Source organism: Musa acuminata, chromosome BXJ2-3, assembly GCF_036884655.1.
Source record: "Musa acuminata AAA Group cultivar baxijiao chromosome BXJ2-3, Cavendish_Baxijiao_AAA, whole genome shotgun sequence".
Classification (NCBI taxonomy): domain Eukaryota; kingdom Viridiplantae; phylum Streptophyta; class Magnoliopsida; order Zingiberales; family Musaceae; genus Musa; species Musa acuminata.
In genome coordinates, this window is record NC_088340.1 from 26448832 (window position 1) to 26520476 (window position 71645).

The window sequence follows — 71645 nt, forward strand, 5'->3', positions numbered from 1 at the left end:
AGTCCTAATTGAGAGGGAAATTTATATAAAACCTACCTAAGCCGACCCCTATTAAAGAGGTGAAGAGGCCGGCTAGGGTTAGGAGGTTGTTTCTTAGAGAAGAATTAGGAGTTGTAAAGAAATAGGAGTCTTGAGTAGAAGTCCTATTAGGAGTTGGTTAGAAGTAGGAGTCCTATTAGGAGTTAGGGTTTAGAAACCCTATAAATAGCCATGTATTCCTCCTCTTTTTATAAGCAATAGATGAATCTTTTCTGCAGCCTTTGAGCAGCAACTTGGAGGGAAGAACTCCTATAGAGCTCCAAGTTTGGTCAATCCCCTAAAGAGATCAACCCCAAGTTTAGAATCTACAAGGGTTCTAATAGGACGCCACCGTCGACGCGGCCTGCTCCATCCGTTTCCCCGAGTTGGACAGCACTAAAGGCGGGCAGAGAACACCGAGGCAATCGGAGAGATGGAGCCAAGGCTGGTGGATCCGAATTGGAGGTACTTCAGTGCCTTCCATTTTTATAGATAAATAGTATTATTTACGATGATAATTATATAATTATCTTCGTATTGTCGAATATCAATAAATTTAGATGATGATCACATGCTGAATCAATAATTCAGTTATTTTTAAAATTGATAGTTTCAGCCATAAATTATTTACCTCGATTTTTAATTTTCATCAATAACATTAGAATAATCTTTTTTATTTATAATATTTTTATTTTTAATAGAATAATTTCCTTTTGATTTACACCATTCTTTGAAAAAAAAATTCTTGTTTGATATTAGCATCATCTTTCTTCTTTTTATCATTATCATTACCTTTTTATTATTTATAAAAAAATATTTTCATCTCCCCAAAAATAAAAGCTTCTGTCATTTATCGAGTTAAAGATTCTTGAGAAACATAATATAAGGAATATAATCTTTTGGAATACCATGAATAATATAATCTTTCATTCGAGCATCAGAAATAGACATCTAAGAGTAATATCTGTAAATTTTCAATCTTCAAAGAATATTAAGAAATATAGAAATCACCTTGGATAATATTTGCCAAATCAATCTCCAAATACTGAAGCTAAATCATATTCTTTTTTGTTGAGCAATACATCAAGATAAATCTTTGAAGCTGATGTACAACAAATAATGTGCTTAAAAAGATCATGAGAAATAGATCTTTTTAATATAAATTTAGCTTTTGTATTTAAAGTCCTCCATCTCTGTTAAATTGCTACCAACCACATAAGAATCCAAACAAGTCCTTCAAATCTTGTAATCATACTAATTGAGAAATTCAATACTAAATCTACTAACTTAACTATAATATTTCATAATCGAAAAAAATTATCTTCCTCACCAAAAAGATCTTGAAAACACATATTATCATCCTTATGACTCTAATACCATGTGAAGAAAGAAAGAATCACATGTAAGTGTAACCCTTTCTCAAATAATAGTAACAAAGTACTATTAGCTTAAGATCAAATCAAATAGAAAAAAAAATCAAGGCAAAAAAAAAAATTATTGAACATCTAAAATAAAAAAATCACTTGATCTCGAATGAGTTTGAGACTTGACTTGAACAATTGAGACTTAAATTAATCTATATACTACCTATTTACAGATGTAAAATACAAGAGTCTCTAATATCTACGACTCTATTTAATCTTATTTGAAATTAAAAAAAAATTTATTCATAAAATTCTATTTAATTTTATTTTAAAAAAAAAATTTAATTTATTTTAACTTCTTAATCAGAATCAGGTCAAAGAAGAACGACCCAAAGAAGCGTTGACCGTGTTTTCGTTCACTGCTCAACTGGCTTCCTTCGTTCGTGCCTTCTCAAGCAAGTCAACTAGCAGGGCCCAGCAAAGCCAACGTAGGTCCCGCGAAAGACTCCGTGTGAGTCGGCTTTAAATTGAGAGCCATCTTCTACCTCCTTTCTAGGTAGCATAGGGAGATCCAGGACAAGAATAGTGATGATGGAAGAAGGGAATAAACGACAATGACGAATATTAGAACGATTGAATTTCACCTAATTCATTCGTGGTTTAAAGGTAGTGATTGGATGAATGTTGTTGTGATTCAGTGTTAGGCAATTACGATTTTGAGGAGTAATAATACGATGGCTATTGTTGGTTTTACAAATGGAGCAAGTCAATTTTATTTTATCATAACCCAATAATTTTTTTTAGCACAACCCTTATGTGATTGGATGTGAGATTCGCAATTTAATTGGATTAAGGTTTAGATCCATATTTGATTCATGAAGCTTGTTATTTACTCAACAAGTCATTTAAATAGTGTTGAGAATCACAAGTTAATTAGATTGAGTTTTATCCACATATAATCGATTATGTTTGAGATTTATTCAACTACTCATTTAGAAAGTGTTATAAATGTGAATACAATACAATTATATTTGACAAGTCGAGTTATCTATCGATTCCAATCGAGGTACTACTATTGAGTCTGATGTGATTCATGGTCTAAATCTTATGAACTCAAATCATATTTATTGGATTATAATTATGGATTCTGATTGAAATTATGGATTCTTATATGTTGTGACCATGATGATGAAGTTAAATACAATACTGATGTTGAGGTTCATTAAAATATTATTTTAATGATGATGATGATCATGATGTATATGTTTGGAATCCTATAAATCATTAAAATTTCATAAGATACTCGATGATGATGGTCTAGTGATTTGAGTAATATTATTGTCATGATGGTGATATAGAGTTACTAACAACGAAATAAAATATTTTTACTTGTCACAAATGATGATGTTATCAAAATTGCTTTAAGTTGTTTACATTATGGATGAAAGCATCAAGTGTTATTAGGATCGTAAATCATTCTTTATTGACTGTGGGTGAACTTTGGGTATATAAGTAGTTTTTGGCATATGAAAGCTTGGTAATTCGGGATCTAATTTAGATTGTTTTGTTGCTCTTAACTTGCTCTAACTATAATTTCTGAGTCTTGACTGCTATAGAATTGATCTCTTTTGTAATATCAAGAAGGCGTATTATTGCATCGCCTTCAAAAGTTTGTTTATTCTGTGGTAGTATTCAAGCAAAAGTTGTCTCACGTCCACTGAAATTACTCGATTGTTTGCATCGACTCACTCAACTACCAAACTGGCCTTTCTTGTCATGCCCTCTCTCCAAAATGATGGGAGTGCAATGCTCAGCTTGAAGGATTCACTTGAATCGCCTATGCAAATTGGTATCAATCAACCAATCGCATGATTTGCTGCTGATGACTTCTTCCGGGTATTGTCTCTGGTGGACTCGAAGACTCGAAAGATAAGGCGACACATGGTGGTAGAGACGACTCACTCGGTCAAGGGGGCGGCGGCTTCCTTATCTGATCTCCGAGAGAATTGGATTCTTTTCTCCCCTCAGATTGCTTGTTTACGGAGGTTTGATTCTTCCAAGACTCGCAGGTGAAATCACATTCAACGCGGATCGGAAGTTTCCCGGAAAATTTCCTTGTAGACAGACTCGGCCAAGTTTGACCTCTCTTGCGTTTATTTTATTCCGATTAAAAAATAATTTATTTTTTATTATTATTTTATATGTTTTTTTCATCTTTCTTTCAATAGAGTATTTTTATTTTTTTAAATATAAGATTATTTTTTATGATCGATTATCGTTATCTTTTTCTTTCGAGTGACTGAGCATCGTCGTTAATCATCACCTTCGTCCCACTATGATATCTTTGTTTATAGACTTTTCGAATAAATGTTAAACATTCAAGACCTAAGAAGATTTTGGATTGCGAGATCCTCAAACTCAGAACCAACAATGTGAAAGAGGAGCGGACATTAGTCCTCTAGCAGAGTATTCCGATCTCGATCTTCTTCCAAAGGATCTACTCATTGTTGTTTTATCGTCACAATCTTTGTTGGCCAGCCAACCGAATAGGGAGGTTGGGTCAAGACGAACATGCCAACAACGTTGTGAGATCAAACGGAGGTCAATGTAAAAATGAAGACAGAGACAAAGATAGAAATAAAACAGGAGAGTGAGGGAGAGGAATAACAAAGATAATTAGAGAGGGAGGTATGATCTCAAAAGTGGCTATGATAAGATCAAACGATTAGGAAGGACCGAAGGACAATGTAAAATGATAAAGATGGTAAAAAAGAATGCTCGGTAAAAATAAAATAAAATAAAAACGATGCTACGAGAAAATAATAAAACTTTTAAGTTTGTTTGAAGAATTTTATCCTAAAAATCAATACTTGTTGGCGTGTTTCGCCTTCTCTTTTCCCATCCACCGTGCAATAATTGCTAGGTTTGACCAGCAGCGCATGCACCACCCTCTTTCATTTGCATCACATGTTCTTCTAATCTTCTTGGCCATCTCTTCCCTCAAATCTTCCTATCTGTTGTGGTGTCATCTTTAAAGTACGGATAAGGATCATCAAGAGAAGGAATCATCCTCGACGACACACATATCAGAGGCAAAGGGACCGGTGGTGGGTGGAGTAATCGAGTGGCGAGAGAAGAGTTGAAACGAGAAGAGGATCGTGGTGGAGTACATGGAGACGGTGCAGGAGGAGGTGGAGTATAGCTGGAGGGAGGTGGTGTTGCCGGCGCTGATTCCGGTGGTGCAGGAGCCGGTGGAGCTGGACCGGGAGACCGGGGAGCGGCGGCGCGGCCGAGACATCGTGGTGGCGGTGGACCACGGCCCCAACAGCCGCCACGCCCTCCACTGGGCCCTCGTCCACCTCTGCCGCCTCGCCGACACCCTCCACTTCGTCCATGCAGTTTCCAGTACTACTCTTTGCCTTCTCTCTTCTCGTCTTTCCTTTTTCTTCTCCTCACCAAAATCTGTGCAAAACGTGGACAGGCGTACAGAATGAGGTGGTGTACGAGGCTAGCCAGCAGCTAATGGAGACGCTCGCCGTCGAGGCCTTCCAGATCGCCATGGTATCACGCTATCATCCTTCGAATAGCCTTAGCAACGGTATCCATCAATCAATCGGTATCACTAATTGGTGTTGGCGATGGCAGGTGAGATCGCAGGCTCGCATCGTGGAAGGTGATGCCGGGATGGTGATATGTCGGGAGGCGGAGAGATTAAAACCGGCGGCCGTCGTCATGGGAACCCGTGGCCGGAATCTTATGCAAAGGTATTCTCTTCGGTTACCTCAATCCAAGCGGTCTGACTTGCCTGAGATCTATAAAAGCCCAAACAGAACTTTAATCCTTATTCACCGAGAAGACCACTGTTCAATTTGTATGAAAGGTCATGCTGGCTAAGGGGAGGTTGTGATGTCTTTTCCTGTCTTCATGTTGCAGTGTACTGCGGGGTAGCGTCGGCGAGTACTGTTTCCACCATTGTAAAGCAGCACCAGTTATCATCGTCCCCGGGAAAGGTTGACTGACAATGTTCTTTAAAGCATTAAGTTTGTTCACGAAAGCAACATTTGATGTTTTGGGGTTTCTCTACGAAGGAACTGATGTTTCTTTTTGGCCTTCGCAGAAGCTGGCGATCGGTCTGTGCTTTGATGAGCGATATATACAGCAAGATTGCAGCGGTTGCAGGGATTTATAGTAGCTACTATTGCTTGTGCTTCTTCCTGTCAATTTTACTGTGTGCAACTAAAATTTGTAGCAGTATTGGTGATGTCTGTGGGATCTCGAGAGTTCATGTTTGGTTGACTGTAATAGCATTGTACCATAAGATTTTACTGTATTTGATCTGATGGGATTTTAATACATAAAAAATACAAGTAACAAGGGATAAATTTTGTCAACCAGCACAACAATTATAGATGATTTCCTGTAACAGTTCATCGAGAGGATTCGGCCAATGAATTAATTATTCATGCATTTTAGGCAAATGTTTACCATCATTAAAACAAATAGCCCTAAGGCTATAAAAAGTTGCTACTTAGAAACATCCAGACATCCATATCGAAGACCTAGAAACCGATGATCCGCATGCAACCACAACTGATACAAATTAACCTCATGTCATGTTAGATTAACCTCTACCGCGACTTGCCACCTCTCCTTGTCGGAGATTTCTGACGACGGATCGATTGAGCTGCCAGGAGTGCAACCCTGATGGGCTCTGATGGAGCCAAGCCCTGCGATTGCATGCAATCATATATCCTCTTTGCATCTTCCAAGAGTCCACCTGCCAGGAGACCGCTTATGATCCTCTCGAGCTGATCAGCACGCAACAATTTGCTCCTGGCCTCCAGAATCTTAAGAGACTTGCGAGCCTTCTCCAGCCGGTGTGCCCTCGAGTACATGTCGCAGAGGCTAACATGAATCTCAAATGGAGCTTCGCCCTTCTCTGCTAGTTTGCTCAACAGCCCTTCTGCCTCATCCACTAGCTGTAACCTGCCCAACCAATCCACCAGAATACTGTATGTTGCTATCCCCGGTTGGAAACCATCCTTCTCAAGAGTTAGCAGCAGGTCCAAGGCCTTGTCCAAGAGGTTCTTCTTCACATAGGCTGCCATCATGCTAGCAGTGCATCGGTCATCTGGCTTATGGCCAGATCTAATCATGTGATCAAAGTGACCCCGAGCCTGGTCAGGATCGCCTGACTGCCCATAGGCCTCCACGAGCAAGGTAAATGACTCCAAGGTTGGCTGGATTCCTGCAAACTGCATGGTGTTCATAATTCTCTGTGCTCCATCAACTTGCCCAAGCTTTGTAAATGCTCTCAGCAGCTCCATGTATATTTCCTTTGTGGGTTTAATATCTCTCGACTCCATTTCCCTCACCAGCATCTCCCCTTGTTTTGGAAGGCCAGCCTTCACATAAGCTGTAATCATTGAATTGTACACCTTCAGGTCCGGTTGGAAACCTTCCTTCCTCAAGCTCTCAAAGGCATCTTTAGCACGATCAAGATCTCCTGCCTTGCTATACATATGAACTAATATAAGAAAAGTTAGAATATCTGGCATGATGCCCCTTCCGGTCATCACCTCAAGAATTCTCTCAGCATCTTCCATGTGATCTGCCTTGGAGTGTGCATCGATTAGCTTTGAGTAGTCACGAATATTTGTCTCGAAAGATTCCTCAGACAAGAGGAGTTCAGCAACCTGCAATGTTAGGTAAATTGCAAGACATACATCAGTAGATTTACATCTAAAACGTGATGTGAAGCATGCAAATGGGGCACTAAACAAGGTTCAGAAACTAAAAACAGAACATACTTAAGGGTCAGATGTTGTTGGTTCTTCCTTTTACATGATAGGAGTAACTTTATTACTTACTGATTAAGCTAGACATCAAGTTGAAATATGCAAACCATGAGATGCCACTGCTCTAACTCATTCATAGCATCTAGATTGTACAGGATGGTCATTTGCAGATATACATATGTAACCAAAGCGTAGAAACTGTCTCCAGATAACCTGAAGATCAACCATATGCAGGGCTGAGGTGATAAAAAAACCAATTCATTGACAAATGAGGAGTTAACCTCGGAGAAGCCGAAAGACTATGTTTTTAAGATTGATTTCTAACATTTTCGGCATTCCTACAAATATCTACCAACACTGACTGTGAAGAAAGAATATCATCATTAATGAAGAATGGTAACTTGATCACTGGTTAACAACAGGGAGAGGGAGGGGAGGTTAAAGCAACAAAATAGTATCAGATTACCTAATAAATTGAATAAAATTAGGCAATGCTGTCATACCGGATCAGCTATGGATATGCTATAGGAAGTTTATGCTGATCCTCATTATCAAGTCTGCAGTTCTAAAAGGCCCGAAAGAACAATTTTAGAACTAATCAGCAAACTGTCAGCTTTGGTTGTATTTGATTTGGTCGGTCAGTTATTGATATTTAAATATCACCCTTCAGACACATAATTATCTGGAAATAATCAATGTTTGAAAGAAAAATGCATTCTTTAAGTATAGATGTGCTAGTTCACCACTGATAGGTCCATCAGGTCTAATAAATAAATAAACCGAAACCTTTGAATATTAAATTCTGTGAAATGCAGCAGGTCATTCCTATAATCTTCCTTTAATCTACCTTTTTTCTTCATTTCTGCATTTAGTTTCCTCTTGACATGTAAGTTTTTTCTCTCTATTTCCCATGCCAGAGACTATATTCTAGAGCAGCAAACCTAATTATGTTTATTGGATCAGTCCACTTCTTGAGTCAAAAACCTCAAACTCAACCTCTGTATTAACAGGTATTCTCAACATGTATTTCCGAATAAATGCTCCATTAAATGTTTTAATTGCACATTGCTGAATAAAATACAGAAATTAAATGAATGCAGGCTATAATGATGCTAAAATCATGCCTCAACTATGAGGATGAACGAAATTATAAAAGAAATGTTGCTGCAACTCTATCGATCACGTAACTTGTCCTACACAAATTCCCAAATGGATATAGCACCCTTAATGAATACATAATGTGAATGCAAAACTCAATCTCAACTTCCATCGACAAAGGGAAGAAAGGAAGATACTTCAATATCATTCTTTATGAAATTTTTAACTAAATCAGCCTACAAACAACTGAAACATAGTAGTAAAATAATATTCTCTTGATTGAGCTAATCCTCCAACAAGTGTACTATGTTGAATCTCGGATTTTAATGATGAAATCAATTGATGAATTTACGATCTAATCCATGTTTTGAGAAAAGTAATGCAGGACTAACTTCGATTATGAAAAGACAAAACAATTAAAGCAAAAGAATCATAAGTTGGGCCGGAGTTAGAGATCGGGCATCGGGCCAAAAGAATCGGACATTACGGGAGTCAACATGCCGATAGATTAGGCGATACGCCAAAGGTTCGGGCAAAGCGTCGAAAGTTCAATGGAAGTTCGCCGGGAGCTTGGATGAACAAATGACAAGCTGGACAACTTAGATTTACTGTTTTGTAATTGTTTAAGTTAGATCTTAATTTGAGTTAGGTCTGGGTATAACCCTACTAACTCAATTAGGGGCCAACTAGGCCCAAATTAGGGCTGAATTAGGCCTGCTATTTAACCTATTCAGTGACCCAGAGCCACGTCAGGCGGTGGCACCGCCAGCCCTAGCAGTGCCACTGCTTGAGGCTCGGCCTCCCAGGTATTGTCTGGGCGATGGTACCGCCAACAGTTAGTGCTGTCAAGCGATGGTACCGCCAGAGCTCAATCTCCGAGGCTCTCTCAGGCGATCGTACCGCTTAGACCGGCAGTAGTACCACCAGTTGTCAGAGCAGCAGGCGGTGGTACCATCAATACCTCGAAAACCCGAGATGAGGCACTTTTTGGCTCCATTTTTTAAGTCATTTAGGAGCTATAAATACCCCAATCTTTCCTGCTTGCAAATGCACGAAATTGAGAACAAAAGTCTTAAGATTCTAAGTTGTAAAAGTCTTGAAAAAGTGCTATGTGTCCTCTTCCTTAAGATTTGTGATCATTCTAAGAGATGTGTGAGAGGTTGTTTCCTAAACCTGTGAAAAGGAGAAAATGTTGTAAGAGGGTAGTTGATCTTCGCCCGTTGAAAGAAGATCGATAATAGAAGCCGGTGGTCTCGACGGAGGAGGAATCGGGAGTGGACGTAAGTCACGACGACCGAACCACTATAAATCCAGTATGCTCTTTTCTTTTGTTGTTTACCTTCATTGCCTTCTTATTTAATTGTCTACTACTTTTTCATGCACTCTTACGAACGTTTTTAAGTTTAAATGCATTTTCGTTACGAGCCTTATTGAACGTAATTTCTCAAAATAGCCGAAAGTTTGCGATAGCAATAATTCACCCCCTCTCTTACTGTCATTCACGATCCTAGCAGTTGGTATCAGATCTACGTTTCTCTCCATTTGGTTTAACACCCAAGGGAGGTGGTTTTTGCTAATAATCTAGAGGGTCACTCTATCACTCTTCCTCCTATGTTCAATGGGACAGACTACACATATTGAAAAACTCGCATAAGGATTTTTCTTATTTCTATGGATTTTGAGCTATGGAATATCATTGAAAATAGTTTTCAAGTAAAGTTAAAGAGTCAAAAATTAATCTCTTGATACATAGTTATGAGTTGTTTCGAATAAAATCAAGTGAGACCATTGGAGACATGTACACCCATTTTACGAATGTCGTCAATGATTTAAAAGCACTTGATAAAAAATTTTCTAACTTTGAACTTGTAAATAAAATACTAAGATCCCTTCCAAAAAGTTGAGATCCAAAAATAACGACAATACAAGAAGCAAAGGACTTACATAATTTTCCGCTTGAAGAACTTATCGGGTTTTTAATGGCCTATGAAATAACATGTATGGCACATGATGAACATGAGAACAACCTTCCAAAGAACAGGAAGAATATGGTACTTAGAACTAAAGAAGACAACTTGGAAGAAAACTCAAGTGATGATGATGATGATGATGATCATGATGATGATGATGATGATGACTTGGCACTTTTTACAAGAAAATGTAAAAAATTCTTTAAAAGGAACAAAACAAAACTAGACACTAAGAACAAAAATGAACTCAAAAATGACACAATAATATGCTATGAATGCAAGAAGCCGAGGTTCTTCAAAAATGAATGTCCCTAAATGAAGAAGAAGCTACCAAAGAAGAAGAAAGCACTCAAAGCGACTTGGGACAATTCGAGTGCATCCGAAGACGAGGAGCTAACAAATAAAGATGAAGGTGCAAATTACGCTCTAATGGCGCTCAATGACGAGGTAAGTGACTCAATCAAATCTCATTTAGCTTATGATGATTTACTTCGTAGCTTATGATGATTTACTAAATGCTTTTAATTATTTATATGATGAATGTAAACTAGTTAATAAAAAATATAAGTTGTTAAAAAATGATCATGCTTCTCTCTCTAGTAAATTTAAAAAATTAAAAAATGAGCATGATTATAGTATGTTAACTCCTTGCATTAAGTGTAAAAAGTTAGATTTACTTAAGAAAGCAAATGTAGTATTTCAACAAACTTTAGAAAAATTTAAGATTGATAACAAATCATTAAACATGATCCTTGCCAATAAGTGTCATATTCGTAGAAATGAAGGAATTGACTTTATGAGTAACACTCAACAAAAGCCAACTACTTTCGTTAAAGGATCCACATTACATGTTTCCCCTGAAAATAAATGTAATTTCTATGGTACATGTCGACATTTTACTTATAAATGTTTATTTAAAAAATATAGCTCACACAAATTAGTTTGGGTTCCTAAAGGAACCATAAATAATTCAATGTCATTAGTCAAAATAGGTAGATCATTTCATAAGGTACCCAAAGCTAAATATGTACCTAAAGTGAACCCTCCTCCTTTCTTGTAGATATGTCTACAATCAAAAGCTAATAGCAAGAGATGGTACCTTGATAGTGGATGCTCAAGGCATATAACCGGAGATCCAACACAAAGGATTTGTGTTGGATTTGTCACCTTCGGAGACAACAACAAAAGAAAAATTACTGGCAAAGAAAATATCGGTAACAAATCAAACCTTTTGATTTAAAAGGTTTTATTAGTGGATGGTTTAAAACATAACTTGGTATGCATTAGCCAATTGTGTGATAAGGGTTATAACATAAAATTGAATTTAATGCTTGCATTATAAAAATACCACACAAAAATAGATCATTGATTGCCTTAAGGACTAATTATGTGTATACCATTTACCATGATGAGTTTTATGATGAAACTTGCTTTTCGGTTTTAAACGATGACGCATGGTTGTGACATAGGAGACTAGGTCATGCTAGTATGAAACTAATCTCACAAATTACAACCGAAGAACTCGTGAGAGGAATGCCTAACATTAAATTTGTCAAAGATAAAGTTTGTGATGCATGTCAACTAGGTAAACAAATAAAGAGTAGCTTTAAATCTAAAAATTAAATAAGCATCTCTAGACTATTACAATTAGTTCATATAAAATTATTTGAACCAATTGATACAACAAGTCTAGGCGTAACATCCATCATTTTCGAAAATTTTATAAGGGCTTAATTGTAATGTAGGGACCTAAATGTAAATTTTAGCAATTAGATATGATTTGTGAAAGATTCATATTAAATTTAAAAAAACAAAATGGAGGACATGTGTCACTAGCTAACCTAAGGATGGTGTCACCTATGTTTGTCTATGGATGACACATAAGCTTCTTTCATGCGAATAAGAAACTTTGCTTTGGCTTGAGGTTGTGCATCAACTCCCCACATTTGGGAATCATATTTTTCTAAGGCAAGTGTTCTAACCCTTTCCTATAATAATCTTGATCTCTGATTTCATCTTAATTCTGAAAATTTTGAAAGATTTTGGCTTCGTACATAATATTTATGTCGTTTGAGAATAAAACTGTGAATCTGGAATTTTTCGAGATTTGACATTTCTACATTGTTCTAACCATAACTTTCTGCACCGATTTTTGATTTAAGAAAAATCAAATTCATCCGAAAATAGACTCACAGCTCTTTCTTTTGATACTAAGATTGATAAATTTGAAGTTCAATTACCTTCCCAAATTGTTATTTCAACTTACTCTATGAAATTTGTAAAACAGAGACTGTCGGTTCTAACCTTTTAGTACTCTCTTGCTTATAACTCTCTGTTATAAACTCTTATTTATGCAAAACATGATTTATTAGAAACTAGACTCATAAATCTTTCTAAGCATAGCTGATTTAAAATATTTGGAGCATAAATGCCTATCGAAGCATATGTTCTAATCAACTCTATGAATTCTGCAAAACAGAGATAATGTTCTCTGGCCTTTGGTTACTAAATTGTTTATAACTCCTTGTTCGAAACTTCAATTCATACAAAACTTAATTTATCTAAAACTAGATTGATACATCTTTCGAATGACACCTAAATTGTGCAAATTGGAGCATACTTGGTCATCCAAATAATTCATGCAATGTGCCTCTCAAAATCTGTCAGAATCGAGCTTTGGTCGATTTCACCTATTCTTGTTTCATCTCTTTCGAAATTGATTTATGCTAAAATCCTTACTTCAGTTGTGCTTTACATTATTGCTTTGAAATCCTGTATACTCTTGTCCTTACAAGTATTTGCATACCTGAATCTATTATGTTAAAGTTTGTGTTTGTATCGCATTTCGTATAAGCACATGCATTTCATTTGTTTCGCATGTGCTTCCGATATGTGCCAATTTTATTGTTCACAATGTCCTTTTGTACTCTGGTGTTTGTGGGATAATGTGAACCTTACCAGAAATGATAAAGAGAGTTATGTTTAGAGCCCACGATGCTCTGCCGACCCCCTATGACTTCACTCAGACGTGGTGGATGGAGCTCCCAAACGTGGGAGACTTATGTTTGGTGGTCATTCAAAAATGGACGGACTATATTATGTTATGATCCCACTTCACCTTCTATGTGTTTGATATAATATCCAGAGCTTTAATTATATACTTCTATGTATGCTTTGGATAAGAATAAAATGAATGCAACGTCAAATACGACGTTTGAGCTTCTGTTTCGTATTTATTCTTTGATATGTTCCGAAATGCTTCTTATGCCTCCGAAATGTTTATACGCCATCAATACGCTTTGAAATATTCTATATGTCATTGATATGCTCCAAAACATTTCATACGTAATTGATATACTCCAAAATATTTCATTTGTTATTAATATGCTCCAAAACATTTTATGTGCCATTGATATGCTCCACAATGTTTCATATGTCATTGATATGTTCCGAATCATTTCATACGCCATTTATATACTCCAAAATATTTTATATGCCATTGATATATTCCGAAACATTTCATACACCATTGATATGCTCTGAAATGTTTCATATGCTATTGATATGCTTTGAAACATTTTCCTTTCGCCCTTGATATGCTCCGAAATGCTTTATATGCTATTGATATGCTCTATAACATATCATACGCCATTGATATTCCCATAAATGTTCCTTACGTCATTGATATGCTCCAATTTGTATTTGCTCCCTTGTTATGAACAAAACATGCTTCGAATGAAATGACATTGTAATTCTACATTCATTGAGTGGCTATCTATGAACTCTTGTATCCCTACCTTGTATTTAATACCTTATTTGTTTCAAACTATCCTCTTTCGCCATGGATATGTTAACCGCTTACTGAGCTTTATATGCTCACTTTGTTGCTATATAAATTTTTCAAGATAGCTTGTCGCTCGCTAAAATGTTTAAATTATGCCGAGGCAATAAAAAGCTAGAAGATTTTGGGGCAAACCATAAGTGGATGATATGTTTTTGTTGTATAAGTACACTTGGTGTCTAATGAAATGTTGATGGTAAATCTGAACTTATGAGTTTTATAGAAGTTTAAAGGACCTCTCATGTTTAGGATTTTGAAGTGTTAAGTTTAATTTGTGTAATGATATGAACATGTGGTAAATATTGGTTTTTGTGATTGTATAGAATGCCACACTTGTGGATTTATAAGGTGGTTATTGTCTTAGTGAGTTTGGCTTCAGATTTTATGATTCATCGAGTGATGTGGTATATGATTTTAAACTGCACAAGCTTTATGAATTATGGAATTATAGATGTGAATAAATTAAATGTTTTCTCAGTGTTCTCAAATGTGTTTGGATCGTGGATTATGATTAAAATCTTAATATTATCGATTTAAGACAAGTTCACGCTTTCTGAATGAGAAATAAATTTAGGGGGCACGACACTATGAGATAGTAAATACGCTTTCGTTATAATTGATTATTATAGTAGATATACTTGGACATACTTCTTGACACATAAAAGTGATTGCTTTAAATGTTTTTCAAAATTTTGTAAACTAGTTCAAAGTGAAAAGGATTTTATAATTTCCTTTATTCGAAGTGATCATGGTGGTGAATTTCAAAACCATGATATTTAAATTTTTTATGATTTAAATGGTTATAACCATAACTTCTCTACTCCAAGAAACCCACAACAAAATAGAGTTGTTGAGAGAAAAAATAAGAGTTTACAAGAGATGACAAAAACCATGTTAAACGAACATAACCTACCTAAATATATTTGGGCCAAAACCGTTAACACGACATGATATGTCATGAGCAGGGTTCTTGTAAGACATCTCCTATCTAAAACTCCCTATGAATTATGGAACAATAAAAGACTCAATAATTCTTATTTTAAAGTTTTTAGTTACAAATATTTTATTTTAAATGAAAATGATACCTTAAGAAAATTTGATGCAAAATTCGATGAAGATATCTTTCTTGGATATTCCTTTATTTCTAAAGCTTATCGTATCTTTAATAAAAGAACTTTAGTCATTAAGGAATCCATTCATGTTGTTTTTAATGAACTTCCCGAATTTAAGAAAAATAATTTTGATAATGATTTTGATGTTTTTAATTTGAATGAAAACTCTCCTCCTCCAAACAACTTGAATGCATCTTCTTCCAAGAATCCTTACCCAAGGAATGGAACTATGTAGATGCTCATCCTGAGGAGCTAATCATTTGAGATACATGAAAAGGTGTTCAAACTCGTTCTTCTTTTAAAAATTTTTGTGCAAATGTTACCTTTTTGCCTCAAATTGAACCGAAATGCATTGACGAGGCTCTAAAAGATGAATCATGAGTTTTTGCAATGTATGAGAAGTTAAATCAATCTGAGAGAAATAAGGTGTGGAAGCTTGTTCCTAAACCTAGTGACAATCTTGTAAATGGACTAAATGGGTCTTTAAAAACAAGCAAGATGAACTTGGCATCGTAGTTCGAAACAAGGTTAGATTACTGGCCAAAGGTTTCAACCAAGAAGAATGTATCGATTATGAAGAAACCTTCGCTCCTGTGGCAAGATTAGAAGTCATAAGGATACTCCTTGCCTATGTCAATTGTAATAATTTTAAGTTATTTCAAATGGATGTTAAAAGTGTTTTTCTTAATAGCTTTATTTTCGAAGAAGTTTATGTTGAACAACCATTCGGATTTAAAAATGCTCTTTTTCCAAATCATGTTTATAAGTTATCTAAGGCTCTCTATAATTTGAAACAAACCCCAAGGGTTTAGTATGAGATACTTAGTTATTTTTTAATTAAGAATGATTTATTGAAAGGCAAAGTCGATACCACATTGTTTATTAAACATTATGAAAATAATTTTCTTATTGTTCAAATTTACATTGACGATATTATTTTTGGTTCTACAAATGAATCCTTGTGTAAATCTTTTGCCAAGAATATGAGTCAAAAGTTTAAAATGAGTTTAATGGATGAATTAATATTTTTCTTAGGATTATAAATTAAGCAACTAAATGATGAAACTTTTGTTAGTCAAACTAAATATGCTTTAGATCTATTAAAACGATTTAATATGGATAGTGTTAAGGCTATTAATATACCAATGAGCATTTCTACAAAATTAGATATGGAAATTGATAGAGAATGTTTTGGTCAAAAAACTTACAAGGGTATGATAGATAGTTTACTATACCTCACAGTAACTAGACCTGATATTATGTTTAGTGCTGAATTATGTGTCAGATTTCAATCTAATCCCAAGCAATCTCACCTAAAAGCTGTTAAGAGGATTTTCATATACCTAAAAGGAACTCCTAATCTAGAATTATGGTATCCAAAAACCAAAAATTTTGAATTAATTGTTTATACCGATGCCGACTTTGGTGGATGTAGAATAGATAGAAAAACTACATCTGGAATATGTCAATTCTTAGATCATTCACTTGTTTCTTGGTCTTCCAAAAAACAAAATTTGGTTACATTATCTACCGTAGAGGCTGAATATGTAGCAGCAAGTGCATGTTATGCATAAGTTATTTAGATAAAAAACACTTTAGAAGATTATAGAATTTATTTGAAAAATATCCCTATAAAATATTATAATACTAGTGCTATTTATTTAACAAAAATTCTCATTTAACACTCGAGAACTAAACATATTGATATTATACATCATTTTATTAGAGATCATATTAATAACCATGATATATCTCTAGAATTTATTGATACAAAACATCAATTAACTGATATTTTAATAAAACCATTGAATGAGGAGTAATTTGATTTTATCAAAAGAGAATTAGGCATGTTAAATCTTCCTAATGCATGAATTCCTCTTATACATTTTTTTTATTTCTCAATTTTTCGTAACTTGAGTTTTCCTTTTAAATCGAGATCGTCCTTCCTCTTTCAATTTACAAAAATAGAGCTTTGATTCATGGACTTTCGGATTCATGACTTAATCTCTCTTTCGTTAATGTGATGATTGAAATATTTGCACCATTGAATGTTTGCACCATGTGATGATTGTTATCTTGTTCATCTCAAAGAAATGCAAGAGTACTCGCTTGCTAGCATCTCAAAAGAGAAGCAAAAAATGCTAGAAAAAGAGAAAGTCTAGCTTGCACATCTCAAGAAAACCAGGAGTGCTAACTTGCACAATTCATAAAGAAAAATTTACTGGCTTGAATGTTAAATGTAGGACAAAGTAAATGTTTAATGATTGATGCAAACAGTGCATGTTGCAGTGCACCAACGATGACACTACTAGACTGGCGATAGCACCACTTATCTTTTGGGACATCATATATCTATTATGGATAGCACAATTTACAATCTTATAAGAATTCCTAAAAAAAAATGTTATTTTAGAGGACAATGGGACACTGAATCGGTTAGGGTTACATATTCTAAGGCGTTATTTACTATCTTTGAAAATCCTAATCTGTCTATTGTTCCTAAAAGTTGTGAGCATATGCTATCATTCAACACAAAAGTACATCATAGCATAATTAGTATTCTACTTCCAAACAATATCATCATGATGAAGTTAGTCAAATGGAAATAAGTACAATATATTGGATTATAAAAGGACGTGATAACTACTTTGCATATTTGATACGTCAAAACATGATTGGGTTACCAATGAAAGACGTGATGCTTCCATATGGTGGCTTAATTACTAGACTGATACATGCACACGACATAATCCTTCCCCCAAATGAAGAAACTATGAAACTAGACAAATTCAACATTATCAATAGAAACTTATTAAGAAGATTAAGATACATAGTAATAAATCATGTTTGGACTAGATTACCTAGGAGAACTGATCCTCCCCCCACCTGAGCTAGAACCAGAAACACCTAAACATAGGGGAAGTCAATCTCATCCTACCAGTCCCTTTGAGGCAGCACCTCCGACAGATCCAACACCCTCCTCATCTGCTGATTCTATAGCAACTAGACTGGATCGAATTGAACTTCGTCAGGATCAAATTTTAACTGAGATATAGCACATTCATGCTCAGTTTGATACTCCATTTAGGCAATTTGGATTACCACCACCTGAGTAGCTTGTATATTCCTCCTTTTTGTTGATAACAAAGGGGGAGAAGTCGATGGTTTCTTAATGTGTACCTTGTCTGAGCATGAATGTGTTGCACTCATCCTACCAGTCCCTTTGAGGCAGCACCTCTGACAGATCCAACACCCTCCTCATCTGCTGATTCTATAGCAACTAGACTGGATCGAATTGAACTTTGTCAGGATCAAATTTTAACTGAGATATAGCACATTCATGCTCAGTTTGATACTCCATTTAGGCAATTTGGATTACCACCACCTGAGTAGCTTGTATATTCCTCTTTTTGTTGATAACAAAGGGGGAGAAGTCGATGGTTTCTTAATGTGTACCTTGTCTTGTACTCCTTGGTGTTGCACTCTTTGATGTTATAATGTACATTTTAATGTCTTGCACAATGTACTTTTTAATGTTTTGCACTCTTTGATATTATGATGCACTTCTTGATGATATTATGATGATATGCATATAATACTTTTGATATTATGTTGATGCAATGCATATGAAGTATGAAATGATGAATTTTGCAAAGAAAATGATTAAAATTATTTCGACTTGAATTCTAAAGTTATCATTTTTTGAATTCAAGTTTACCTTATCTCGATATGGCATATAGATAGGGAGAGTTAAGATTAACTTCATCATCAATTGGTTGACATCATCAAAACAAAGAGAGATTGTTGAATCTCGAATTTTGATAATGAAATCAATTGATGAATTTACGATCTAATTTATGTTTTGAGAAAAGTAATGCAGGACTAATTATGATTATGAAAAGGCAAAACAATTAAAGCAAAAGAATCAGAAGTTGGGCCGGAGTCGGAGATCGGGCATAGGGCCGGAAAAATCAGACGTTGCACCAAGATCGAACGTTGCGGGAGTCAACATGCTGATGGATTAGGCGATATGCCAAAGATTCGGGCGATGCGCCGAAAGTTCGCCGAAAGTTCGCCGGGAGCTTGGATAAACAAATGATAAGCCGGCCAACTTAGATTTACTGTTTATAATTGTTTAAGTCTTAATCATCGTAGTTAGGTCTAAATTTGAGTTAGGCTTGGGTGTAACCTTACTAACTCAATTAGGGGCCAATTGAGCCCAAATTAGGGTTGAATTGGGCTTGTTGTTTGGCCCATTCAGTGACCCGGAGCCACGTCAGGTGGTGGCACCGCCAGGGCTAGCGGTGGAACCGCCTAAGGCTCGACCTCCCAGGAATTGCACCGCCCAAACTGGGCGATGGTACCACCGACAGTTAATACTGTTAGGTGATGGTACCGCCCTGTCAGGTAGTGGTACCGCCAAAGCTCAATCTTCGAGGCTCTGTCAGGCGATCGTACCACCAGTTGTCAAGGGAGTAGGTGGTGGTACCGCCCAGTACTAGCAGTAATACCGCCAGTACCCCGAAATCCCGGAATGAGACACCTTTTGGTTTCATTTTTTAAGTCATTTGGGGCCTATAAATACCCTAATCTTTCCGCTTGCAAATGCACGAAATTGAAAACAAAGGTCTTGAGATTCTAAGTGGTAAAAGTCTTAAAAAAGTGCTAAGTGTCCTCCTCTTCCTTAAGATTTGTTATCATTCTAAGAGGTGTGAGACTTGTAAAGGTTATCTCTTAAACCTGTGAAAAGGAAAAATAGTTGTAAGAGGATAGTTGATCTTCGCCCGTTGAAAGAAGATCGATAGTAGAACCCGATGGCCTTGACGAAGGAGGAATTGGGAGTGGACGTAAGTCACGACGACCGAACCACTATAAATTCGACGTGCTTTTTTCTTCTGTTGTTTACCTTCATTGTCTTCTTATTTAACTGTCTACTACTTTTGCATGCACTCTTACGAACGTTTTTAAGTTTAAACATATTTTTATTACGGGCTTTATTGAACGTAATTTCTCAAAATCGTCGAAAGTTTACGATAGCACTAATTCACTCCCCCTCTTAGTGTCATTCATGATCCTAACATACTGAATATATTCTGAATAATAATAGAAACAATGAAATTTTAAGTTCTTTATTTTGTTTCCACCAATTTGTAGCATGTTTCTGCAAACTCTAGAACCTATTATCTTGGGCTCTAAACACTATAAACATAAGGTTTTGGTTAACCAAGGCTCCACACTATGCAAATAGAAGCATGCCAATTTAGATTTAAATAATTATTTAAAGAAATATCCTAACAACAGTTAACGCAGATAAAGTTCCATTAACGCAAACAAGGTTTCTGTACCAGAGAGGATATGCATCCAAGAATATGAAAATGGAAAGAACTGACCTTTAAGTACAAATCCACATTTCTCTGCTTGATTCTGTCAAGCAATGCAAGCCAATCAATCCTCTTTGGCTGGAGGAGCTCCTTCCATTCTGCCAGCAATGGTGCTGGGTCATCCCTTTTAGCCTTCAAAGAAAGGATCCTCTCATCAACCTTCTTACACTTCCCCTCAACAGGCTGCAGCTCCTCAGGCACAAAATGCTTCTCAGCCTCCTCCACCTTCTCTGCCACCTCCGCCCATTTGGGATCCGACAAATCCAGCCCATAGATCTTGTATTTGATCTTCCCCTTCCTCTGTGGCAAAGCTGCCACCTTTGACCCCCCAACTTTCTCCTCCGCCAAAGACACACTCCCTGCATCAGTCCCAGAGCTCAAAGACAATACTTTTTGTCGCTCTTGGTTCTGGGCCTGCTCCCGCATCCGATCCAGTTTCCGGTAAAACTCGACGTCCTCCAACTTTTCTCTCGCCCATTTGAACCGAAGCTCCCGAAGCATCGGTCCCTGGATGCCGATGTCCCCTGCGAATCGGCACATCTCCTTGACCTCATCCCAGTGGAGGTACTTCTTGAGCTCCTCCCTCATCCGGTCCCTCCGCATCGCCTCGTACACCGAGTTGCTCACCTCGACGACCGTCTTCCATAAGTCCTCGCTGAGATCCACGGGAGGATCGTCGACGCTAGCGCCGGGCTCCATCAAGGCGACGACTTTCTGGCAGACGACGAGAAGCATGGCCTCGAGGGTGTCTTTTGGGAGGGCCGGGTAGGCGTCGGCAAGCTTGGGGCGGATGATCCAAACGAAACGGGAGAGGAACTCGTTCATGGGGCCGTCCTCGTCGTCGCAGCCGTCGGTGTGGGTTTCCTCCGGAGAGAATAATTGGACGACGCGCGAGGAGCTTGGTTGGGCAGGAATGACGCTTTGGGGGTTCGGAGGGAGACCATGGAGGGTTCGAATTAATGGCGAAGATAGAGGAGGGGGAGGAGAAGGGGATTGAGGAGTCGAGATGGAGGCTATCGGAGAGAGAAAGAAGCGAGGGTTTCGTCGGAGGCGGGAGAGTAGGAAGGATCGCATGGTCGAAGAGGAGATACCCTAGAAAATGAAATCGCTTCGTTTGCTTAATCCCTAATATTACGAGGGAGAAGGCGACGCCAACGTGCAAAAGTAAAAAATATTTTTTTAAAAAAAATCATATATATATATATATATATATATATATATACATAATAATGTATCCTTTCGAAAAAAGGACACATTTAAGCTTTTTTCCTTCTCTCTTTTCAAAATTTATCAATGGACACCCTTAAGATAGTCCTTACATGTTCTATAAGAAGAATTAAAGGAAAATTATATGGTTTACAGGTTCTTGCTCAATCTTGTATCATATTTGTCTATTATGGGAACATCGAGATAATTTGGATAAATTTTATGGTGGTACACTCATGAATAAATTATTTTATACTTGATGATAAAATCAATTTTTAAAACATAATAAATTTGACTTAAAATATCTAAAATTACTTTAAATAGTAAACTAATGGAATATATATATATATAATATACACACACACACTATTTAAGTTTGACAAATTGTTACACTCGTTTATAGAATCAAGATAAAAAATTATACTTATATAAATAGAATGCAACACAGAGTTCCTTTATGAGTGTAACACAATATTTACTGTATATTTTAAACATCAAAGGCAAACATAATGTAAATTTATTTTATTATTTTAAGTATTTAAAAAAAAATTGTAATCTAATTCACACATCTTCATCTTGATTTTGCAATCAAGTGCAGCTTCAAAATTATATATTGGATTACAAAGTCTTTGAAGATCATCCTCGATAGAGAAAAAGTCTTTAAGGTCAAAATGTCCATGAAAAGAAGTCAAAGGGCCTATTAGAGAGTAAGAATTTGCGCGTAAATGTCAACTCAAAGGTAGCTTGTTTTTAGGGGGGAATTCTTTCACCTTTGTGGGGATCGTCGTGTTTCCTCCCCTTATAATTATCGTGATTGCAGCTACATAAATCTTCGCCGTCATATCAGCTGATGATTCTATCAAATATACGGCATTTGCTTCAAAGCTGCATTTACTCACACAAGAAGTGGAGACGACAAAAGAGAAAAGATCAAACATGAAACATTCCTAATTCCATTCATCAAAGCTGGGATTAGTAAAGCTCAAAACCTTATACTAAATTACACTACATAGTTCAACCACTTCCAGTACAGGAGGATGGAACTGGCGACCAGACTCCTTGCTCGGTTGTCACGTATGATGTGCATGACAATGGTACCAGACAAAGCCCTCTACTCCTCAGATCTCGCCTTGGCTCGTCACTCTCCCCATTCGATGCCTTGGAAGAAGAAACAACGCTGTGTAAGTTCTGTGAGGACGGAGTGGAAGCGTTCTTACGTCCGTAAACCTCCGACTACTTAATTCATCCAACATTTCTTGATATATATATTTTATGAGATGCTGCTACGTACCTCTTCCATTGTCCTTGATCTTTTACTGCCACATGACCTCATGTATGGTACACTTAATTTCTGTACGATATTCATGGAAAACAACTATTAATTATTTGCACAATTGTCGCAAGTGTTTCTCAGATATTGCTGCATTTAACTGTCTAATGTGGAAAAATAAATAAATTAACTGTATAATGTGCAAACGAAGAATAAGTTTGAGCTTGTCTTAAGTGTTTATTATATATATACTGATGGTGATTACCTCAACCTGGTCCAGCAGAAATTTGATGTATCCAATGGCCTCCATTAGCACTGAAGCTGTGTCAGTCTGCACATCAAGCGATGAAGCTTTTACTGTATGTGTTGTATCCGTAGATAAACATGTTATGAGCTCATAAATTGGCAGCAACAGGATAGGCTAACCGGCATACTTTTTTCTTTTTTTTCCTTTTCTTTCTTGTATTAAAGAAAAAATGGGGTTTATATATATATATATATATATATATATATATATATATATTAGCTCGCCATGTGTTCGTCGCCAATTACGCTCAAGAAGCAGTAACAATTGTGACAGAGAGATGGGAGGAGTAACCTTGCCAAATGGTGCCACCAGCTGCTGTAGTGCTGCAATCCTATCGCCCAGCTTCTCCTTCCTCACCTTTGAATAAACCAAGGAAAACACAAAGGAAATAACCTCGACTTTATTCACTGCTACAATTACTTCCTACTCTTGAAGAACTCAAAAGCATGCTCTCAAGCAGATGCAACATACCTTGAAAGGAGAGAAGGACGAGCGCTGCTGCTCAAACCGAGGCTTTCCTGGTGGTGTTTGAGATGATTTGTCTTCCCAAGTGCTGTTGCATCTTCGTGCTTCTGCTACTCCACTGGCCAAAGATGGCATCTGAGCGATAGTTGAAGAAAACCTCGAGGGTTAGCCTGATTGGTGTATGTAAAACCCTAAAGAAACACACTTCTGCAATCTTTCTTTAGAAAAGAAGATTCATGTCACTCGGTAAAGCTGAAAAGTGCTTTGTACTCTATGGCATCAGTGTAGGACTTCTGAAATGATGAACACGAGAACAGTGATCTCTGGTGCAACGAAAAAACAGTTAAATCTCGAAATCTCTTGCAAACATCAGAAGAATCCAAGGAAGTACTGATCTTCTCCGATAGGAAAAAAACAAGAAAGTTCCAACGAGCATTTTGACTCAGACAGTCAATTGACATTTCATGATCGGACCTTCCAAAAGTTCTACTTGGAGGTCAACAACTTCACAAGTATGTTGCCAAAGACAGCAGAGATGATCATGAAGTGTTTTATGTGAGGAAAACCCATACATTATGACACAAGTGTGTGATGGATAGGAGTGCATCATCTTGCTTTGTGCTTTTTCCTTGATCTTTTAAAGGAAGGCTTCCGTGCTGTTTACTCTACTATCACTGTTCTTCTAAAGGTTATACGTACTATCAGGTTCATCACATCAGATGTTTAGATTGGAAATGCTAGTATACCCACCTTAAGGTGGTGGTGGTGAAATGGCTCTGGAAGTACTGATTCTTGAAGATGGTCTAACGCGGAAGTTGCATCCTCTCCAAACAAGGCCATTCCAGTGAGCGAAGTCTGGCAGAAGCTCCTTCCTAATCTAGCTGAAGCCAGCAGATCCAACTCATGTAGATCCATGTCTAATGAGCCTGCGACCAACGGCGGATGCGGACTCGAGCGTGAGAAATTAGCTGTCGGAGGAGCAAAGCTCGAGCTTTCAGACAAGTGTCCCAGGAGAGGCTGAAGGCCATCAATCTGGCGATCTGAGGCCAATGCTCTTACCAAGAGCTTCTGGTGTAATTGGTGGTCTAGATTAAGCGTGGGAAAAGAGTTCTCTGACAACTCTTTGACCTTCGCTGCGTTGAGCTGATGGGCAGGCAGCTGGTTCATGAAGCCTTCTTCGGTGTTGCTAGCCCAGTGATGAACCCCTAGGTCATGAACCATTAGTGAGCTAGCAGGTGAGATTTCATGGCTTGAACTGAAATCTCTGTGGCCAGATAGAACTCCATTGGCATTCGACACGAAGTCGCCGCAGTTCCTGCATAAAGTCGGTCTCCATATGATTCAAAGCCAAGCTAGGGAAGTAGTTCTAAACGTGCATATAGAGAGAGCATCATCATGCATAGATTTCAAATCCCTAGGATCTCCGAAAGAAGAAAAGGCAGCAGCAAACTAACCAAGCAAGAAAATTCCAAACCCTAGGAATTAGATAAAAGTTTCTGACTCAATTAAAGTTTCCAACACATAGAAGCGTCGATGAACTGTATATATATATATATATACATATATATATATATATATATGTATATGTATATATATAAATATATATACATATACATATATATATATATACATATATATATATATATGAAGGAAGAAAAATTCGGCGGAGCTAAATGTGGAAGAACTTGTTGAGTACGAATTAACTTACAAGAGCTGGTTTTGGTTCCACTCGCGGTTGCTAGCAAGATCATAGAAAGCTGGAACTGTCGCTAAAGAGGAGAAACCGTGAAGCTCTTCTTGGTGGTAGTGATCCAGATATGAAGACCCCATCATGGTGCTTCAAAAGCTTGATAGTCCCAAGAAGAGAAAAAGAGAGGAACTTACTGGAGATCTGAAATCTACTACTCCTCCACCCAAAGAAACGTTTGAACAGCCGATGCATATAAATCTACTTGACTTTATCCAACTTTTTCACTGACTTTCCTCTTTGCTTTTTCAAACCCATGTCTATATATGTATACATAAGCCTCAAAGCTGATCGAATTGTAGTGAAAGAGAGGATGGAGCGAAGTAGTCGATGGTGTGTCCTCTTTCTAAGCCATCTCTGTGCGTGCCTCTGGCGCGTCTCTTATAGCTTTTCTTTTCAGAGGAACTTTCTGCAGCTCTAAAATTAAAGATAGGCGATCATCTTTTTACCCCAAAGAAGAAGATGAGAGATGCTCTCTCTATCTCCTGGCCCTTTCCTTCTCTCTCCTCCTCTCTCGCTTCTATCTTTTGGGCTTATATGATGGTGTTGTTGCAGGCAATTACAGGGGGATGATTGCACTTCATATGTCATTATAACTCTGCCTTCCATCCCAAGGCTTTTTCCAACAAGGTCTCCAGGAGATGGTAATAATTGCACCCATGCTCTCTCTCTCTCTCTCTCTATCTCTCACACACACACACACACACACACGACAATTGAGAACATGGCAGATCTTCTTATCACATGGAATCTTAAGCATGTCGACTATAGTACTGTATTATATCTGGTTGCGTAACACATGTTTGAGGCAGCTTTATACCATGTTTTTTTATGGTGGAATGCAACGTACAAACATAATACCAAAAAGTAGACAACCATACGACGCTCGGGTTCACGTCTCTTCTATTTTCTTTTTTATAATATTTAAAATTAATGAGGATATATTTTTCTTATTTATTTTCTTTTAAAGATAAATCACCATCGACACATTTTTACCCTTTCAGAATGAGCTCAAAAAACACTTGTAAGGATAAAAAGGTGATGCAGATTTTAATCCTCCTACTTTTCAATCAATATGTATGGGACTAAGTGTGCTTATCAATTAGTATAGATTATGTGGTACACATAAACAAAAAATTTAAACAGGATGTGGCCTTAACGTTGATGGTAGAAACAAAGCGGTGGAAATTTGATTTACAGAAATGTGGCACAACTTCTATGAAGATTCTAATTGTCTGTCACGATCTCCTGTGGAAAGCGAAAGAAAGCAAGTTAGTGTTGTTGCAATCAAGATGCATAGTAAATGCCTTGCATAACTTGAGAATTAATTCCAAAGGAATCAAACACAACTCTATTTATTCATTAAAAAGATAACTGATCTTGGGCGCCAACTTTGACCAAAGGGTCTCTAATTATTTGATGGTGAACAGATATCAGTGTTGATGCCTGCGTAGTACCTACACTTCCATAAAGCTAACGTGTTCCTGTTTCGCACTCCATCGTCTCCCACAAAAGCATATGGCATTTACTCAACGATAATATGGAGCACGGTCATTCAATGTCCTTTTTTTTTTATTTTTTTAATGCACTGGGGGACATAACTCGGATATCTAGTCAACACTTCCCGACATCATTGGACATTTATGCGACTACCATTCATTGTGTCGAGCTTCTTTTAAATTCGTATACTTTTTTTTATTTTTAATATATATATATATATATATATATATATATATATATATAATGTACTCGATGATTCAATCGAATGACTAACACTTGGAAGCATGTCCTCTTATTCGTTTAATTGTTCAGAATTTGGCTTATGAATAGATCATTTTGCTGACTATTCAACATGAATATATGTATGTAAGTTTTACTAATGTCCACACCTTCTCTCTCTCTCTCTCTCTCATTCTCTCTCTCTATTTATGTTTTCTTTTCTTAGAAGGCTACATTTTGAAAGTTTGTTCCGTGGTTTCATGTGCTTTAATCGTGGCTAATAAGTTAGGATTGGTACTTACTACTGCATGGTCATTGATTTATTTGGAAAAAGATTTGATGGTCTCTAACATTCCTCCTAGTAGATTGACATTTTGTGGGAGGTTTGATAGAGTTGTTGGAAGGCGAAAAAACTCGAAAGAAGAAAAAGGATAGAAGAAATACTTAATCACATAATTACAAATAAATTTTTTGAATAACAAGCTACGACTTCTTGGGTGATGATGGTTCCGACTGACTTTTTAAGCTATAGTTCCAACTTCTTAAAGACAACAATTTGCTTTTGTTGTCTTTTTTTTTTTTTTTTTAATTTCTATGTTTTTAGGGTTATCACACCCTTTGTTTTTTTTTGGTGAATGTGAAGAGGAAGACTCCTCTTTATGGTTGAACTCTCCTTCTAACGTAAGTCTAATTCGGATTGAGTTGAGTTAAAATTTTAAGCTAATCAAACCTAGGCTTTGCACTTGGGTCTGAGCTTTGGTTTGATTCAGCTAGATCTGAATTAAATCCAAGTATGACTCAAATTAAAATTGAGTTTATTCGGAGTGTGATTCCGAATACGTTTGATCATCGTAGAATCCAAATATTCTTTGATATAATTGTTTTGTATTATATGATAACATTTAATCATGACTAGGGTTTTCTCCTCAGACATGACGTGTAGTTGGAATCCAGCTACTGGTAAAGGGTATGCATGCATAGTTTGGGCATGTATGCTTCACTCCTGCACAAATCCCAGGAAAATAAATGAGCTCAACCCCACACAGCTTCATGTCAGAGAAAAGAGGTCGGGAGAATGTGAAACACAGAATGGGCATGTATGCTTTCCTTTTGCTTCGATTCATCGCCTTCTTTTCGTTCTTTCTTTCTTTACTGATCTCATCCCGGAAAAGCTCACTAACCTGCATCTACTCCCAGGAAAAAAGCAAGCATGAATTCTTTTTTGTTCTTTAGATTAGATTAGAGCTTGGTTGTGCTACGGGCCTCGTCTTTTTCCCTTTGGCAAAATACACACTGATGAGATGCATGTGTCCATTGCTTATCCAAATACATCTGTCGCAGCTTAAATCTTCTTATCCCAGTCTGTTGAACTTACAGGAGCCTTCATCATTGATATAAGACTTGTCTATGATATATAAGACTTATTTGATTCAGTAGGGGGGAACTTGCAAGGCTCCACTATTCAAAGAGTTATGTTGCCTTCTCCCTCAGGAGCTTATTAATGACTAAACCATTACTTTGTTCTATTAACTAGCTTGCAGAATTTTTTGCTGCCCGCACTGGATGTGTGTCTAAGCATGGAATAATATGAATTCTACCATGTTGATTGACATGTCAATATCTAGCATCTAGCTTGTATTAAATAGTACATAGATTTATTAATCTACGAAAAGATCCATAGTCCATATCCACAGAGCAGATATATGGATGAAGGAACGTGAGAAGAAAGAATAACTGGGGTCTGAAGAAGCTTAGATTTTATATACTCGACTGATGGAGATTTAATTGGCTGTCAATGAGATACCATAAGGAATCTGTACGCAGTCGACACGCATCTAAAAATGCTTTAGCAGTGTCACTTTAATCAAGCTGACAAGGTTCCCATGTCACATGACCAAGACCATATGGCCTGATATGATTGTCAACTTTAAGGACCATTTCTTCCCCTTCATTATAGCCAAATCAACTTCGCTTTGTCAGGCTTTTAACTGGTCAACTTCAGCTCCAAAGTACATCTACATCAGCCTTAATTTGATGCTCTCCTTTGCCTCTAAGCATATATCATGCTACCACTTTACATATCCCTACGTGCTTCTTTTATCTTGTTTTCTTCCTCCTTCCTGGTGAGATCGATGGAGCATCGGGAACAATTCAATAAAGATAAGAAAGCATAGAAAGGACTGTGAAGAATCATACACAAAAATGATATAAAAACGTGGGATGGAGTACTTGCAAGGTGAAACGAAACAACGCCGAGTGGGGCCTCCCTTGTTCTTCTTCTTTCTCTGCTGCTACTGTGTTCAGATTTGAAGGGCGTGATCCATGCCTAGGTCCTTGGAAAGGGGGCCTCGGGTTTATGATCCCACAGCTGCTTGGGGAAGAAGACAAGGAGGTGAGAGTGGAATATATGCTTTGAGTAACCTAAGGGCATGGATTCCAACACCGGAAGAGTATGGCTGTCTTTGCACATACTTTAAAAGGCATAGATGGTAGGCCGTGGTGTCAACCCTGGCGCGCGTACATCGAGGTAAAGCGTCGAAGCTGTTCACGTTTCTGGGTGCCATCTTTTGTGGGGCGGAAGGGGCCGCCGTCGCCCTGTCTTGTGTATGACATGCATGGGGTGTACAAGTCCACGCACTGTCTTGTGTATGACTTCGGGTGTCAAATTCTCTAATGCCTCAGCACTACCACGCTACTCATCGTCATAATGCTAAGGATAAAAACTTTGGCAAGTAATAGAAGGGGGGTGGGGTCCGCCGGGAAGCCAGTCAAGGTGGTGGAGGTACAACGACTGCTTGGGAAGGCTGCAGCTTGGGTGGAAGGGGATGGAGGCTGCGTCTGAGGACTCAAAAAGAAGCAGCTACAGCAAGGTCAGATGCGTAGCTTTGTGCCCATCGGTGAGGAGGATCTTTTTTTCTTGGCCAATTGCAGCTTGGCAGTGGCAGAAGGGACCACATGCACCGACCACCTCTGGTACGGTCTCCGGCCCCAGACGCACGCCTCACACGCTCAATTATATGTACAATTTTTGCTGCAAAAGGAAACAAGGGAACAAAAGAGAAAGTGGGATTCCTCATCGACTTCTGTAGTCAGGGGTTTATGATCCCACTGACACACAGGGAGATGAAAGGAAGGGCATGGATTATAGACTCTATATATATATATATATATATGAATATATATATATATATATATATATATTTTAATTAAAATAAAATAAAAGTTATTATTGCTTAAATAAGATGGGTACAAAAAGTCATCAGAGTGAATCAAGGATCAAAGACGAGAGGATCATTCTTCTTTTCGAAAAACAAAGTTTTAATAGGTTCTAACCAATTGATCACATAGTTAACTTGTATCAAATGTTAAGCATAACAACACACTTGTTGTCTATCATAGAAAAAATAATCGTTGACTCAGATTTAATTTAGATCTTTCTTACATCATCAAAACCTGCAACACGTAAGCCCTCTAGTACTTCCGTAGCTTCAACCCTGTGTACCTTAATGAATCTGCACTCGATCAATAAATAAAGGGCTATTAGTATCACTTACCTCCCTCGTATGACTCTTAAACGAAGTCATCACAATTCAACCTAACCCACCCCACCCCACCTGAGGGCAGACTCAAGAAATATGATACGAAAAATTTTCATACAAAATGCAATAAGATAATTTGGCCCCATCATTAGTTAGGATTATTGTAACTATTCTTTGTGAAATCATACTAAGAGATGAGGTAACTTTGATTAAAAATCATATCTAGATCCACCAAAGGCCAATACCAATCAAAGCCAAAGGTTCTGACCACCCAACTGTTGAAGTTATTTTTGACTTGATAAAAGTGTTATTTGACTTTGAGTTAGTAAAAGATATTGCAAGATTTACGATTATAAACTAGGGCTATTAAAGTTGTTTAGGGCTGTTTAGATTAGTAGGTTACACATCTTTTTTTATATTTTTTTTTTCATGCAATATAAATAAAGAATAGCTCTTTTGAGAAGTGTGTGTGTGTGTGTTAAGTTGTGGTAGAAGTTATTAAGAGTTGAGAGCCCCTATGAGAAGTGATTTTTTTATACACTTGTAATTTTTCTCCCATAGTGAAGATCTATAGCAACTCTGTGAACATAGCTCAGATTAAGTGACCTATATAAATCTCTATTACTTCTTTCACTTTTTAAATCTGATACCAGAATACTTGTTCTTTCTTTTAACATCAAACTACCATCATCAACCAAGTTTACGAAGAAGGAAAAATTCACTTAAGTTTAGATTTGAAAAGATACTATAAATAAATAAATAAGGGACATTGATAGAAACAATGATTGATGGATTCAATAACAGATAAAAGTGAGAATTACAAATACTAAATCAAGACAAAAGATTTAAAAAAAGAGAAGTGACAGTGCAAAAGTTTCTAATAAAATATTTTAATTCGAGACAATACCCGGAACAACACCGTCATTTCCTCTTAGGGTCATTCATTCAACCTTGATAGGAAAGAAAAGTATATTTGATAGAAAAGCAAATCCCTTATTAATAGGTTTCTAAAGTCAAAAATCAATACATGACTATAAAAAAATTCTATATCACAAATATGGACACATAAGATAGGGCCAAATAAAAGATCCAATAAATCAACATTCTATTATTAATTTATAAGAAGATTATATACCACAAGAGAATCATCCAAAGCTTATACATCACAAAACGTGGGTTTTAAATTAATCAAAATATCTAAAATTCAGTTATCCTTCGAAACATTAATAGCAAAACTATTACCCATAAATTTAGAAAAATCATCTCTCAAATGTTCAAAAGCTAAAAGAAATAAATGCCAACTCAAGCTTTGTTTAGAAAAATACCGAACATGACAAAACAAGCCCATATTTAGTGTTAAGCTTGAAGAGCCAATTTCATATGATGTAATTTCTTAACCCTAAAACCTAGTAAACTTAGGGAGAGTACCTGTGTCCCACAAAAGAAAATTTATCATTATTAGCTCAAAGAAAATTTCTAGTAGACCTAACAATAATACTATTAAGAATAGCTTCAGATATCTAGATTACACTTAAAGAATGAAGAGGTATAGCATTAAGAAACAATTCTCCTAATTTAAGATAATAGGAACCATGCTAAAGATTGAATTTGTTTAGCATAGGTTCAATTAGGATGTTCATATCTTTACTTTTCCACTTCATTCAATTATTTATATCTTCACTTTAGTTATGAAATCAACTAAGAGTTATCTTTTTCTTCTCTTTCGTCGTATAAAAGGAAAAAAATAAATAAGTAGGGGATATATTTTTATTGATTATTTGGATTATTCTTTTAATATTAAGGCCTTTTCACATTCAAATATTATAAAATCTAAAGTTACTTGTAGGGTAACCACAATATGACGACATAATTACATCACGTCGACGTTAGGGTGACACGGAAACCCATTGACCATGGTCGTAGGGGTCTTACAACCAACGCTTTTAGGTTCCATCGACTGGAAGCCTCCGCACAGGAGGCAGGAGGGTCGGCTCAACCTCCATCATGAGACTGTAGAAAACGGAGCCATCTGAAGGTCCATGCACAGGGTTGAACAGTGGAAAAGGCTGTGGCAAAACACACCAAACCCACCGGGGGAGGACTCAACCCCTGCTTTCAACTCACACATCATCACCATGATCATTCCATTTGACTCCTGCAGCAGCAGGTTCAGGTTCACGCTCACGCTCGCCCTGCATCCTTTTCCGGTCGCACAAGAGGCAATGATGGGAGTTCTTCCCCGGCATGAAATGGCCGGTGCAGGCGGTCTGGATTTTGAGACGCCCGCTCAAGCAACCTTAGCATGTGAAGGTGAATGGGCTCATATCTTAGTGGATCATGGAAATGTAATCTGTAAAATTGAACAACACTTATGAGACTGGATCTCTAATTTTGATGATTCAAGTGGTCTATCGTGATTTTGTTTTCTCTAGGTTGACTTATCATCAAATTTTCTTTTCTTTCTTTTTTGGTTGTTTATGATAGTAGATTTTCCTAACTGTTTGAGAAAATCTCTCTATTCTGTTGAGGGAAATCCTCTGACCTGTTGAGAAAAAAATTCTCCTTTCTAACCTGTATAAAAGGAAGGGGGATATGTTAATAACAAAACTTCTTCTACAACGTTTATCCATTTATTTTTTAACATGGTATCAAAGCCTCCTTGGTGACAGCAGTATCACCGTGTGTTAGCCAAGCGGCCACAGTAACACGCTGCCTCAAGCGAAGTCATTGAAGAAGCACCAAGACACGGATTCAGAGCCAATGCTAACGAGCATCGTCTTGGCTCTGCTCATCCACTCCTTCTCTTCCTTCATCGTCGGTCTTGCTTTTCTTCGCCGCCACACAAGGAGGAAAACATTTTCTCACTGCCTCCTCAATAGTGGCGAACGACGAATAGCGGTGTCTTCCTAGCTTCTCGGCCAGTAGCAGTCGCAACTACTGCATCTTCCTTCCTCTACCGCAGCAACTTTCGCTGCCGCTTCCCTCTACACAACGGTGCCTCCTCAACGGCGATGTCTTCCTCTTCAATAGTGACGAACGGTGAATGGCGGTGTCTTCCTTGCTTAACGACGGCTGCCGCGTCTTCCTCCTTCGTTGTCGCAATCGCTTCCCGGCCAGCAGCAGCCGCAACCGCTGCATCTTCCTTCCTCTACCGCAGCAGCTTTCGCTGCCGCTTTCCTCTATACACCTAATTGCTACAGATTTCTCTCACTGCAGTTTCCTTGAGTACCATTGTAGATTTTCGTGGCCATTTCCCGACGAATCGCAGTCTTGAGTATCGCTGCAGTTTTCGCGGCCATCTTTCGGCGAACTATAGCCTCTATAATCTGCTACAGCAAGCAGCAATCCATAACAGCTACCGACAGCTTTGGGCACTATTGTAGATTACCCAATTTGCTGCAGCAAGTAGCAATCTATAATAGCGGCCCCCCCCCCTCCCTCATTCTCCACCTTGTGTGACCTGAGTATCACACAAGGTTTGCTGCATTACTTCTTCTATAAAAAAAAAAAAAAATATATATATATATATATATATCTTCGTTCACTTCTTCTGATGTTTCAGTTCCTGTAGGGACTCCCACTTCTTGTTCTTCTACAGGGCTTATCTCCATCAATGCTGCCACGTTGATCCCCTTTAAGTTATCAAAGGGTGGCAACTATGCATCCTGGCGAGCTCAATTTTCTAATCTTTTATTTGGATACGACTTGTTAGGTTACATTGATGGCTCCTTCAGTTGTCCTTCGGCCAAGCTTAACATTTCCGGAGATCCCAGTCCAGTACCCAATCCAGCTCACAAATTGTGGCTACATCAAGATCGTCTCATCCTCCAAGCTATTCAAGCGTTAGTTGCTGGATTCGTTGCTCCCTTGATATCTTCATGTGTGACAGCTGCCGATGCATAGTCTAAACTGCAAACCACCCTAGCAAATCATTCGCGTACTCGCAAGCTCAGTCTTCTATCCAAGCTTATGGTGACAAAACTGCTAGTCATAAGTGCCCAGCAAGCCAATCACGTGAGTGATGGCACGTGTGACTTGATACAGAATCTTTTTTTGCTTATTATATTTTTGGCGTATATCACTTTATAACTATTGCATAAATGCATATATATTGTGATGTCCTTGGATTTGTGCAATGAGAATCGGATCGTGATGAGATCACGATAATGAGATCGATTCACCTTTAAACACATATCCTAAATAATCCCGGTCATAGGTTACTCGAGAGGGACATCGTGATAACCGGATAGACTGGTGTGCTGTATACCCGTCCATATGATGGATGCAGCTGGTCTCATAGCTGCTCGTGTAGGGACACTAGGGATACAGTACAGGTGCTCATTGGAGAATGAGTTCACTGATTGATCCGCTTACGGAATGCTGGATGGTTGATGATGCCTTATTGTCAGACAACGATTCCGTAGTCCTAGTGGTGTATCTGGTTCTTAGACTTGAGACACCAAGGATGTCCTGTATGAGTGCTCCACTCTTTGATACCAGACTTATAGGTTTGGCTGTTCCCAGATCTAGTACAGCTGGTCATTGGGAGTGGTAGTCGACCTTACGAGGGCTATTGAGTGTCGATAGAGGATCATCCACTCTCGGTATCATGAGAGGAATATCCCATGTGTTCTTGCTCAGACAAATCCCTGGCCAGGGTCATTCGGGTTGAGAGAGAAAGAGTTCTCCGGGAGAATCCGATTAGAGCGAGACTCAAGTAGAAACCGTATGGGTCTGACAGCACCATGCTCGATATACGGTCTCTGGGATATTAGATGGATGAGGGACTATAGGTACATGGTAACTGAGGACAGACAGGTCCAATGGATTGGATTCCCCTGTATCGTCTGGGGACTACGGCGTAGTGGCCTAGTACTTCCGTAGTCGATGAGTCGAGTGAATTATTACAGAGATAATAATTCACTTAGTTAGAAGGAGTTCTGACAGGTATGACTCACGGCCAGCTCGATATTGGGCCTAGAGGGTCACACACATATGGTAGGCATTGCGATGAGTAGAGGTTCGGATATGAGATATCCGACGAAGCCCTTGTCTTATTGGATGCAGATCCAATACCCACTAGGGAAAAGGACCCATTAGGGTTTTGACACGGGATCTCTATAAATAGGAGGGATTCATAGCCTCATAGGCTAGAGTCTTTGCTTGCCCTTCCTATTCTCCTCTCCCTCTCCACCTCAGAGTAGGCCTAGAGTTTTGAGGAGCGTCGTCGCAACCCTGCTGTGTGGATCACCGCTAGAGAGGAGGACGCTTGACCTCCTTCACCCTCTCCTGAGGATCTGCAAGGAAACAGGGATATACGATCTCCCTAGGTAACACAATCTCTATACGCAGTTTTGTGTTTTGCGGATTTTGCGCACCAATCTTTGCACGACGACGAACATCTTTTTGGGAATCGGGGATTTTTGTTTTCTTGTTCTTCCGCTGCGCATATGATGTCGCCCCCCATGATTTCCCAACAGTGGTATCAGAGCCAGGTTGTTCGTGCGAATGATTGGTTTTTGAACTGCGTGTGTTGTGTTTAGGAAGAATATTGACGTCAAAATCGTTGACGCAAAAGCAAGGAAGGGCAGCAACAGTTGCTGCCCTCGATCTGCATGCCTGCAGCCAGCCGCAGCCGCAGCCAGGCAGCACAGCGCCGGCGCATGCGCAAGCGCTGTGCCTGCAGTAGCCGGCCGGCGATCTGCTTGCAGCAGGCTTGCGGCCGGCGGGGCTGGGAGCCCGCTCGGTAGAAGCGCATGCGGCCACTGAGCCCGCGGGCAGAGGCGCCGCGGGGCAGCAGCGCGGGCTGAGGCACCGCAGGGCAGCGGCGCCTGTGGCCGCTGCTCCCACGGGCAAAAACCCCGCAGGGGCGGCCGCCAGCGAGACAGCACCACCTGCGGGCGCTGACTCGCGGGCAGAACCGCCCGCGGGGGCGCCCACCTGCAGCGGCAGCGACCCCAGCGGGCGTGCCACCTGCAGGCAAGGGCAGTGCCCTCGCCCTCGCCGCACAGGCCGCCGCCAGCAGGGTGGCGGCGGCGGCGGCGCAGCAGCGAAAAGGGGAAAGGGTATTAGGGTTTTCTACGCAAAAGACAGTTTTGCCCCTCGGAATTTGAGAAATTCCAGTTTCTGTCTTTTGTCCAAATTACGAAAATACCCTTAGGAATTGAGAAATTCCCTATATATCCCTGATTTCAGAAAATATTAATTAATTAAAAGGTTTAGTTGATTATTATTTTTATTATCTAGTAGTCCTACATAATGACGATTATTTATACATAGATGTATGATGAGTGGACGGATGATCATGGACCGTGTGATGTGTGTACTTGTGATTATTATTATTGAGGTCTGCGAACCTCCATTATATTTCTCGTTTATTGTCGGGCCTGCGTGCCTATGATTAAGTTGTAATCACATGAGGAGGCGCAGCGGGAGCGTGGAAGCCATAGCGGGACCCACGAGACGGACGATCGTGATGCATGAAGATGCATCAAGATGTCGACGGAACCAACGAGGACGAGATGGACGATCACAAGGCATGGAGATGCACCGTTGCACACATAGATCTTGATGTGAGTGATTAGGCCTACTGGCTCGGGCCTAATCATATTAGGTTGTGGTCCATGATCATCTGGTGTGATTGCTTATACACATACTAGATATGTATATATATTTGCATGCGATGTAGATATATATTAAATATGTACATGTGTGACATGTCATAATAGGAGACCAAATCATAGAAACATCTCTCGATAATATTAAGTCGGTAAACGTGAGGCAATTAGATTGACCCACGTGGCCTTCCATCGTTATGAGTAGGAACCGAATCCCGGTGTAGGTTGAGTTGGTCGAGTCCCTCGAGACTCACCTATATCGCGATTCGTTATCTTGCTTACGACATAGAGATGTCACCGGTGACCTGAGGGCATGATATGCTTGGTCGAGTCCCTCGAGGGTATATCATCAAATCAGACTCATCTTGTAACGAAGGTGTTGACTTAACCGAGCATCATGGTTGGTCGAGTCCCTCGAGGCCATGGTGATTCGGAGGCCGAACAGGACGGGAATCACAAGGAGTTGTGATCGACAAGAGTTGTCTACCTTTTAGGCTTAGTGTGATTGGTCGAGTCCCTCGAGGTTACACTAAGACGCTGATTGGATCCTGATCCCCACTAGAAGTCTGCCGGAGACTTCCGTTTCACGTGCTGAGGGTGTCGCGTGACTCGTTAGTAAAATAGTGGGAGCATATTAAGATAGAAGTCCATATCTTGATTGTTTATTTCTTGCAAAATCTGCATGTTATTCATTTTTGCTACATCTTTATTTTCAGAAAATGTCGCTTTCAAATCCCTTACATGGCATACTTGATGTCAACCGCCTCACTGGTCCAAATTATACGGATTGGCTCCGTAACTTGAGAATTGTTCTCACAGCGGAGAAAATCGTGTACGTCCTTGATACAGTGATGCCTACGCCCGAAGAAGGGGCAAGCGAGGATGAGATCGCTCGCTACGTGAAGTACATTGATGACTCCACTCTTGCTCAGTGCTATATGTTGGGCTCTATGACTCCAGAGTTACAGAGACAACATGAAAAGATGGATGCCAGATCCATTCTCCTACATGTCCGTAAATTGTTTGAGGAACAGGGAAGGACTCAACGATATGAGATATCCAAGAGCCTTTTCCGCGCTAGGATGACTGAGGGGACACCGGTTCAGAACCATGTCCTAAAGATGATTGAGTGGATAGAGAAACTCACAGGTCTAGGAATGGTCCTAGAGGATAACTTGTGTGTGGACATTGTGCTTCAGTCCCTACCAGATTCCTTTTCACAGTTCATAATGAACTTTAATATGAACAAGCTTGAGGTGACTCTCCCAGAGCTCCTCAATATGTTGAGGGAGGCAGAGAGTACTATTAAGAAAGAGAAGCCAGTTCTCTACACTGGTGAGACCAGAAAGAAAAGGAAAGCAGAAAGGTCCCTTAAGAAGGGAAAGGGCAAGGGCAAACAAGGTAAAGCAAAGGTTGCTAAGAAAGACCCAACAAAGGACAAAGGCCAGTGCTTCCACTGTGGTAAAGATGGGCACTGGAAGAGAAACTGCAAAGAGTACCTTGTAGAAAGGGCGAAACAAAAGCTTGATGAAGCTTCAGGTACATTCATGATCGGTCTCCATTTGTCAGACTCTTATGATAACACATGGGTATTAGATACCGGTAGTGCTTATCATATATGTAATTCGTTGCAGGTTCTGGCAAGGCCTAGGAGACTAGAGAGAGGCGAGATGGACCTCAAGATGGGTAATGGAGCAAAAGTTGCTGTTTTAGCTGTTGGCGAGGTCGCCCTACATCTGCCTAGTGGAGCTTTTATTGCATTAGATGCATGTTATTTTGTTCCTTCTATTATCAAAAACATTATCTCCATTTCATGTTTAACAGTTAGTGGATATAAATTTGTTTTTGAGAACAATGGTTGTTCGATATTATTAGATGATAAGATCATCACGAAAGGAACATTGCATAATGGTTTATTTAATTTAGACACCACTCCACATATCATGAATATAAATATGTCCAAAAGGAAACGAGATGAGTTGAACAGTGCATACCTGTGGCATTGTAGGCTAGGTCACATCCATGAAAGAAGGATTCAAAAGTTGCTAAATGATGGATATCTAGATCCATTCGACTATGTGTCATATGCAACTTGTGAGCCTTGCATTCGTGGAAAACTGACCAACTCTCCATTTAGTGGAACTGGAGAGAGAGCCACTGAGTTGTTGGAACTCATACATAGTGATGTATGTGGACCCATGTCAACTCATGCCATTGGAGGTTACTCCTACTTCATTACATTTACTGATGATTTCTCAAGGTATGGATATGTGTACTTAATGAAGTACAAGTCCGAGGCCTTTGAGAAATTCAGAGAGTATAAGAATGAGGTGGAGAACCAGACTGGAAAGAGTATCAAAACTCTTCGATCAGATCGAGGAGGTGAGTACTTAAGTACAGAGTTTACTCACTTCCTCAAGGACCATGGGATATTATCCCAATGGACACCTCCTTATACACCTCAGCTCAATGGTGTCTCTGAAAGGAGAAATCGTACATTATTAGATATGGTACGGTCCATGATGAGTTTCGCTGACCTACCCATCTCATTCTGGGGATATGCCCTAGAAACCGCAGCTTACCTTCTGAACAGAGTTCCAACTAAGTCGGTGGTGTCTACACCATATGAGATATGGAAAGGGAAGAAGCCTGATCTTAAAGTAGTTAAGATTTGGGGCTGCTCTGCCCATGTTAAAAGACACAACCCCGATAAGTTAGAATCAAGGACAGGGCGATGTAAATTTGTGGGATACCCCAAGGAAACTTGTGGGTATTACTTCTATCATCTCGAGGACCAAAAGGTCTTTGTAGCTAAGAGAGCAGTGTTCCTTGAGAAGGAACACATTCTTGACGGAGACAGTGGGAGAATGATAGAATTGAGCGAGGTTGGAGAACCAAGCTCAAGCACCACTCTACAGCCCGAGTCTGTTCAGGTATCTAATACACAAGTTTCAACTTTACGCAGGTCTGATAGAGTATCCCATCCTCCTGAGAGATATGTGGGACATATTAGAGCAGAGGATGTAGAGGATATTGATCCTCAGACCTACGAGGAGGCTATTATGAGTATAGACTCCGGGAAGTGGAAAGAAGCCATGAATTCTGAGATGGATTCTATGTACTCCAATAAGGTTTGGAACCTAGTTGATGCACCCGAAGGTATTGTACCCATCGGTTGCAAGTGGATCTTTAAGAAAAAGATCGGAGTAGATGGAAAGGTAGAGACCTATAAAGCAAGGCTAGTGGCTAAGGGGTATCGTCAAAGGCAAGGTGTTGACTACGACGAAACTTTCTCACCCGTAGCAATGCTAAAATCCATCAGAATTCTATTGGCTATTGCAGCACACTATGATTATGAGATCTGGCAGATGGATGTGAAAACCGCATTCCTCAACGGGAACCTGGAGGAGGAGGTGTATATGATGCAACCTGAGGGATTCGTGTCCAAGAACTGCCCAGATAAGGTGTGTAGGTTGCTTAGATCCATTTATGGACTAAAGCAAGCTTCCCGAAGTTGGAACATAAGATTTGATGAGGCAATCAGATCTTATGACTTCGTTAAGAACGAAGATGAGCCTTGTGTATACAGAAAGGTAAGTGGGAGAGCTATCACCTTTTTGGTGTTATATGTGGATGACATCCTCATCATTGGGAATGACGTAGGAATGGTATCCACAGTAAAGACTTGGTTATCTAGACACTTCTCCATAAAGGACTTAGGGGAAGCATCCTATATCTTGGGGATTAGAATCTATAGAGATAGATCCAAAAGGATGCTTGGCTTGTCCCAGTCCAGGTACATAGAAACTATTGTCAAAAGGTTTGGCATGGAAAATTCCAAAAGAGGTCTCATACCGATGAGACATGGGATATCGCTTTCTACGAGTATGTCCCCAAAGACTCCAGAAGAAAGGGCGAACATGGATATGATACCTTATGCCTCAGCAATAGGGTCTATCATGTATGCCATGCTATGTACTAGGCCTGATATAGCGCATGCTCTGAGTGTCACGAGCAGGTATCAGGCGGATCCAGGCTTGGAGCACTGGAAAGCAGTAAAGTGTATCCTTAAGTACTTGAGAAGGACTAAGGATCTTTTACTAGTATATGGAGGTAATAGCCTTAAGGTTGAAGGCTACACTGACTCAAGTTTTCAGTCTGATATCGATGATAGCAAGTCGAATTCAGGGTATGTGTACACCTTGAATGGAGGAGCAGTGTGCTGGAAGAGTTCCAAGCAAGATACCACTGCTGACTCGACCACAGAGGCGGAGTACATTGCTGCATCAGATGCAGCAAAGGAGGGAGTCTGGTTGAAGAAGTTCATCACAGATTTGGGAGTCGTGCCGGATAGTGAGGAGCCGATTTCCCTATATTGCGACAACAACGGGGCAATTGCTCAAGCGAAGGAACCTAGGTCTCATCAGAAATCTAAGCATGTTCTGAGGAGGTTCCACCTTATCAGAGAGATCGTGACCCGAGGAGATGTAGCAGTGGAAAGAGTTCCATCCGAAGATAACATTGCAGATCCACTAACAAAGCCATTGTCTCAGATTATCTTTGAGCGTCACAGGGGTCTGATGGGGATCAGACACATAGGTGATTGGCTTTAGGTCAAGTGGGAGATTGCTAGTCATAAGTGCCCAGCAAGCCAATCACGTGAGTGATGGCACGTGTGACTTGATACAGAATCTTTTTTTGCTTATTATATTTTTGGCGTATATCACTTTATAACTATTGCATAAATGCATATGTATTGTGATGTCCTTGGATTTGTGCAATGGGAATCGGATCGTGATGAGATCACGATAATGAGATCGATTCACCTTTAAACACATATCCTAAATAATCCCGGTCATAGGTTACTCGAGAGGGATATCGTGATAACCGGATAGACTGGTGTGCTGTATACCCGTCCATATGATGGATGCAGCTGGTCTCATAGCTGCTCGTGTAGGGACACTAGGGATACAGTACAGGTGCTCATTGGAGAATGAGTTCACTGATTGATCCGCTTACGGAATGCTGGATGGTTGATGATGCCTTATTGTCAGACAACGATTCCGTAGTCCTAGTGGTGTATCTGGTTCTTAGACTTGAGACACCAAGGATGTCCTGCATGAGTGCTCCACTCTTTGATACCAGACTTATAGGTTTGGCTGTTCCCAGATCTAGTACAGCTGGTCATTGGGAGTGGTAGTCGACCTTACGAGGGCTATTGAGTGTCGATAGAGGATCATCCACTCTTGGTATCATGAGAGGAATATCCCATGTGTTCTTGCTCAGACAAATCCCTGGCCAGGGTCATTCGGGTTGAGAGAGAAAGAGTTCTCCGGGAGAATCCGATTAGAGCGAGACTCAAGTAGAAACCGTATGGGTCTGACAGCACCATGCTCGATATACGGTCTCTGGGATATTAGATGGATGAGGGACTATAGGTACATGGTAACTGAGGACAGACAGGTCCAATGGATTGGATTCCCCTGTATCGTCTGGGGACTACGGCGTAGTGGCCTAGTACTTCCGTAGTCGATGAGTCGAGTGAATTATTACAGAGATAATAATTCACTTAGTTAGAAGGAGTTCTGACAGGTATGACTCACGGCCAGCTCGATATTGGGCCTAGAGGGTCACACACATATGGTAGGCATTGCGATAAGTAGAGGTTCGGATATGAGATATCCGACGGAGCCCTTGTCTTATTGGATGCAGATCCAATACCCACTAGGGAAAAGGACCCATTAGGGTTTTGACACGGGATCTCTATAAATAGGAGGGATTCACAGCCTCATAGGCTAGAGTCTTTGCTTGCCCTTCCTATTCTCCTCTCCCTCTCCACCTCAGAGTAGGCCTGGAGTTTTGAGGAGCGTCGTCGCAACCCTGCTGTGTGGATCACCGCTAGAGAGGAGGACGCTTGACCTCCTTCACCCTCTCCTGAGGATCTGCAAGGAAACAGGGATATACGATCTCCCTAGGTAACACAATCTCTATACGCAGTTTTGTGTTTTGCGGATTTTGCGCACCAATCTTTGCACGACGACGAACATCTTTTTGGGAATCGGGGATTTTTGTTTTCTTGTTCTTCCGCTGCGCATATGATGTCGCCCCCCATGATTTCCCAACAAAAACAAGAGGGAAGTACTATCTCTGATTATCTACAACATATCAAGGTTATCATCAATGACTTGGCTTTGATAGGTCATTCCCTATGTGACGAAGAGGTTGTCATTCATACCCTCAATGGTCTCGACACCGACTACAAGGAATTGGCTGCTACAATTCGGGCACGCGACTCACTAGTCTCTTTTGAAGATCTCTATGATAAGCTGACTGACTATGAGATGTACTTGAAGCATGTGGACAAATTGTCTAGATCGACTGTCACAGCTCAAGTCAGTCACAAGTCTAAACGGAAGAGCACTCGGTACTTGCCGAACATCACCCAAGGTTTGGCTAATGCGCCTCTTGATTCTATGAGTTCCATGCAACACCCCTCCTATCCTCCTAGTCATCACTTCTCGTAAAGTGGCAACTTAGCCATCATCCGTCTTGGCATCCTGCCCTACCGAGCCATCAAAGACGGGTCGTTTGCCAACTGTGTGACAAAGTCGGCCACTCCACTAAAGTTTGCCGGTCTCGTCCCCGCCTCCCTGCTCCGTCACATTGGCCTTAGGCAAATCTCCTGACTACTCCGACACCTAGCCAGTCCAATTGGATTGTCGACTCTAGTGCCTCTCATCACATCACCGCTGATCTTCAGAATTTGTCTCTTCACAATCCCTATGGCGGCGATGAAGATATCATCATCGGTGATGGTAAAGGACTTCCTATAACTCATACTGGTTCCACAACGCTTAATTCTGACTCTACTACATTTACCCTCGATGATGTTTTATGCGCCCCTCATATTAAACGCAACCTCATTTCTGTTTCTCAATTTTGCAAACATAACAATACTTCCATTGAATTCTTTCCTGATTCATTTCTTGTTAAGGACTTGAGCACGGGGGCATCATTGGTCCAAGGCCCGAATAAAAACAACATCTACGAATGGCCGTCAGCCTCTCGAATAACCCAGCCCACTGTTCATTCTTCTATTGCGGCTCCAGTTGATGTGTGGTATTGTCGGCTTGGTCATCCCTCGTCCTTTATTTAGCAGAAATTATTTTCTCGTCACTCTCTTCCTCTTTTTAAGTCCATTAATTCTATGATGCATTGTGATGCATGTCTTAGTAATAAGAGTCATCGGTAGCCTTTTGGCTCATCTTCCATTTCTTCCTCTAAACCTTTTGAAATTATATATACTGATGTTTGGGGTCCTGCTCCAATCTTATCTTTTGATAAGTTCCGATTTTATGTTATTTTTGTAGATCACTTTTCTAAGTACACATGGATATATCCTCTTTCCCATAAATCTGACGTTTCTCGCATTTTTTCCACTTTTCAGAAGTTGGTCGAAAACTATTTTCAGTCTTCTATTAAAACGGTCTACTCTGATGGTGGCGATGAATATCAAGTCCTAGCATCCCATCTCTCAACTTGTGACATTCAACACCTCAAGTCTCCCCCACATACTCCTCAACTAGTTGGTTCTGCCGAACGCAAACATCGGCATATAGTAGAAACTGGACTCACACTTCTACATCAGGCTTTCATGCCTTCAACTTTTTGGACAGCAGCCTTTCAAACTGCTGTCTACCTTATTAATCGAATGCCTACCCCAGTCCTACAATACCAGTCCCCCTTTGACACACTATTTCATAAACCCACTAACCTTTGTAAACTCCGAGTGTTCGGTTGTTTATGTTATCCTTGGTTACGTCCCTATGCCTCTCATAAGTTAACATCTCGATCTACTCCTTGCATCTTTATTGGTTACTCGCTTGAACATAATGCTTTCCGCTGCTATAATCTCCACACTCACAAAATCTTCATATCACATCACGTTGTCTTTGTTGAGTCTAACTTTCCTTTCCAAACCCTTCCATATCCTGCCATACGGACCACTTCACTATCTCACTGGAGTATACCTTCGGACCAATTGGACGAGCCTCCCATGCCTTCGTCTACTTCCTCCCCTCCTAATCCGCACTATATCACTCCAGTTCAACATTTGCTCGTTTCCTCTATTCCTACTCCACTCCACTCTTCCCCAATTGATGGGGCAATATGTTCCGAAACACAACCATCCTCTTTACCTCCTTCTCGCCCAAGTGCCCTTGACATGTCCCCACTTGACCCGGCTTGTGCCACAGATCCTCACCCAACATCACCTCCCACTCTTGTAGTCTCCAATCATCCTATGACCACTCGCTCTAAGAATGGTATTTTTAAACCTCGTCAGGTACTTAACCTATAAGCTATCATGAATTCCTCATCCCCCAACGTTGAACCCACCACCTTCACTCAAGCCCAAAAATCTCCACATTGGCGTACTACCATGAGTGAGGAATATAATGCCCTCCTCCATAATTCAATGTGGGATCTCATTCCTTTTCATCCTTCACAAAACATCATCGGGTGTAAGTGAGTCTTTAGAATTAAGCAGAACCCAGATGGCTCTGTTGCCCGATATAAAGCACTCTTGGTCGCCAAAGGGTTTCATCAATGACCTGGAGTTGATTTCACTGAGACGTTTAGTCCTATTGTTAAACTCACTATAATCTGGCTTATCTTGAGTCTGGCTACCACTAAAGGCTGGCAATTACGACAATTGGATGTTAATAATGCATTTCTACAGGGATCTCTAACCGAAGATGTTTTTATGCAACAACCTCCCGGTTTTACTCATCCTCAATATCCATAGCATGTTTGCAAACTTCGGAAAGCCATTTATGGACTTCGTCAGGCTCCAAGAGCTTGGTACATTGAACTTAGCTCATTTTTGACTTTTGTCGGCTTTCTTAACTCCAAATCTGACACTTCGTTGTTTCTGCGACATCATTATGGAAACACAATGTATATTCCGGTATATGTGGATGATATTATTATCACAGGCAACAATCCCATCAGAATCCAAGCGTTCATCAAACAGCTGGCAGCTCGATTCTCGCTTAAGGATCTCGGACCCTTGAGCTACTTTCTGGGCGTCGAAGCTACCTTCACATCTTCCGGTCTCCTTTTATCACAACGCAAGTACATTCAAGATTTGTTATTAAAGACAAACATGCAGGATGCAAATGCAGTTACAACCCCCATCTCTACTAGTGGTTCTATCAAATTATCGGATGGAAGTCCTACTACGGAACCCACTCAATACTGCCAAGTTGTTGGCTCTTTACAATACTTAGCTCTCACGCGTCCAAACATCTCATTTGCTGTCAATAAATTATCACAGTTTATGCATCAACCATCTACTCTACACTAGTCTGCAGTCAAGAGACTTCTGCGATATCTTAAAGGGACCCTAAATCATGGACTCTTTTTTCGTAAACACTCTTCACTTCATCTTCATGCATTTGCCAATGCTGATTGGGTAGGTAACCTTGATGATAGAACATCCACATCGGGATATATTATCTTCCTTGGTGCTCATCCAATCAGTTGGAGTTCTAAGAAGCAAAAGACAATCGCCCGGTCTTCAACTGAAGCTGAATACCGTGCCATTGCCGCTACCATTGCAGAACTCAATTAGATCACGAATCTACTCTAGGAACTCAACATCGATTTCACCCCTACAATATATTGTAATAATATTGGAGCTACCTATCTGTGTGCTAATCCGGTATTTCACTCCCGCATGAAACATATTGCTATCGACTTCCACTTTGTACGCGATCAAGTTGTTCGCCGTCAACTTCGTGTTTCTCATGTTCATACGGCTGATCAATTGACCGACTCATTCACGAAGCCTCTAGCTCGTAAACTCTTTGCATTACATCAGTCCAAGATTGGCCTCCTTGATAGGAGCACCATCTTGCGGGGGCATGATAGTAGATGAGATTTCTCTAACTGTTTGAGGAAATCTCTCTACTCTGTTGAGGGAAATCCTCTAACCTGTTGAGGAAAATTCTTCCTTTTAACCTGTATAAAAGGAAGGGGATATGTTAATAACAATCAACTTCTCCAACAACTTATCTATTTATTTTCTAACACTTTGTACAATTGGCAACAACTTTTGTGCATAGTTGTCTTTGTTTGATTGATCTTCTTGCTGTGATACTTGAAATTGATTATTATATGATTTGAAGCTACTATATTGTGATTTGCATCACGTTGCTTTGTGCACATAAATAGATTGATATGCGAGGCATATTAATTTGGAAGAAGTACCATGAAAGGAAGTGATTGCTCAAGTGGAATTAAAAATATAGTGAAGCAGATCCATCACCCTCTCTCATTCTACTTCATCGAGGAAGACCTGCCGTTTACAGGCAGGTTGATAGAGGTAAAATAATCAGATCGAATTCATGGCAAACCACACAAGTCTCTCCTGATCATCAGTGGACTTGCAGAATATCAACTCTCTCGGGAAAACCTCCATCATCTGGATGATAGAGGTAGAATAACCAGATCGAATTCATGGCAAACCACACAAGTCTCTCCTGATCATCATCAGTGGACTTGCAGAATATGATCAAAGCTCACCCTGAATACTGGGGAGAAAGTGACACCTGAATTCGACCGATGTGACCCTGCATGCCTTGTCTGCTTTAATGGGCAAAAATCTGCAACAAAGCGATTCAAGAAAGCTGAAACAAGCGCCAGTAACGAGCTCTCCAGGCGCGCCAGCAGCTGACATTGGAGCACATGGAGATCCAGAACGGGGCTGGGGAAGGACCCAGGATGGTGTGAAAGTGAATCTAACCGCAAGAAAGGGGGAAAGACCTGGGTGGAGTGATCATAACCTGCCATTGTTGCTGTCTAATGGTATGGCGGCTACATCGGAACGCATGCATGAACTGGCACGAGCCACCATGAAGAAGCGTGAAAATTAACAGATCAAGCCATGTGTTTCTGCCGGCATTAGCAGACTTGTCTATTCCCTTGTGGGGGCTCAGCATAAGCTTAATTCCTCTCTGCGTTTGTGAAAGGTGAAAGGCCATGGCCGAAGACAAGATCAAACTGTGCATCTATATATGTAACTCAAGAAGTTACTTTGCCATTTACAGGAAAAGAGAAGAGATTCTTTCTTGGAGGTCGCAGGACAGAGAGAAAAAGAATACAAGAATCAGCCAGATTAGCCATTTCAAGGACACCTCACGTTTCTTCCTGGTCCTCCGTAATAGAAATAGTTCCCCCAGACGCCATTAACTCCACCTTGGATGGTGTAGCAGTTTGGATGGTCAGCCAGGAGTCTGAGGTTAGAGGACAATGGGATCAAACTGTTGTCCCAGTCGACAAGTTGCAGATTGCGGAAGTAGGAAGCCCGGCGGAAACCTTCTGCGGCGAAATGGCCGCTGCCCATCTGGGTTGATGTGTGGTACCCCGATGACCGGGTGTTGACGATCTCTCCGCCAAACTGCACCATGTTTGCGTGCACAGCCAGGTGACTGAATAAGAAGGTAGGCCAGTAGCCCACCAGCACGCCTGCTCCCATCTCCAGCCACCAATGTCCATGCTTGGGGTCCTAATGGTGTTGCATGAGTTGATTGAGTGAAATTACATATATTAAATTTGATCAATAATTCATTAGTCGAAGTGTTCTTACATTGAATTGGTGTCCACCGTGATATATGTTATTCTCAATAGTAATTTAACTAAAACTCGTTGTCTTTGTATAGTTTCTTACATAAATTTTTTTCAGGATGTTGTCATCTCCAAAATAACTAGCAAGAGAAGTACTTAATTACCTTCCACACGAGAAGATCAATGTCGAATTGGCCACCGTCTAGTGCAGATATTGGTGAGATTGCTGCTCCAATGGCGATCTTATTATTTGTTTGGACAAAGCCTGAGCACAAGAGATTGTAGCAGCCTGTCTCCTGATACGCATCACTCTACACATCAAGAGATCATCACCAACTATTTATTACTCAATACCTTAACATCTTAGCAATATAAGCAGTCATCTTCGTTTTGATATGTCCCTTGTCTATGTCTAGGGGAACTCACCGTCCAATATGTGAAAAATCTGGGCCTGCTATCTCCATAAAGCTGAGGACTAACCTGAGAAAATGTACATAGATGGATCGAAGTTTTCCTAAGAAAAGAAAGAGTGTAGAACGAAGGGTTCGTAATGAAGAGTAGAGAAAGATCATATGGATGATAGTTGAGGGAAACAATATGTTAGAGCAGATTTTGATTCGTATTCGACAATGCAATCACACCTAACCTACTACATGGAATCTAAGCTATAAACAAATCCAATATACATCTGGATTACCTGCCATCCAGCTTCGATGGTGTTAAGATCATTGCCGAAAGAGCCAGAGATTACCCACATCTGAGACAAGCTGAACTCGGATACGCTTGTCACTCTCGGTGCCCACACGCTAAGGCTAGCTTTTGCACCGTAATACTGAGCTCCCATGACATAACCAACTGCATGCTGCACCAATGCACGACGGTATGAGTGTCTGCATGGAGAAAGAGACGGAAACAACAGCTCGGAAGCAAGCTTATGAAACGAAGGTGTTTGATCTATTAGAGAAAGGCACAAGGTTAATTAGAGGACTGTTTGGACTATGCCACCTCATCTTGGTTCCCTTTCTGAAGTTTTCTGTAGATGCACATGGAGGATCTTTCATGTTACGATTCATGAATCAAGTGCACATAGGGACGAAGGGAAGAGGACGCTGTTGCCTACAGGACGTAGGGAGGAAGAAGACTGTTGCATAACTCCTAGTGCGATCCATGAATAAAGAGAGTGCCTCTTGTCGTTCTCGAAGGGTACTGGACCTATAATGTAAGAAAAGCAAGCGATAAAGAGCTCCTTATGGGAAGGACAATTAATGCTTGGCTTGGTGGGGAAAATGGTGGGAAGATACGAACGGAGAAGGTAAGAAATAATCAATTATAACCAGTGGAGAGTTTCTCCTTGGTAAGAGGAAAGAAAGAAAGAAAGGAGACTTGAGTGATGAGATTACGAAGGCAACCATAGATTAATTCAAGCTAACCTCGTGGCCAGTGCTTCTCGAATCACGACGCAATCTGCCTGCAGCCGGCTTCCGCCCAAACCCCTGAATGGAGCTGGCTCTCAGTATGTCTTCTCGTGACGCCCTCCGAATCGGCACCGTTCCTTGGGGACACGACTCGCCGGAGATTGTCCACGCCTGGAACTTGGCGTCCAGTAGTGTGCTGCTCGAGTTGTTGCCTTTTGGTCTCTCAGGTGGATCCTGCAACCAAAAGCTCTCTAAGATCAGCACTGGCCTGATCGATCAGTTTGATGGGTCATACAGAGAAGATCTCACACGCACCGACGGTCTCTGGCCTCGTAGCTTCGGATGATCGAATGCTGGCTGGAGATGCGATGGAACACAGTCTATAAGATCACCGTCAGGACTCTGCAAGCACGACAGGTGAGCATTGCGGAATTCGGTCAGGAAGCAGGGAGAAGATAAAAGGGAGAGTAAAATAGATGCCTTAATCGTCCTGACAGCAGCCTTGTTCACCCTCTTCAGATGGGCTCTGATGCTCCTATGCTTCGCTCGTATCTCATCCCTGGGATCGAGTGTTGTGCTATTGATCGCGGCTGCCGAGTTGGAAGCAAGGAGAAGACAAGCAAGGAAAAACGAAATGATTCGATAAGCTTTGGCGCAGCTAGAAGCCATGCCCGGGGAATTTTGGAGCTGCGATCCTTCTTCTAGAGCTATCTGTATCTGTGGACATCGGCGTGGTTGTCTTCTTCTTGCGTGATCGATCAATGGCCTCTCTCGCGAGCTATAAAAAAACTCCCCATGGCTGCTTGGTTTTACTCCAAACGACACCAAATTCTCACTTCCAAGCGGACACCTCCATCCAACACTTGGATCCTAAAAAAATCCCAAACCCCATGTTTCCTCCCTCATGTGGCCCCTCACTCTTACCACCTCCCACCTCTCACCTCCCCTTCCCTCTTCACCTCTCAGTCTGCTTCAAATGCCACGGAAATGGGCTCTGACAAGGAAAACTTTTGGAGAATGAGGTTAGCTGGATGGCTGTTGAAAGGTGAAGGAACGGAGGAGATCTTCCCCGACGGTAGACCTGTCTCTTCTTTTCGTACAGCTTTGCTCACGATACAGGGCCTTGGTGACTACGCCAGCAAGCTTTATCTTTTCCTCTTCTTTTGGTTGGTGTATATACATATTGGGCATCTCAAGTGCGTGTCCTTGTGGTTGGACTTCCCGTTTCAGTTCCCTAGATGTTCTTTGGCATCGCAACAAACCAAACCTGCTCCTATTTATTTGTTTTCTAATTACATAACCTTAGTGACTGAGCAGTCCTTTGCACTCTATATATACTCCCAGCTTGAGTGCCAAGATTGCACATTTGATAGAACTCGAGATAGATTTAGGTGCACAAAGTTCATCTCAAAAAAAAGAAAAAAGAAGATGCTTCTTTTTTCTGTATTGCTGATTCGATCAACCTCCAGAAAATTCAGCATGGGAAAGGAGTGAGAGCGAGACTTGAGTCACTCTACACTGTGTCCAAGAAATTTCAAGTTGTGAGTATATAATATGAATTTTTACCACTGCTTTCGAGGAAAGAGAAAAAAGAATATGGCATTTACCATTGTTAAAAACTTGATTATGTACTAAACCAGAGTGATGCAGAGAAAATTATTGTTTTGGACAAATCTTGACGCAGCCTTTGTTTATATCATGTGACGTGATTGTGTCATCTTGACATTGACCCGTGAGTGTTGATGCTCATTTTCTCGTGTATTATTACTGCAATCGATCGATCGATCGTACCCATTGGGAGATTATAGTTTGCAGGAATTATCAAAGCACAGACTGGATAAACAAACCATTCTAAAACACATGAAAATGTTTTATCATTTTCACGGGCTCAGTCAGACTCGAACTCGATTGAATCAATTTTGTCTCATCGAGTTAATGACCAAAACATTAAAAATTGCAGTTCATCTTATCCTCTCTATATATAATTTGGGTTTGTCTCACTTAATGTGTTCTCTCTCTGTGTTTAAGATTCTTGGGATAGGAAATCGGGGAGTGTGTAGACCCCATCTACAGTGCTCGAACACGCAAAAAGCTAGTGTGAGGGTCCCACGTCTGTTCCAAGTCCATTATCGAGGCCTCCGGCCATTATGTTGGCCACTTCCATCCCTTCGTAACCGTGCTTCTTCATCATGTTCTTCCCCTCCCACAAAGCCGACTCATCGCTTTGCAGCGTTCAAAAGGAGGGAGCACCACCTGAGATGCATTGCCCCACACGGATCCACTCTCGTCGATCATCTCAGTCCAAGCAACTTTCCAGATTACCCAGCTCACCAAAAGATTCTAAGCACCTCAAGAAGAAGACAAATTAAGGTGATCCAAAGATCATCATAATCTCCTTCTTTTTGCCGAGTGCTTGAATATAAACAAAGACAACGCATTTGTTACCGAGAAAGATTATAATGTCACAAAAGTATGGGCATAATTTGTTTCCGATTGCAAGATTGTAGATACAATTTTTCGAAAAAAATTGTTGTAATGTCTACAAGCTCAGTAGCCTGACAACACCTACTCAATAAGAGAAAATAAATAAATACAGAAAAAAAATAAATAAAAGAATCATATTCGTTTTTATTGAAGATTATAAAACTTAATTAAAGATTCATAAGAAAAAAATATTATTTATTATATAAAATAAAATAATTATATTATTCAAAGAGAAACATTATATTTTTATTTTATTTTATTCTTTTATCTAGATTAAAACAATTGTAATAGAGAATGAATCGGCAAATCAAACTCTTCTTATGTGTGAGTCTTGCAAGATCATAGTTATGTGTTTTGTTTTTATTTTTTTGGAAATAATTACATAGTATTCGAGTTTGATACTTATTTTTTATTTTTTTTATCATCGTTTTTTTGAAAAAAAATAATTTTATTCTTTATTATTAAAAAAATTTCCTTTAGTCTTAAAAAGAGGTGGACAGCACTCTACTTACATGCAGTCTGCTCATAAATGCGATTCTCAACGAGTTGAAAATTGATACACATCCACGGCTTTTGCAGTGACTCGTATGGGTCGCGCACATGGGCTGCTCCATCCATCTCAGTTTGACATCGTCCCCCTCCTGCAATTTGGCAGAGATCGGCGTAGATACCTAAGATAAAAAGAAAGAAAACGAAATAGTGGCAAGCACCATGTACGGTAATGATCGGACAAAGGCCAGCATGAGAAAGAAAGGTTGCCCTTTCTTCTTTTGACTCTCTTTTGCATTAAACTGTCAAATCCGTTGCCTAACATACTCCAGTGATTCGCCTGTTCAGGAAAAGCATGGAAGGAATGCACTGAAGAAGAATAAGAAGAAGAAGAAGAAGAGAGAAAACAAAGAGCAAATTCGTATTGGTGACTGATTTATTATAAGACTCTGCTCACTTGCGAGATTTGACTTGCATACGCTGGAGATTCTTCGGTGGAATTGATTCAAACACAGCAGCCGCAGCACCATCTAAAGTCCACAAAGAGACAAGACGGGTTCCGAATGCTTCTTGGTATCTTCCGTGTTGCTCCTATGCAAGATTGTTCTCTTCCGTTTGCTTCTCGTCCCGTCGTGTCGATCTGTGAGTTGACGACGCGATCCATTTTTCACTTTTCAACCGCGACGGGAGAGGACGAAAAGAGACATCAAACACACGTCAGGCGGGACTCTTCCATGATTTGTCCGTCGGTGAGAGAAAGCCACAATTACTGCCAGCCGTGAGGGTTACTCTAACAAAGCCCAGCCAGCCCAGGATGAGCCCGCCGTCGGAAGAGGACCAATTGCTTGGGTGCGCGTATTGGCTCAACCATGCCATTAAGGCAATTAAGTGGGGATTGGGCCCAAGTCAGTTCCCATTCGGTCCATGTCGGCATGATTGAGTTCACCTGATCCGCGATCAGGTGCGCGGTGGCTCGCACCCGTGTCAAACGTCAGATGTGTATGGATAAATGGAACAATAACTTGCATTCTTTTAAGGTTGGTTGTTGAGATGGCTCTTCTTCGTTTTCGCTACCCTCTGTCACTTCCCCTCTCCTCTCTCTCTTCCTCTTCTCCCGCCCATGGCTGCAGGCGTTTTAGGTGCGCCGCGGGCAACCAGGCTCTCTTCTCTGTCGATGCCACGAAGGTATTCCCCTCCCTCCTCCTCTCTCTACGTGCACCACACCATCGCACGACCTCTCTGTCCACTTCTCATCTTCCCTTTTAGCTGTTTGTTTTGTTTCTTGGGTGCTCCTTATTCGAGGTTAGTTAACGCTGGCGGTTGATTTCTTGAATGGTCTGCCATCTTTGGCGCCTGGATGCCCATCATGGTCTGTTCCAATTAATCCCCCATTTTCGACATGTTCTGGTTTTGCTTCTTGTTGTGGCGATTATTGTTATGGCCCCCTTGATACGGTTCGTTGTTGTTGTTTAAACGCTTGGGAAGTCGGTAGCCCCATTTGAGAAAGGATGCTGCAGGCTGTTTTAGGTGCTAATTTTCGATCATTTGTATTTTGAATTGACACATAAAATGGCTGCGGTGATGATTTAGTTAGAGAATTATTAGATCATCTCGAGTAGATGAACGATTTAATTGATCTGTCTCGGTCAGATTATTCTGAAGGTGAGATGGCACCGACTAATTTCTTCCATTTCTCGTTACACCAATGTGTCAGACCATGAAGGATTTGGAACATATACTTGATCCAGTGATTGCTTCTGGACTTCTCAACGATGCTACTAAATGTGCAGAATGTTAAGTTTTGTGCTCGAGTGCAAGCAGGTTGAAAATTGTCATCCTTCTCTTTGGAATAATAATACTTGAGCGAATTCACAAACCGTGTTCTGACCAACCTATTGTCAAATGCTTCATATAAATATATCTCCTGACAAATTCACATTGCTTTTCATACTTAAGCCTATGCTAGTTCTTTAACGGTCAGAGAAGGTGGACAAATCCAGTGTGGCATATGCTCCAGAGTTAGATAAGTTGGACTTGTTTCTACAGAGGGATGTCATATATTCCTGTGTGCCAACTGTCATAAGATTGATTCTTCCCTTGCTTCATTGAATAGCACAATGGTGCTCCCAAAAAAAATTCATTGTCGGGATATGATTATTGATGGCTATGTAAAACATGTGATATGTTCTCTTGGAATATAATGATTCATAGGTTTACAAAAAAGGGTAGATTGAATATACAAGAAGGCTGTTCAGCTAGATGCCTGAGAGAGATACTTTTCATGGAATTCTGTCATCGATGAATTAAGCAAGGAGACTTGAGAGCTGTAAGGAAGCTGTTTGATCAAATTCCTCCAGTGAAAGATAAAGACACTCGTGGAATCATGCTTAGTGGGGTATGCAGATTGAGATCATATCTATTTTCTCATTATTGAGATTTTAGAGCTGTTCTACAGGAATTAGATTAATTGGAATTTTTTATCAAATGACATGTTTGATGCAATGATATTTAAATTAGAAGCTAATGCAGACTGTGTGTCTTCCCATACATAAAAATGTTATTGTTTGAGACATTGTCTGCTATATTCATCTAGTCATGTGATATCAAATATAATGATAGTGCAGTTGTATAGGTTATCAATCATGAAGAAGCTGACACAGACTATGTGTCTTCCCGTACATAAAAGTGATATTTTTTGAGACATTGTTTGCACTTTGCAATATCCATCTAGTCTTATGATATCGAATTTTATGATAGTGCAGTTGTATAATTTATCAAAATTTACTTGAATTACATATAATGGTTATCCTGCTAATTTTCTTACTTGATATTTCTAGTTTCTTATCAGATTTCAAAATTCAATCATATCTTTATAAAACTATGTCTTCATATTCTGAATTTGCAGCTTGTGTTGGAAGTCAAGGAAAAACTTGAAAGAGAGCATCCAAATCTCCCAGTTGGAAAAAATGGAAGGGATGATGAAGATATGATCCTTTGGTTTTTGAAGGACCGAAAGTTTTCTGTTGAAGAAGCTGTCATGAAATTGACGAAAGCTATTGTAATCAGCATTTCCTTCAAATTATGGATAATTGATTGAATCTCCTCAGTTTTATAAATAAATATGTCAGACATGCTTGATAGCTATTACTCCTGGTGATATATTTGTAAAATGAATCCTGTCTAAAGTTCTTTTTTCAGTGGGTATTAGAAAAAATATGTTTGGGTAAGAAGAAATTATTCGTTATTGAATAATAAACCATGATTGTTGTGCAAGTGGTATTAACAAGAAACAAATGCGCTAATATTTATCTGGTGGAATAATGATAACTGTCCTAGTTGCTGATTTTAATTTTTCATTTTGTGAACTATTGAGTTATATTATTAGGCGGTACATGAATGTAAGCGAATTTTACAACCTTCCATTATGTTAGTTCACTTTAACCCTGTGATAGATTAGGATTCCCATTTATATATATAGAGAGGCATTTACCACTTGGAAATGTGAAATTTTAGCGTCAATTTGATGTTCATCCAAAGCAGGGTCTGTCGTACCGAACCGTACCGCCCGGTACGGGTGGTACGTACCAGTCCGACAGTTTGTCGGTACGCGGATCGTCTGTTACCGGTCCGAGTGCACTGTAGCAGTGCTACATTACTTGGCACACCTGGGTGTACCGCTCGGTATACCGTACCGTACCGGTACTGAGCCCAGGTCGAAATACCGGTATGGTACGGTATTGCGAACCTTGATCCAAAGTACAAGTTGGACTTGATTTGTCATTATGGAATAATTTTGAAATCTTTTAACTTCTTTTTAGATTTTGGAGCTATTTTGTACTTCGAACATTTATTCAATTTTAGACCTTTTCATTTCAGAAATGGCATGAAGACTTTGGCGTTTCAGATTTGTGTGAAGAATCTGTGAAGAGTGTGTATGGAACTGGCAAAGCTTATGTACATGACTTTCTTGACAACAATGGCAGACCAGTATTAGTGGTGGTGGCATCCAAGCATTTTCCTGCGGTAGGAAATACTAGGGTACTGATTATAAAATCAGTGAAATTTTTTCTCTTTACTCATGCATAAGCTCTATTATGATTGCCATATCATGATGCTTCATGTAAATACTTGTTGCCGTGTAGGACTTAATTTTTAATATATTGGAGTTAAAATATATTTTGATGGTTGAACATGCCAAAGCTAGAATGTTAAATTAAATAAATCATAACTTTCACATCTTGGACCATAAACTTATAAAACAGATTTAAATACCAGCCAGAGATTGGTCCATTGTCAGATCAGCACAGGACAAAATACCATGGTTTGCCACTAGCAAAATAATATTTAAAATGTCATTTGTTGGTATTACTTCCATATAGTCAGAATATCATATACCAATATAGATGGGACCCATAAATATCAGATAGGACTATTCAGTTTCTGAGTGCTTGATATAAATTACAAATAGAATATTATACAAAAAATAAGTTCAACTCCAATATAACATTTCTAGATGGTGGGCTTTGATGTTATGGTGAGTTTTCTCCTTTGCGATCAGAGTGACTAAGGTTTGAACCATCGGAACAATTTCTTTTTTTACAGGGGTAAGATTGCGTACATCAGACCATCTTCTTTTTACTAATATAACATTGACAAGCATAATCTCTTTTACAGAAAATATTATTATGTCATCACGATGAAAACAATATGTAGTGTCAAAAACATTGCTTAGCTTGGCCCTTTATTGATGACATGTCAGCATGCTATGGGCAGGTTTTATGTCTAATATCACAAGCTAAGCCGGGACAAAGAAGTGCTGAGGCACACACATGACATGATGAAGTGATGAACATATTACCAAATTGGCACTTTGAGATAATGGCCTCCGTGCATTGACATGGCTGGCATGCAAAACCTTTTAGTTGGTGTTAGAGGTGTCCCTGGGTACAGTATCCATTCAAATATTCTTGAATTAGGTTTGGCAAAGATGACATTTGATAGGAAAAGCTTAATCATTCTGAAAATTATGCTCTTTACTGGAGCCTGTACAATCATTGATGTTTACTCTATGCTTCTTGGCTTGCATGCATTTGTATCAGACTAGAGTAGCAATATTGGTTTTTATGTCTAAATTTTGTTGGTATTTAAGTTTGCATTTCTAGACTTGAGTAACCTGTACGGCTTTTGTGTTAATTTCTTCCTAACTTGTCATATTCTGTAGATGAAGTTGTATGGTGAACGAGAATGAAATATCTGTTCTGGTTTAGAGTAACAAAAAGTCAGTTATGTGGTGTCAGCCAATTATTAATTTCAACTGATATAGTTTAAAATTTGTAGTAGATTATACCAAAGCTTGATTGATAACTCGCATAATCTTCTTCTGAGCTGTCATAATGTTGCAGTTGCTCATTTCTTGCATTTGACATATTGGTCCCTTCGAACTTATTAAACTACCCTTTTCTGTGTGAGAATTTCTTCCACACTACTAGTACTTGATGCAATATTTAAATAGAGTGTTTTCAAATGATATGTTGGAAAACATCATTTTGTTTCGATATATGTTTTACCAAAGTGTATTAAGCTGGTTGTAGAGTAGAAAGGAAGCAAAATGTAAAAGAGGAGAAAAAGCTGAAAATGTGGGGGAAAGGTTGAACTAGTGATAGAAGAAATGTAAGAAGCAGAAAGAAACATAGGAAGTACTTTCTGATGACTAGAGTATCCTATTCTGACAATTGGAACTAATGAACTAAAGGGAAGGACTCCACGTAAAATGTTGTCAACTAAGAAACCTGACAATTCTTGCATACGGTATTAACTTGTGTAAAATGATTCATTGTCGCAATGGATATTATCTGTAATGTGTTTCTTTTCTTGTGCACAAGACTGTAAATTTCACTAATCATATTCATGAAAGTGAAGCCTTGTCTTCATTGCTTATCCTTTTAACTTGTGTAACTGTTGAAGGCAAATTAATACATTGTGGCCTACCTGCCTCTTTTTTAAATCAAAGGTTGCTTCCTTCAGGAGCACGATTACTGATGTACAAGTAATAATTTGTCCACAGAAACAGGAACCTATTGAGGATGAAAAACTTTGTGTCTATCTCATTGAGACTGCATTAAATAAACTTCCTCCTGGGACTGAAGAAATTCTGGGCATATTTGATCTGAGAGGCTTCCGTGTAGAGAACGGGGATGTTCAATTTTTGAAGTTCTTGGTAACTTCTGCAAGCTGCTGCTGCCCCTTTCTGCTGGTTAAAGTTGTGAAGTTCCTTAAATTATGTCATTGTTGATGTATCTAGACTACTTGCATTTAGAAAATAGGTAAAAGATTAATATTTTTTCCTATGACCCAACAGAAATACAAACTATATCTGACATTTGCTTGCACACTTCAAACATTAGATTAGTACTCCTCTACATGCATATTTAATACTAAAATGAGTGGTGCAAATACTCCCATATGCAAACCTCACTGTTAAATCATTATTGTGTGTAAGAATCTTGGCACTCCACAGATGTTGCTTTCCTCTTGCTGTGAGTTTTTTCATTGTACAAACCCATCCAAAAATACACAATAAAAATGCAGATGGAAGTTTTAGGATGGGTCTTTTGGGCTTTCTTTTAATGTTATTGCAGATTTTCTTCAGGAGACATGATTGTTTAGTTTTTGAAATGAGTAAGAATATGTCATAGGAGATTGTTGAGTTTAAGAGGTTAATAGAATATGTATGACCACAAGCTAACATGCGTCCATGTCTTTGTGGTGGATAGTCATCTTTGGACTAATTAAAATGTTTGATGTATTTACCTCTTTAATATACCGATATTCCTTGATGTAGATAAACAGGTGCAATGGTATTATTCTGCCTTGACACAATAAACCCATCTAGATTAAAATTAATTCGAAGGTATTCTCGTAACTGATATAATTACTGCTGAAACCTGCAGTTATCACCTTACTCAGAGATGTTTTCAGATGTCTTTTTTACTTTGATATTGGCTCAGCTAAAGAAATGCATGTGTATTATCTACTTTTGTGTTAGTGGAACCTATATACATACATATGCTAAATTTGTTCAGGAAAGATCATTTATTATTGCATTCATTGTGTCAACAGATGGATGTTTTCTACTATTACTACCCGAGGAGGCTGGGGCAGGTGCTCTTTGTAGATGCCCCTTTCGTGTTTCAGCCCATTTGGCAGCTTGTTAAGCCTTTGATGAGGTCGTATGCCTCGCTGGTGAGCCTTTTTTCTGGGCCAGAAATTTAATGTGCTATGGGACACATATTCTAAATTCGATTAGATAGGAACTTTCCAAATTGATGCTTCGTTGAAGATTGCTTTGCTGATATCTTTATTTCTTTCCTAATTCTCCAAGGTGAGGTTTTGTGACATGGAGACAGTGAGGAAGGAGTATTTTACAGAATCCACGGTGCCAACAGACTTTAAAGATTGAGCTTCCAGTGTCTCATGGACGTACTACTGTAAGTCTTTACCGTCTCCAAGACCTTACCATCTGGTGTTACAAACCGGCCAATTCCTTTATGGAAATTAAGAAAATAAAATAGAGAGAGAGAGAGAGAGAGAGAGAGAGAGAGAGAGAGAGAGAGAGAGCATATATATATATATATATATATATATATATATATATATATATATATATATATATATATATATCAGTAATCGACCTTTGTATCTGTTTGTTGATGGAGGCGACCCCACAAGTCTGATGACAGAAGAGACGCAAAAACAAATTTTTTGCCATCAATTTCTCTAAAGGTTTCAAGTGATTATTATCACTCTTGGTGACTGGAACCCGTAGCTTCAATCTTCCAATCATCTTGCCGTGAGGCATCGTGGTGACCGGAACCCATAGTATCAACTGTGACTTTGCCACACCGTGACCGCAGCTGACTCCCACCGCTCGCCACCGAGCGGTTAGGACTCGCCGTCTCGAGAAAATTGTGACCAAGACGAAGAGATAGTGAGGGCTCACAGAGCAAAAGGTATAGTGGGAGGAGGAGCAAACGCGGATGTCAAATCCAAATCCAAACCAAAAGCCAATTCCTTATCCTCGACCTGGCAACGTCTCGATTTTCTTCCGCTTTGACATTCGACCTCTCGTTTTGCCTCTAAAAGCCTACCCAAACTCCCCGTACGCCAACTTCCATGGCTGGTAGCCCATCCAAACAAAATAGTTGGGTTTCGGTTCAGGCCGGGCCGGATTGTGCTGTCGTTATATTTATGTAGAGGGGAAAAGTAGGATCCCGTCAGTGAGCTTAGAGCGTACAAGTCAGATGACAAACGAGGACCTTTTATTATTTTTACTTAAAATGCTTAACGTTTGACTTTGTTACTGTCACCGATGGTGCTCAATACTTGTAATAACTTTAACCTCCCTTCATCAATCCCACGATGCTCAAAGTTGACTTCATCACGCTGTGCCCCTACGACGCCACAGTCGATCTCGTCCGGTCGACGAGTTTCGTCTCTGAATTAACATACAAGGGTATGAATTGATCCCCTTATATGTTGTCTCCATATTACTTGAGGTGGCCCAAAGCATGCATCTTACACGTCCATGTCGGATTAAAAAAATTCCAAAGCTCCAAACATGATCGACGCAATTAAAATGTCCCTTTGGTTGGTATGTGTCCAAACGCTCGATGTGATCGATGTAATCAAGGCATCTCTATTGCAAGTAATGTGCCTATTCTTTTAAAAAGAACATTTAGAGCACGTGATGCAACCGATGTGGCTAAAATATTTATTGCACACTGATGCAACCGATGCGATGAAAGTATTTCTATCCTATTGTGTAATGAATGACATGCGAAAGATGGTTGACAATCTAATCTTATCATCATGTTGTTTCTATCCTATTGCTACATTATTGACATCTCATAGTCATATCATCGATGTCTCATGATTGACATATTATTGATATCTTATAATCATATCATCAATATCTTTTCATTCAAATGATATGACAAAAGTATGCAGGAAACTAACTCAACTGGTTATTACCCCACATTTTAAAAAATTGTGCTACATGATCACGTCTATGGCTGGTGGAAGTATATAATCGTTTTGGACATTTAAACATGCTGGTCATACTTCATTATATGAAAACTCCTGTAAGTGTTTTCTTGAATTTGTTTAAATACTTGTGTTCTCTATGACTTATTAGGTATGTCCCTAATATAATTTTCTTGTAAGTTTTGCTTGTCGAACTAACTCATCTTTGGACATCAAGTTTGTGATAAACTCCAACTCAGAACCAAGGTTGGATCTAAATCCTCTACATTAGATGACCAAATTCTACTTTAATAGAATGACATTAGAAAATTTACCTAATAAAAGAATGTTGCACACTAGTCATACCAAGAGCTATTGTTGAGACTAAGCAACAACATGGAGGACTGTTGTTGCATCATAACACTCTTTGATAGGATAAAGTGATTTTTTTTTAATCACATATTTCCACATATTCATAGCCAAGCAGATAAATATCACTTTATTCATCATTTATAAATATTTATTATAATTTATTTATTCAAACATAGTGATGTTAATTCGAAGAATCATCCAAGTAGCTCTACCTAGTGGTAGAGGAAGGTCCACTCTTCACTAGAATCCGATTTAGTAATAGTAGGAGGTTGCTTTGAAAAAAAAAAAAAAAAATTCAGAGTAGGAATCCCAAAAGTTAACTCAAAATGAATATATGATAAAAAATCAATCATTGGTGTATATCAAATACCCGAAGGAGCACTCCCCCAATAGCGAATAGAGAGACTTTATCCTACGGGATAAGTTTGTGTTCTCCCAACAATAGATAGAGGCAAACTCATCCCTCACTTGCCAAAGTGGAGACACGGATCTATTCATTAAAAAGAATCGATTAGATACATTTCTTATGTACCCGTAGGTGCTATATTGGATTTGAATCAGATTTCGGATCAATCTATATTAATTGACTGCCTCCATTATGTTGTTGCTAGCAAATACCGTTGTTTTTAGTTTTGGATCTTCCAAATCATTCTCGCAGTAGATCCGGACCGATTTTTTTCTGATCCTTCGATAAAAAGATTCATTCTCTTCATAAAAACATATTTTTTTGGAGAGAGAGACTATTTCACCAATCGAGTCACAGGTATCTAACATATTTATACCTAAAGATTTTCCACAAAGTGGTGACAAAACGTATAACTTGTACAAATCTTTCCGTTTTCCAATTCGATCCGAGCCATTCGTTCGTAGAGCTATTTACTCGATCGCAGACATTTCTGCATTCCTTCCAATAGCGGATGGAGGAACCGTCCAACCGTCACATCTGATGACCCATTAATCCCTGAAGGGAATCACCCTGCATGCTCTCAGTAGGGAAATTGATAGAAAGAATAAAAGAATTATTGAAGATAAGAGAATAAAAGATAAGAAGATATATTGAAGAAGCTTTATTGAAGAAACGTTATTGAAAAAACTTTATTGAAGAAGCTTTAGCTTTAATACATAAACCTGTCCCTCTCCTATTTATACAGATTAGGAGGGAGGATTTTCCTCAATGGAATAGAGGATTTCCCTCAACAAAGTAGAGAGATTTCCTCAGAAAATCTTATTTACTATCAGAAATAACATAATCTCACACTAGTCATATTTATATCGCGATGAAATAGTATATTTAAAACATATCTTTCAAACATCATCAATATCAAATAATACTAATTAGTCCTCAACCGACTTGAATCCTAATTCAATCGATCCAATTGAACTTGATTTACCAGAACCTAATTGAATCAATCTCTAATCCTCATTTAACCGTTTGAAACTACCATAGACTAGTATAATTTGGACTAGATTATATTCAATTTAGGTTAAATTGACTTGAATAAGACCAATTCAGAATCATTCTGAATAAGACTGTTTAGGTCAATCAACGTTTGAGCTCAAATCCAACAATTACATAATATTGGACTAGGTTAGGCTGACTTGGTCATGTGCATTGCACATAACTGTACATGCACCATAGTAGGTTGGGCCAACTTTAGCCCATGGACTGGTCATATGCGTCGCACGTGATTGCCTTTGTTGGGCTGGGCTGGGTTAGCCTATGGGCTAGGGCTTGACCCATGAGTTGGGCCTAGTTTGCTAATTGGGCCTAGCTAGTGAGCTATAGCTTGACCTATGGGTTAGACCTAGTTTACGAGCTGTTCTAACCAATGCCTATCCAATTTCATCGATATCCAATTATGAAAACATATATTCACTAAAAATAATACATTAAAACGTAACAACGGATTAAAGAATAAGATTGAAAGATAAACTTCAACAGATTAAAGAATGAGATCCTTAATTCAATAAGAATTAGAATTCAAACTTTTAATACATATCACATGAATAATTTCAACATGATCTAAACAAATAATAAAATTCTAAATCTTAAAAGAGATCAAAATTTTTTTTAGATAATATATCAGAATCTAACAATAAAAATTTTAACAATTAAAGGATTAATAAATATTTTTTGAACTGCTCGTATATTTTAATCTAGATAAGATTAAAAGGTAAATTGTAACATGAGGAAATAGCATTTCTAATCTAAATATGAAAAATAAAATATCATATATTCAATATATAAAACATGTATAATTTCAATGTATTTAAATCCAAAGAAACCTTTAAAGAAGATTGATGAATCTCTTAAAAACTTCATATAACATATCTTAATCCAACAATAAATATTTTTATATTAAAAAGATTGATAAATATTTTCAAACTATAAAAATTTTAATATTTAAGAAATCAAAATAAAAACTTTTATTTTCAAGTAAGGTAGGAAAACCTACTTCTTCGTAGAATGATGTAACTCATCGTTCCTTTCATTGTTGGGCTCGGCTAGGTGAGTAACGAAGGAGAAAAATCCCTCCCCTTAAATAGGAGGAAATGAGCCTCTGTTAAAAGAATTTTTTTTAATTTTTATATTTATTTAATATTTATTTTTATTTAATACACTAACAAATATGATATCATCTTATTTGGAATACTCAATAGGATTTGATTTATAAATTAAATATTTGATTTGATTATATTTCTCCCCTACTAAAAGAAATTTGGTCCCCAAGTTTAACTTCTCTTAATATAATAGATGAGGATACTACTCTCGCGTATCTTCTTCTCTTTCCCATATTGCCTCTTGGTTTTAATGGTGTTGCCAACAAACCTTTACCAAGGGTATACTTTTATTCCTTAAATCATGTTCTTTTCTTTCCAAGATTTGGGTTGGTTGTTCTACAAAAGTGGTATTATCTCTGATAAGACCCTAGGGTTTTATCATGGAAGAAAGAGGAAAAAAAGGGGATGATCACTTCGAGGGGATCGACCTCCTTGATCACTTCGAGGCAATCAGCCTTCTAGGGTTTGTCAAAATACTGAATAATATTTTATTGCTTACCAAAAAGAAACAATTACATCCCTATTTATAGAGTTCCACCCAGAGTCCACTAGGACTTGGATTCTTAATAATGAATAAATATTAAATAAACCTCTATCTGACTCTAACTGAACTAAATAGACTCAATAAACATTATTCAAAAGCTCAGAAAATAAAGAGATCTTAACAATTCCTCTCCCTTCAAATCAGCCTTGTCCTCAAGGCTGAGCAACATCAAACTTGGGGAGTTTTTCTTTCAGCACTTCAGTCACAGGCTATCTACGACGCATCACAACCTATTGATCAAGTAAGTACAGTCTCCACTTTTTGATAGTGTAAGCAATAGGTCGGCCTTTCGGTGTTGCAGTCTTCTGAAAAATCTTCTCAATCTGATGGCTAGTGGTAGTTGTGACCTTGCTTCCATGTTTTCCCTTTAGGATCACCTGCTTTCCATTAATAAAAAACTTTATGATTAGTTTAGAAAAATTTCATGAAACATCACCCAAGATTGATAGCCTTTCAATTCTAAGCACCACTTCGAAGTCTTCCAAGGGTAGAAAAAAAAAGTCCATAAGCAACTCTTGGCCCTGTAAAATTAGTTTTATCTTTGAGCACTTGCTATCACAAGTTAAAATCCATCTATCAGTGACTTTTACTTCGAATTTGTTACAATCTTCAATATGGTAGGCCAATCGGTCAGCAACCTTACTATCCATAAAATTGTTAGTGCTACCAATATCAATCAAAATTGTAACATGCTGATGTTCCAAAGTTCCTTCAACTTTCATAGTTTGCGGGTTAGAGTAGCCAGCTAATGCATGCACTGTTTGTATGATTGGTCCAACATTATCATCAGAATCTATACCTTCATGATCGGAGTCCACATTGTTAGCTTCCGGTTCCTCCCCAATTGGTTCAATCATCAGAAGTTGCCCTTATTTACATTGGTGCTCCCTACTCCACTTTTCATCACAGTGCCAGCACAAACCTTTCGTTGATCTTTCCTTGAGTTATTCTTGGGTTAGCCTTCGGGTGTTAGGGTTCCGGTTGGGAATAGATGGGGCGGGTGGCTTACTGATCATCTATTTGTTGTCACTTCTGTTTCGATGATTTTTCCTACTGATTTTTTTCTCATGTAAACATGCAAATGATATCGCAACGATTATAGTCCAGGTTGACGAGCCTTAATGTCACATCAAATATCTAGATTAAGTCTTTTGATGAATGTACCCACCAGTTATCGTTCATACCAATCTCTAGCTTGATTTGACAATTGTTCAAACCTGCTTTGATATTCCAATACTGTAGAAATCTGATGAATTTTGGAAAGCTGTCCATCAAGCGAACAAGAAGCCCCTTCTTGAACTGCTCCTAAGAGGAAACTCCGTGGTAAGTTTCATACCAATCATACCATTGGATTACATCTCCATCTAGCTGGATTGAGGTTATTTCTACCTTAGATTCTTCTGGGGTACTATGAAAACAAATTTTTTTTTTCTGCCCTAGAGATCCAACTAGTCGGATCACCATATTCCCATCTTGAAAATTCTACCTTAATGTGTGGATAGCTTGTGTCATAATCTTGGGGCCCTTTTCCTATATCTCCAGATTTGTTCAACGTAGAACTTGAGTTCCCCTCTTGTTGAAACATGCTAAAGTGCTATAATAAGCTCTTTTTGAAATTGTGAAGGGTTTCTTGTAGCAGATTCTCAATTCTGGTTTCTAATGCTTCAATTTGTGCTTTCACTGAGTTATCAGTAGCCATTACATAAGACTGTAAATCTATAATCCTCAGTTCTTGTTTCTGATATCTGGTCAAGGGCATCAACACTATCGACACAAAGCTACCGAGGAAGCGAATGCCATGGGTAGTGCTGCGGTCGCTGCGTGTGCAGTTGGAGGATGACAATAGCGGAACGAGGGGGGTGGTCGCTGGTCGAGAAGCAGTAGCAAAAGGGGAGGAAGATGCAAAGTTGCCCTATTTCGGTCGTCACGAGGAGAGGAGGTTGCTGCCGAGGTCGAGAGGCAATAGTGGTGGTGCGACTGGGGAGCAGCATCAACAGTGGTCTGCTGGTCGGGAAGTAGGATGGGTGTGCATGGTTGGAGGGCGATTGCGGCACAATAAGGAGGGGAGGTTGCTGGCTGAGGACTGGGAGGCTGCGTGCGGGTTGAAGGCTGGGTGGCTGCAGCGATGTTGACAAAGGTCAAGAGGCAGCGAAGGGTCCAGCAGTTGCGATAGTAGAGGATGCTCTGTTGTTGATGCCGGTGTAGGAGAGGAAGTGGTGGTCACCGAGGCTGCGGCGTAATAAGGAGGGGAGGTTGCTGGCTGAGGGCTGGGAGGCTGCGTGCGGGTTGAATGTTGGGTGACTACGACGTGGAGAGGTGAGTTTCCCAATCCGAGAAGCAATGGCGGTGGTGGAGAGGGGAAGGTTGCTGGCCGGGAAGCAACGGCGGTGGTGGATAGATGAGTTGCTCTGCAACGACGATGGTGGAGATGGGAAGTATGGGTTCTCGGTCGAGAAGGTGGCATACGTGACTGCCGACCTTCTCTGTTTTTTTGAGATGATGATAATTGTAGTGAGAACGCCGAGGATCATTGCTCTGATACCAAATGATTGCTAGTCATAGGTGCCCTACAAGCCAATCACTTGAGTGATGACATGTATGACTTGACACATAGTCTTTTTACTTATTATTATTATTTGACATTTTATCACTTTATATTATCTGTTTCTTGAATATTCTGTGATGTCTATATATCTGTGCAATGGGAATCAGATCATGATGAGATCACGATAATGAGACCGATTCGCCTTTAAACACAAACCCTAAATAATCTCGGTTATAGGTTACTCGAGAGGGACATCAAGTTAACCGAATAGACCGGTATGCGGTATACCCGTCCATATGATGGATGCAGCTGGTCTTATAGCTGCTCGTGTGGGGACACTAGAGATAGAGTATAGGTGCTCATTGGAGAATGAGTTTATTGATTGATCCGCTTACGGAATGTTAGATGGTTGATGATGCCTTATTGTCAGACAACGATTTCGTAGTCCCGGTGGTGTATCTGGTCCTTAGACTTGAGACACTAAGGATATCCTATATGAGTACTCCATTCTTTAATACCAGACTTATAGGTCTAGAGGTTCCAGATCTAGCACAACCGGTCATTGAGAGTGGTAGCTAACCTTACGAGGACTATTGAGTATCAATAGAGGATTATCTACTCTTAGTGTCATGAGAGGAATATCCCATGTGTTCTTGCTCAGATAAATCCCTGGCCAGGGTCATTCATATTAAGAGAGAAAGAGTTCTCTGGGAGAATCCGATTAGAGCGAGACTTGAGTAAAAATCGTATGGGTTTGACAACACCATGCCCGGTATACGGTCTTTGGGATATTAGATGGATGAGAGACTATAGGTATATGGTAACTGAGGACAAACAGGTCCAATAGATTGGATTCCCCTGTATCGTCTGGGGACTGCAACGTAGTGGTCTAGTACGTCCGCAGTCGATGAGTCGAGTGAATTATTATAGAGATAATAATTCATTGAGCCAGAAGGAGTTTTGACAGGTATGACACACGATTAGCTTGATATTGGGCATAGAGGGTCACATACATATGGTAAGCATTGCGATGAGTAGAGGTTCGAATATGAGATATCTGCTAGGGCCCCTATCTTATTGGATATCCAATAAGCCCTTGAATTATTGGATCCTATGGATGTGATCCAATAAGAGACAATGAGAGATTATTAGATAGAGATCCATTAATCTAAGATGCATAAGTATTTGGATGGAGATTCAATACCCAATAGGGTAGGATCTATTTGGGTTGAGATGATAAGGGAACACTATAAATAGGAGGGAACCAATGGTTTGTAGGCTAGAGCCTTTTTGGGTTACCTCTCCTATTCTCCTCCCCCTCTCCACCTCAGATAGCAGGCCTGGAGACTACAGAAGCATCGTTGCAGCCCTGTTGTGTGGATCACCGATAGAGAGGAAGGCGCTTGACCTCCTTCACCCTCTTCTAGAGATCTATATGTTGAATCTCGGATTTTGATGATGAAAGCAATCAATATGTGTTTATGTTTAATCTGCGTTTTGAGTGACGCAGGATGCTTCGATTAGAATGAGACAATTAAAGCAGGAAAAATCATGTTGTGCCGGAGGAACATGTAAGAAGATTGGACATCGGGCCGGTGGATCGGTCGACGTATCGACGGAAGGCTTCGGGCTGTGGATTCAGGCATCGGGCCAAGAAGAGCAGATAGTGCGCCAAGGATATCAGAGTTGCCGAGTCAATTGGCCGATTAGGCAATAGGTCGCAAGAGAGGACGATGCGTTGAAGAATCGGACGAAGTGTCAAGGGACTAATGACATGCCGGACAACTTGATTAATGCTTAGTATTAATTGTCTAGATCGAAGTGTGTTTTTATATGTGCAGGATTAACTACGATAGCAAGGCATGAAGCAAAATAAAGTCCCAAAGTCAAGGATGCAACTTCGTTGGGAGTTCAAGAGTTCATCGGAAGTCCGAACGTTCGTCGGAGGTTCTGGTGGAACCAACCGAGAAGTCTTGGAGCTTGCCAGAGAAGCTCATCGGAACTCACCAAGAAGATCGTCGTGAAGTTCAGGAGCTTGTCGGGAGTCCACCGGAACATTACTGAGAGATCGTCAGAAGTTCGTCGGAAGATCACCGGAAGAATAGGCATAGGGACTTGTCTAGCTTAACAAATGTCTTAGGATTTCGTAGTTAGCACGTAATTGGGCTTGGATTTGGGCAACCCAATTAGGGGCCAGCTAGGCCCATGTAAGAACTGTATTGGGCCCAATAAGAAGCCCAAACAATATCCCAAGAAGTCTCATCGTTGTGGCACAATCTTTGAGACTATGTCAAGCGGTGGTACCGCCAGTCTGGGTGGTGGTACCGCCCAGCACTGCCCCCCCAGGCGGTGGTACCGCCTAGGGCAGACTGACACTGGGTGATGGTACCGCCCAACGCAGGCGGTGGTACCGCCCGTGCCTAAGGAACCCAGGATGGGAAAGTTTTAAGCTCCAAGTTTGAATAAACTTGAAGCCTATAAATACCCCTCTCATCCCTGGTTAAAGCACACAAGCACAGAGAGATTAAAAGAGAGAAAACGTTGCTGCGATCATAAGTGTATTCTCTCCTCTAGCTTAAACTTAGATTTTTGTTTAGAGAGGAGAGTGAGTGCTTGTAAGGGTTGTCTCCTAAACCCGGTAAAAGGAGAAGAGGGGTGTAAAAGATGATTGGCCTTTGCCTATTGAAGGAAGGCCTTTAGTGGACGTCGGTGACCTTATCGGAGGAGGAAATCGAAAGTGGATGTAGGTCACGTTGACCGAACCACTCTAAAATCTGGTTTGCATTTCTTTGAGTAATTTACTTTAACTGCAAACCTCCTTACTTGCTCTTTACATCCATTACTCTCTTATGTATGCATTTAAAGTATTACCTTTATGAAACGATTTTACGTTAGAAACAATTTTAATCGAAACGAAGTTTTTAAAGACGTGATTTTTCCACCGCACTAATTCACCCCCTCTCTTAGTGTCGACTCTTGATCCTAACAATTGGTGTCAGAGTCTCATTATTTCTCACTTGGTTTAACACCCAAGAGAAATGACTTTTTTCGGCTTTCAAGAGGGTCACTCTCTCATTCGTCCTCCCTTTTTCAATGGGACGGACTACACTGATTGGAAAACTCGAATGAGAGT

General features: G+C 39.5%; 5 protein-coding genes across 12 annotated transcripts; 2 read left to right on the forward strand and 3 right to left on the reverse strand.

Annotated features, from left to right (window-relative positions):
* The first annotated feature begins 4272 nt into the window (after positions 1 to 4272).
* On the forward strand, positions 4273 to 5773 carry LOC135607508 (uncharacterized). The gene is made up of 5 exons (XM_065099425.1): positions 4273 to 4787; positions 4864 to 4943; positions 5028 to 5146; positions 5316 to 5392; positions 5500 to 5773. The coding sequence occupies exons 1-5, from the start codon at positions 4553 to 4555 to the stop codon at positions 5523 to 5525; spliced, it is 537 nt and encodes a 178-aa protein (XP_064955497.1). The 5' UTR covers positions 4273 to 4552; the 3' UTR covers positions 5526 to 5773.
* A 57-nt stretch (positions 5774 to 5830) lies between these two features.
* On the reverse strand, positions 5831 to 21695 carry LOC135607507 (pentatricopeptide repeat-containing protein At1g05670, mitochondrial-like). The gene is made up of 2 exons (XM_065099424.1): positions 20592 to 21695; positions 5831 to 7078 (listed from the first exon to the last, which is right to left on the reverse strand). Exons 1-2 carry the CDS (start codon positions 21654 to 21656, stop codon positions 6011 to 6013), a joined length of 2133 nt encoding a protein of 710 aa, XP_064955496.1. The 5' UTR covers positions 21657 to 21695; the 3' UTR covers positions 5831 to 6010.
* Positions 21696 to 22716: 1021 nt separating this feature from the next.
* Positions 22717 to 26243, reverse strand: LOC103978291 (transcription factor bHLH110). Of its 2 annotated transcripts, none has more exons than XM_009394031.3 (7): positions 25539 to 26243; positions 24581 to 25145; positions 23837 to 23965; positions 23657 to 23722; positions 23324 to 23389; positions 23080 to 23139; positions 22717 to 22946 (listed from the first exon to the last, which is right to left on the reverse strand). In XM_009394031.3, the coding sequence occupies exons 1-7, from the start codon at positions 25661 to 25663 to the stop codon at positions 22803 to 22805; spliced, it is 1155 nt and encodes a 384-aa protein (XP_009392306.3). In that variant the 5' UTR covers positions 25664 to 26243; the 3' UTR covers positions 22717 to 22802. The 2 variants fall into 2 exon arrangements, with proteins under 2 accessions (XP_009392306.3, XP_018678921.2); XM_018823376.2 differs by having other exon boundaries at positions 22717 to 22976.
* A 22265-nt stretch (positions 26244 to 48508) lies between these two features.
* On the reverse strand, positions 48509 to 51613 carry LOC135607509 (protein neprosin-like). Its single transcript, XM_065099426.1, has 7 exons — positions 50976 to 51613; positions 50811 to 50897; positions 50511 to 50729; positions 49778 to 49942; positions 49507 to 49560; positions 49245 to 49391; positions 48509 to 49021 (listed from the first exon to the last, which is right to left on the reverse strand). Exons 1-7 carry the CDS (start codon positions 51162 to 51164, stop codon positions 48641 to 48643), a joined length of 1242 nt encoding a protein of 413 aa, XP_064955498.1. The 5' UTR covers positions 51165 to 51613; the 3' UTR covers positions 48509 to 48640.
* A 2888-nt stretch (positions 51614 to 54501) lies between these two features.
* LOC103978281 (CRAL-TRIO domain-containing protein C3H8.02) lies at positions 54502 to 61060 on the forward strand. 7 transcript variants are annotated; one of them, XM_065099427.1, is made up of 6 exons: positions 54502 to 54653; positions 56374 to 56526; positions 57330 to 57506; positions 59533 to 59685; positions 60588 to 60710; positions 60850 to 61060. In XM_065099427.1, exons 1-6 carry the CDS (start codon positions 54519 to 54521, stop codon positions 60925 to 60927), a joined length of 819 nt encoding a protein of 272 aa, XP_064955499.1. In that variant the 5' UTR covers positions 54502 to 54518; the 3' UTR covers positions 60928 to 61060. The 7 variants fall into 7 exon arrangements, with proteins under 7 accessions (XP_064955499.1, XP_064955500.1, XP_009392289.1 ...); XM_065099428.1 differs by having other exon boundaries at positions 57330 to 57491; XM_009394014.3 differs by having other exon boundaries at positions 57345 to 57506.
* The last annotated feature ends 10585 nt before the right edge of the window (positions 61061 to 71645 follow it).

Bases quoted from the DNA above. Each gene is read 5' to 3' on its own strand.
- LOC135607508 (XM_065099425.1), top strand. From the start codon at position 4,553: ATGGAGACGGTGCAGGAGGAGGTGGAGTATAGCTGGAGGGAGGTGGTG. The intron at 4,788-4,863 runs GTACTACTCTTT...AAACGTGGACAG, and splicing joins CTTCGTCCATGCAGTTTCCA to GCGTACAGAATGAGGTGGTG. The intron at 5,147-5,315 runs GTATTCTCTTCG...TTCATGTTGCAG, and splicing joins GGCCGGAATCTTATGCAAAG to TGTACTGCGGGGTAGCGTCG.
- LOC135607507 (XM_065099424.1), bottom strand. From the start codon at position 21,656: ATGCGATCCTTCCTACTCTCCCGCCTCCGACGAAACCCTCGCTTCTTT. The intron at 7,079-20,591 runs GTCAGTTCTTTC...CTAACATTGCAG, and splicing joins ATGTGGATTTGTACTTAAAG to GTTGCTGAACTCCTCTTGTC.
- LOC103978291 (XM_018823376.2), bottom strand. From the start codon at position 25,663: ATGATGGGGTCTTCATATCTGGATCACTACCACCAAGAAGAGCTTCAC. The intron at 23,966-24,580 runs GTGGGTATACTA...ACTATCGCTCAG, and splicing joins TTCACCACCACCACCTTAAG to ATGCCATCTTTGGCCAGTGG. The intron at 23,390-23,656 runs GTTACTCCTCCC...CTTGATGTGCAG, and splicing joins TGGTGGCACCATTTGGCAAG to ACTGACACAGCTTCAGTGCT.
- LOC135607509 (XM_065099426.1), bottom strand. From the start codon at position 51,164: ATGGCTTCTAGCTGCGCCAAAGCTTATCGAATCATTTCGTTTTTCCTT. The intron at 49,561-49,777 runs GTAATCCAGATG...ACATTTTCTCAG, and splicing joins CCATCGAAGCTGGATGGCAG to GTTAGTCCTCAGCTTTATGG. The intron at 49,392-49,506 runs GTGAGTTCCCCT...CTTGATGTGTAG, and splicing joins GATTTTTCACATATTGGACG to AGTGATGCGTATCAGGAGAC.
- LOC103978281 (XM_065099427.1), top strand. From the start codon at position 54,519: ATGGCTCTTCTTCGTTTTCGCTACCCTCTGTCACTTCCCCTCTCCTCT. The intron at 57,507-59,532 runs GTACTGATTATA...ATTTGTCCACAG, and splicing joins CTGCGGTAGGAAATACTAGG to AAACAGGAACCTATTGAGGA. The intron at 59,686-60,587 runs GTAACTTCTGCA...TTGTGTCAACAG, and splicing joins TTCAATTTTTGAAGTTCTTG to ATGGATGTTTTCTACTATTA.